This window comes from Dama dama, chromosome 22 (assembly GCF_033118175.1).
Source record: "Dama dama isolate Ldn47 chromosome 22, ASM3311817v1, whole genome shotgun sequence".
In the NCBI taxonomy this organism is placed as follows: Eukaryota; Metazoa; Chordata; class Mammalia; order Artiodactyla; family Cervidae; genus Dama; species Dama dama.
In genome coordinates, this window is record NC_083702.1 from 43,867,844 (window position 1) to 43,936,884 (window position 69,041).

General features: G+C 50.1%; 3 protein-coding genes and 1 non-coding gene across 6 annotated transcripts; all 4 read left to right on the top strand.

The window, feature by feature from the left end:
* Positions 1-2,534: 2,534 nt before the first annotated feature.
* EIF3D (eukaryotic translation initiation factor 3 subunit D) lies at positions 2,535-16,253 on the top strand. Its single transcript, XM_061125307.1, has 15 exons — positions 2,535-2,688; positions 5,008-5,140; positions 5,410-5,455; positions 6,322-6,458; positions 7,706-7,791; positions 8,324-8,396; positions 9,212-9,324; positions 10,134-10,266; positions 10,673-10,820; positions 11,446-11,576; positions 12,732-12,817; positions 12,910-13,039; positions 14,978-15,120; positions 15,385-15,668; positions 16,108-16,253. The coding sequence occupies exons 2-15, from the start codon at positions 5,018-5,020 to the stop codon at positions 16,119-16,121; spliced, it is 1,647 nt and encodes a 548-aa protein (XP_060981290.1). The 5' UTR covers positions 2,535-2,688; positions 5,008-5,017; the 3' UTR covers positions 16,122-16,253.
* Positions 16,254-21,318: 5,065 nt separating this feature from the next.
* On the top strand, positions 21,319-38,468 carry FOXRED2 (FAD dependent oxidoreductase domain containing 2). Of its 3 annotated transcripts, XM_061125308.1 has the most exons (10): positions 21,319-21,369; positions 21,999-22,547; positions 24,488-24,739; positions 24,864-25,127; positions 25,465-25,631; positions 28,885-29,050; positions 30,418-30,659; positions 31,799-31,969; positions 32,618-32,707; positions 35,010-38,468. In XM_061125308.1, the coding sequence occupies exons 2-10, from the start codon at positions 22,000-22,002 to the stop codon at positions 35,267-35,269; spliced, it is 2,160 nt and encodes a 719-aa protein (XP_060981291.1). In that variant the 5' UTR covers positions 21,319-21,369; position 21,999; the 3' UTR covers positions 35,270-38,468. The 3 variants fall into 3 exon arrangements, with proteins under 3 accessions (XP_060981291.1, XP_060981293.1, XP_060981292.1); XM_061125310.1 differs by lacking the exons at positions 21,319-21,369; positions 32,618-32,707; positions 35,010-38,468 and adding an exon at positions 32,988-34,394 and having other exon boundaries at positions 21,428-22,547; XM_061125309.1 differs by lacking the exons at positions 21,319-21,369; positions 32,618-32,707 and having other exon boundaries at positions 21,430-22,547.
* An 8,326-nt stretch (positions 38,469-46,794) lies between these two features.
* TXN2 (thioredoxin 2) lies at positions 46,795-57,199 on the top strand. Its single transcript, XM_061125311.1, has 4 exons — positions 46,795-46,947; positions 47,754-48,016; positions 50,027-50,150; positions 56,329-57,199. The coding sequence occupies exons 2-4, from the start codon at positions 47,754-47,756 to the stop codon at positions 56,440-56,442; spliced, it is 501 nt and encodes a 166-aa protein (XP_060981294.1). The 5' UTR covers positions 46,795-46,947; the 3' UTR covers positions 56,443-57,199.
* A 5,306-nt stretch (positions 57,200-62,505) lies between these two features.
* On the top strand, positions 62,506-62,609 carry LOC133044086 (U6 spliceosomal RNA). Its single transcript, XR_009689835.1, has one exon. It is a non-coding gene; the product is annotated as a U6 spliceosomal RNA (small nuclear RNA).
* The last annotated feature ends 6,432 nt before the right edge of the window (positions 62,610-69,041 follow it).

Below are 69,041 nucleotides of genomic sequence, written 5' to 3' on the forward strand. Positions count from 1 at the left end.
TTATTCTCAATACTGGGTCCCTGGGCTTGGGTGGGAGATATTATCTAAATTCCTCCCCCAATGGACACCTTTGCTGCCTCTTCCTGCCTACCCCACTCTCGAGTCTCCACAGGCAGTGGGGATGACCCTCCTTTACATTAAATCAGGTCATGACCTCCCTCCCTCCCCATTTTAAAATCCCTCAGTAGCTTACTTTTATCCTGAGGATAAAATCCCATACTCTGTTCCGTGGCCTGCACATTTCTAAATGGAAACTTCCTTTTTCTGGGGCACACCCAGGCTTCTTCCTGCTTGAGACCTTGCTGCCTGCTATTCTCTGGTGCCGGGAATACATCTCCCCTACATCTTCACCAGCCTGTGTCCACAACCAACCACCCCTCTGACTAGCCTAGCCCTGTCCTCATTCACTCTCTCAGTTGCCACGTGCCTGATACTATTCCAAGCACTTAAATTAACTCATTTAATTCTCTCTACAGACCCGTAGCATTAAAAAAAAAAAAAAGCATGATTGGGGCTCCCTGGTGGTCCAGTGGTTAAGACTCAGCGCTTTCACTGCTAGGGCCCCAGTTCGATCCCTGGTCAAGGAACTAACCTGCAAGTCATGTGGCATAAAAAAAAAAAAAAAGGCATGTGAGCTAGAGCAGCGTGAATATAAAATGGCAGGATATAAAGATGATAAATAGCTAGGACCAGACAGGTCATAGGAAGACTTTCATATTTTATTCCAAGTATATAATGGGAAGCTACTAGAAGGTTGTGAATAGATTGCTTTGATCACCACACAAAGAATGAACCCTAGAGGAACACAAGTGGACGCTGGGGGCCCAAGCATGAGGCTGGAGATGGTGAGGGAAAGTGGTGGCATTCACGATGGTTCATTTTTTGTTTTGTTTCTGGCCATGCTGTGAGGTTGCAGGATCTTAGTTCTCTAACCAGGGATCAAACCCATGCCCCCTGCAATGGAAGTGCAGAGTCTTAACCACAAGGCCACCAGGGAATTCCCTCAAAATGTATTCTAAAAGAATAAAGAGGACTTGCTGAAGGATTGAATGTGGTGGGGAAAGGAACTACCAATGATGACTACAAAGTTTTTCAATAAGCATCATCCACTGGGTACCGTGAACAAAAATAGGAAAACTGGATGATGAGTGAATTAGAAGAGAATTTATAGAAACAGATGCTGCTGTTAACATTTTCATTTGATACATGAATAAGGTTTCAAAGAGTCAGACATGACTGAGCGACTGAACTGAACTGAACTGAAGGTTTCAAAGAGATCAATTAACATGCCCGAGTTTGTCAAATTGGTAAGTGAAATTCCTGAGTATTTTCACATACATATATTTTACCCTCACAACACCCCCTTTTATCATCTTCAATTTACAAATAGGGAAACTGAGGCCCAGAGATGTGAAGGCTACACTGCTAGAAAGTGGCAATGTAAGTGAAAGTGAAGTCGCTTAGTCGTGTCCGACTCTTTGCGACCCCATGTACTGTAGCCTACCACGCTCCTCCGTCCATGGGATTTTCCAGGCAAGAGTACTGGAGTGAGTTGCCATTTCCTTATCCAGAGGGTTTTCCCAATCCAGGGATCGAACCTGGGTCTCCCGCATTGTAGGCAGACGCTTTACCATCTGAGCCACCAGTGGCAGAGCCAAGAATAAATATCAGCTGTAACAGCAAGTATATTTTCCAATAAAGGAGATAGGCCAGGAGACTGATAAGGAAGCCTAGGAGACCAGGTAGTAAAGAATCTCGAGGTTTGAACAAAAATCGCGCGCTCAGATTCTTTCAAATATTTTTAAATACCCCAGTAAGACTCCAGGACAAACTCTGTAGGCTGAGTTTCCAAAAGGACAGCACCGTTGCCATCGTAGGAAGGTGGTTCCTGAGTCGCCACTTCAGAATCACAACCAACTAAAGAGCAGGTTCCTGGGCTCCAGCTAAGCCACGCTGGTATAACAGTCTATGGAAGGGGACCCGGAATCGTCTTCATTTTTCAAATTAGCACTCCAGGAATCTTTGTCAAACAAGAAAGTCTGAGAACTGTGGAGGTGTGGTTTGAACCCTGGCAGCGACCCCCTACACTAGTAGTCTGATCTACTCAGGTGACTTTGCACCTCCTGGTCTATTTCCGAAACCGCTGAAAAGTTCAGCGAGTCGCCACAAAAACCTGCCTGAGAGACTCGATCTCCCCCTAACGGTGAAACTCGAACCACACGAATCTTTTAAAGAAGGCAGGAGCCGCGGGTCATTGTGGGATATAGAGGGGCCAGAGTGGTCCGCAAGGCATTGTGGGACATAGAGGGGCTATCAGCAAGTCTCCGCTTCCAACTCCAACTGCAAGACCGCCACGTTTCAAGAAACTTGAAACTCGGAGTGTCGCCGGATGACCCATGACGTAACTGTGAACATCTCCGATGTCTATCAGCCTCGAAGGCTAATAAGAACACCGCGAAAAGAACAGTGACGAACTTCCGGATGTGCCTTCGCTTTACGACTCGTGTGTTCCGCCATCGAACCGGAAGGAAGCCAAGAAGCAGTTTACGACACCGTCGGTCGTGTTTACGGTACCGGCCGCTGCGCGCGCATTTTTCGTCCTTTTCCCCGTTCCCTGGAGCTCAGGCGGTGGCGAGGTATCTGGCCTAGACTATCTCTCGCCATCGGGGCCGGCTTCGGCCGTTACAGGTAAGCAGCGTATTCCGTACGTTTCCGCGGACCTCCAGAGCAGAGTTGGGCTGCGCCTAGCCTTCGGGGGCCTACCGGAAGAGACTTCTGTACGCCCCCTCTTGCCTCCCTATTCCTCAGCTGGGCGGGGCAGGAATCCGCCTTCGGCCCCCCAAGGTACGACCCAGTGCGGGGCAGAGCCTGTGGTTGAGGTCTCTTGCCCTGGAGTCCGCTTAGCGACCACCGACGGTCTCTTCTGATGTGAACATGCCATTAATAAAAAGTGCCCCACGGTTCCCTGAGCTTCTATGAGAGGGCTGTTGGGTGTGCCAAACTGAGCGATGTTTGGCCCTGCTCTGAGGAGTTCACAGTCTAAAAGTTTCTTTTCCTTGCCTGTGAAATGGAAGGCTAGGATGTAGTTGGTTGATCTCTGATTTGAAACTAACCCCCCAGGAATTGGCAAACGATCTGCAGTGGCTGCGAGAACGTGCGCAATACATGACCTGCCAACCACAAGGCTCTATGACTGTCCTGTTGGTGCCTCCTCATCCGATAGCTGTAGCCAGTACAGTTGTCATCCGTTTCAGCTGAAAGATTTAGGTTCCACTATTGGTTACATTGTGCTCTGCCTACTTTTTATTTTAGGCGTTGAAACCAAGTGACTTCCTTCCACCCCTTTTAAAGTGTGTTTGGAGATACCTTATTGTGTTATTGATATGATCTGAAATCCAGGATCTTTTCAGGCTGCTGTCCAGCTGTAAGATAATGGGAAGACTGTTAGACTTAAGACAGACGACCCTAGAAACCAAATCTATTTTGAAATGATGAGATCAGCTGCTTGGTTTGGCTGAACTGTGTGTTTTTATATCGGAAATGGGGGCCTAGGGGTTTAGTGGTGTTGCATCTGACACGTTGTAGGACCCTGGTAGTATATAAAGGTATATTGTTTTGAGACCACCACACCCTCTCTCAGTCTGCTTCCTCTAGTGTAATTTAAGTTCAGGTGGAAGGATGGGGTTTCCAGGTTCATGCCCTGTTGGATCATGCAAGTGTCACCTCTGTAAGAACTCTCCCCATCATGGGAAAATGAAGAGTTTCCTAAACGTAGTATCCTTTGCTCTTTGATTGCTCCCCAGACTCTGGAAATGTTTGTGTGGTGAATTTTCCCCTGGGAACTCAGCTTCTGGGCATTGTCAGGGGATTAAAATGGATGGTAAATGCATGCATTTTGGGTAGGAATTGTTTGGCAGATACCTGTTTGGAGCCCCTGGTTTTTACTCTTCCTGAGAGGAGTACTGGCCTTACACAAAGTGTGGACTCTGAAGCCAGTTTCCCAGGGTTCAGATTTTCATCCATTAGTGTTGTGACTTTGGGCAATTTCTTGATATCTCTGTGCCTCAGTTTTCTTATCTGGAAAGTGGGGCTAATACTGGCCCTACCTCAGGAGGAGATTGTTGAGAGGAGTTAATGAATTAATGCGTGGAAAGCACTAACAACATGCCTGGTACTCATAATGCTTATGAACATTGGCTGTGTTAGGCCACTTTCATGACGTAAGGCTTCTGGTGGCCTCCTCAACCTTCTGCCGGACTTTCTGCCTGATTCTTATGCCCTGCATGAGAATTTGCACTGACAACAGAAAATTGGAAGAACAACAAAGGAAGGTTGCATTTCAGGATATATTCATGGACCCTTGTTTTTTCTCTGCACTGTGTGTAAATGTATTTTTGTAAGACTGAGTAGTAAGTGTCTGGCGTTTTACAGTGGAACTATTTCCACATACGTTAACTAATATATTCGGCTTTCACAGTGATCCTCTGATGGGAATAAAACAAGGATCTTATTTATTTTACAGGTAAAGAGACTGAGGTTTAGGGGAATTAAATATTGTATGTCTGGTGAAGGTGTGAATGAGAACTGGAACCTCCTTATTAAACTCAAAGTTAATTACATTTCATCAAATCTGTAAGACATCACTGAATTCAAGAAGCACAATTTCTTCATGTAACACTAAGAAAGAAAAGTTGCCAGATATGATATGACACCTCGTCAATTAGAAGGTGCAGGCTCATTTCAGAGATGGTACAGTGGAAAAAAAAAAACCCAGTGATATATGATACATGGATTTGGTTAGCAGTCTTCGTAGTTTTAAGTATTCACAATGTTATTTACAGAAAGATGTTAAGTGGAGAGTAACTCAACAGTTGAGGATTCGGTTTTGTGTTTTGCTTTTTTAACTTTATCATTCATGTATTAGCTTACCGTGATTGGAAGACCTTTTTTTTTTTTTTTTTTGGAGGCTTTTCTTCATGGAGTTACTTTGTTATTTGTATTTTTAAGGTTTTAAAAGATGGCAAAGTTCATGACACCCGTGATCCAGGACAACCCCTCAGGCTGGGGTCCCTGTGCGGTTCCGGAGCAGTTTCGGGATATGCCCTACCAGCCGTTCAGCAAAGGAGATCGGCTGGGAAAGGTGCTTACCTGTCAGCGGGGTCTGAATCTCTTAAGCTGCAGCTGATGCTCCAAGTTCATTTCAATTTTATTCTCTCAAAAGGGTAATGGTTATAAGCTCTCACTACTTCCGGTGGTCATGGGAGAGCTGGGCTCTTACAAAGCTATCCTGAGCCAGTCTTTCTAACACTCTGTGACACTGTGTCCTCACTTGGGAGGAGGGGGTTTCTGAGTCAACAGAAACTTGCCTAGTTGACCTGTGCTCTCCGCCTTCCTTGTTGTGCTCACTAGGTTGCAGACTGGACGGGGGCAACATACCAGGACAAGAGATATACAAGTAAGTGTTCTGCGCCTGCCTGCCTGCCCAAGTCAGGCCCTCGGTGGATTGTTAGTGTTTCTAGTAACCTCCACCTGAAAGCATTCTAGGATGGCAACGGAATGGTGATAATTCATAATTTTTAGAGGCCTATTATGGAGTGAAAACAACCCATTTTTTTGTAAATAGCCTCAAAAGTTAGACTGTTCAGCGTATTATAGTAGGTTTTTCCCCCTGCTTTGGGTAGCCATGGCCCCTTTTACAGATCTGGTGAACACATTCCCATTTTGTATTTCATTACTTGGGATTTACTGAACCTGTAAGGCCAGTCAGTGGATCCCAGTTTCAAAACTCCTGGTTTTAGGATCCTAATAGAAGTTAGTTTTCTCCTCTGTGCTAATCAAGAGAGCTGGAAGTGGCTCCCTGGAATACTGAGTTAAAGACTATCTGAGTCTGAGGTCAGCCAGAAAGCCAGTCCTAGCCCATTAGCCACATCTGCCTTGGGCTCCAGCTGCTGACAGTGATGACCTGTATAACCGCCTGCTTGCCTCTCCTGAGAGAGTAAACTGTAATTCCTGTTCTTACAGAATAAGACAGAGTGCAAAATGGGTTTGTCTTGAGTTCCTCAGATTCTGTCTTTACTTAGAAAGTTCTTTGGACCAGAGTTTTTCAAACTTGAATGTGCGTATTAATCTGCTGGGGATCTTATTAAAATGGTGATTCTTACTCAGTGGATCTAGGGTGGAGCTGTGAGTCTGTACATCTAAGGTGCTGCCAGCCAATGGGGTGGCTCCTGAGACCACATTGTAAATATCAGGCTTTAGACTACTGTGTGCTTCTAAAGTTTGTAGGTAGTGTTTGTTACATGCTGTCACCTTTGCCTCCAGATAAGTACTCCTCTCAGTTTGGAGGTGGAAGTCAGTATGCTTACTTCCACGAGGAGGATGAAACTAGTTTCCAGCTGGTGGACACCGCGCGCACACAGAAGACTGCCTACCAGCGGAATCGAATGCGATTTGCACAGGTCAGTCAAGAGCCAGCAGTGTGACCATCTTGGGGCTGTCACCTGGTGCTAAAAATGGTACCACGTGAGTACTGATGAGGGGAAAGCGTGTTACCGTGGGTCTCCTGATGAATCCCATAATATAGTAATGGGCTTCCCAGGTCGCCCAGTGGTAAAGAATTCACCTGCCAAGCAGGAGATGCGAGAGACACAGGTTCAGTCCCTGGGTCAGGAAGATCCCCTAGAGTAGGAAACGGCAACCTGCTCTAGTATCCTGGGAGCCCAGTGGGCTGCGGTCCGTAGGGTCGCAAGGAGTTAGATACGACTCAGCACAGCAAGCAGCAGTGGATCCAAGTAGCTGTTTAGTGACAAATTGTGCTAAAGTAAACGGGTACCATGTCCAGGAATGCCTTTAAATAGGTCAGCTGTCTGTTGACCAGTAGCTAGGACATCTGTGCTCAGGATGGCTATTTGTGCTGGATAATCATGTGCATCAGTGTCTGTTGCCTTGCGTAATTGCTGTGTCTAGGATTTACTGAGTAGATGGTCCAGTTGGGCTGCATCTTCTCACATAAAGAAGCAAACTCAGCAACTCTAATAAGAGCCAGTGAACCTTCCTTTGTAAAAGCATGGATAGGAGTCTAAGCTAATTCCAGGTACAAACATTTTTATTGTGCTTCAGTACAAAAAACAGATAACTGCTTTTTTTTTTTTTTTTTTTTTTAAACAAATTGAAGGTTTGTGGCAGCCCTGCATCGAGCAAGTCTTTCGGTTCTATTTTTTCAGCAGCATTTGCTCACTTCATGTCTCTGTCATAACAATATTTCAGACTTTTTATTATCATATTTGTTGTGATCAGTGATGTTACTAATCACTGAACATGGTTAACATTTTTTAGCAATAAAGTTTCTTTCTAATGAAGATAGATACATTGTTTAAGACATAACAGTGTTGCACACTAGTAGACTACAGTATAGTGTATAGTACATGTAGCATAAATTATATGCTCTGGGAAAGCAAAACATTTGTGTGACCTGCCTCATTACGATCCTCACTCAGTTGTGGTGGTCTGGAACCAGACCCAGTGTCTCTGAGGTAGGTCTGTGCTTACTCAACCAAAGACCCCAGGTGTTGATCCTGTGAAAGCACAGAGTGAAATGTGCAACTGGGCTTCTGCATCCTAAACTTACCTAACAGCGTCCCATTAGGCAGTACCAGTTATCCGCCAAATCTCCCAGGATTTTAACATGTTTTTTCCTGATTCCTAGCGAAATCTCCGCAGAGACAAAGATCGACGGAACATGTTGCAGTTCAACCTGCAGACCCTGCCTAAGAGCGCCAAGCAGAAGGAGAGGTGAGCTGCCCATCCTGTTGGAACAAGTTATTTTTCCAGGACTGACCACACTGATATCAGGAAGCCAGAGTAAAACAGTCGTCTTCCCCAGTATTGTGAAAAACCAAAAAGCCTTCCCAAAGCAGTTAAGCCACTGTTTCAGCCCTGGTGTCATCCTCCAAGAGCTGTTGATGGCAGAGACCATGGACAGGAGACTGCCTGCCCGGGACACGAGCACTGACTAACAGGGAAACAGAGGCAGCCAGGAAGTGGTCCCGGAGCTCCACCTAGACTGAGGTCTTCTGTGACGCCGCTGCCGGGGCCCGCTCACACTGGGTCCTGTGAGTCCCTGGAGCTGTGTAGGACAGTAGGCTGCCAGAGTACAGCCTCTAGAGATGGAGTGGTACATACTGGTCATACACTGGCAGACTGGGGGCAATGTGCCTCTCCTAGCATGTCTAGTGTGCACCGTTTTCATCTGGGTTTTTGTTTTTTCTTAAGCCTCTATTTTCCTTAAAAATCTGTACTAAAAGCAGTTTTCCTGTCTTTCCAGAGAACGCATACGACTGCAAAAAAAATTCCAGAAACAATTTGGAGTGAGGCAGAAATGGGACCAAAAATCACAGGTAGTATATCTGTATCAGAATTCTGTCCAGGAATTTGATTTTTTGGGTTGGTTTTATAATAACTTTATTGAGGTATGCTTCTCATACTGTACAATTCACCCGTTTAAGATGGGGTGGATTTAAGATTCACCCACTGGACTCAGTGGTTCATAGTTTATGTACGGAGTCCTGCAGCCATTGCTATGGTCTGTGCCAGAGTGTTCCCATCACTCTACAAAAAGCCCTGTACCAGGCAGCCGTTTTCCCCGGCCCTAGACTGCCCCTTGTCTGTTTTCCGTCTCTGGATTAATCTCTCCTGGACATTTCATATAAATGGAACCAGAGCAGAATGATCTTTTGTGACTGGCTCCTTTCACCACGCATGTTTTCAAGGTTCATCCATGTGGTAGCCCATGTCAGCACTTATTCCTCTTTATTGCCGTGTTCCATTATATGGAGAGACCACATTTTGTCTGTCTGTTCACCGCTGGTGGACAGCAGGACTGTTTTACTTGAGGATATTGTGCATGGTACCACCGTGGACTTTCCTCTGAAAGTGTTTATGTGGACGTTGTGCAAGTAGAAGACGTGTGTAAGCCAGAGTGAAGGTACAGTTGTGGAAGTTACATTTGCTGGACACAGTGCTTGCGATAGCAGCAAGAATAACCAGATAATGACATGGGAGAAGTACAGAGGAGCTGTTAGAAAACAGCCAGCCTGTCGTATAAATGTTCCGGATATATTTATTGAATAAAAGCCCTTCATGTTGTTACCTGCCTTTTGCTTACGTTTCGCGCTGGCTGTCATTTTTCCCCTCCAACGGTTTTTCCTGACAGAAGCCCCGAGACTCTTCGGTGGAAGTCCGCAGTGACTGGGAGGTGAAGGAGGAGATGGACTTCCCTCAGCTAATGAAGATGCGGTACTTGGAAGTGTCAGAGCCCCAGGACATGTAAGTGGCATCTTTTCCTACCCTCCATCATGCTCTTAATATGTGTGAACCAGCTGGTGATGACTGTTGGCCTGAGCTCTGGCACTTCCAAAGACATTGCCTAAGATTAGTGGACAAGTTTTTAAAAAAAAAAAAAAAAAAATCAATAACTGTAACAGGAAACGCAGAAAGAAGTTTACTGAAGCTAAAACTTCAGTTCTCTTTCAACTTCCTGGCATTGTGAGCAAAAGAAAACTTAAGTTATAGAACTCTTGTCAGGAGAAAGCAGAAAGAAATTTCCTACTATTAAAACTCTAGATTTCTTTCAGCTTCCTGAAATCCTGAGCAAAAGAGAAGATTGGGTTCTGTAGCTCTTTGGGCAGAAAGAGAAAGATTGCAGTTCTTCAAGAGAAGTGATGCTTTTCCTGATGTTTCCAAGAGCTTATCTCAGAAGGCCAGTGGGTGGACATAACTTAGTGGGAGCTGGAGCATCAGCCAGGAGGCAGCTGCCTCCTGGGGCCTCTCACTGCTCCTCCCCCTGTCTCTAAAGTGGGGCAGGTTAGCTTTCAACTAATAAAAATAAATGAAAAAATAAAAAAATAAATAAAGTGGGGCAGGGAGTGGGGTCCTGAGCCGGATCAGTTGTGCGGAGCCACTTCAGGACCTGAGGGGGCAGGCCCTGCACGAGCTCTGGGAGTCCAGTCAGAGACCGTTTTCGTCTCCCATGTGTTAGACTTTTGGATAAGACTTTGGATTCCATGGTGTAACGGAGAAGTAGTAGGTAGTCTTGCTCCCCTTGACTTTGCGTGTGTTGCGCGCTCTTCCCTCAGCGAGTGCTGTGGGGCCCTGGAATACTACGACAAGGCCTTTGATCGCATCACCACACGGAGCGAGAAGCCTCTTCGGAGCATCAAGCGTATCTTCCACACCGTCACCACCACGGACGACCCTGTCATCCGGAAGGTGGGCACCCCTGCCCTGCGCCCACCTGAGGGGAGTGCTGCAATACCACCGCTGAGGCCTCAGAAAGAGCACAGATGGGGTGAGGGGTTGGGGGGGGGTGTGTGTATGAACCAACCGGGTCTCAGATGCCCCGTAGATAAGACTCTTGTGAATTGATTTAGGATTAGGTGAAATGAAGGCACTCTGTTGACTGGACCGTAAGTGTTGGTGTGTAACAGGTGGTCGGGGAACTGCAGTTCCTTGGACCCAGGATACAAGCTTGCTGGCTGGCTTGCTGCAGCCTGGCTCAGACAACCAGAGGTGTAGGTATGGGTGTGAGGGCTCCTTACAGACAAGTCCTTCACCTCCTGTTGAATGGGCAGGTGAGGCCCAACGTAGCCCCATTTCTCTGCTGTCCTCCTTGCAGCTGGCGAAGACTCAGGGCAACGTGTTTGCCACCGACGCCATTCTGGCCACACTGATGAGCTGCACCCGCTCTGTGTATTCCTGGGACATCGTCGTCCAGAGAGTCGGGTCCAAGCTCTTCTTTGACAAGAGGGACAACTCTGACTTTGGTAAGAAGCCTGTCTGGGAACAGCACAGAGGCTCCGAGTGTCTTTGTTGGTCCAAAGCCATTCCCAGGTACAGAGAACGGGTAGAAGGTGTTCTGTCTCCCCACGGACACCAACAGCCATGTCAGAATCCCCCTCAGCCTCCTCAGAGATAGAGGAAGGGGCTGTTGCTGCAGTATCCCTGTCAGGGCAGCAGCCTTCTAAGTCCTCACGGCACCGCAACACCATGTTTCCACTCGTTTGAATAGCATCTTCCTGACTTCTGTCATCTCTCCATACCACCTTTAGTACGTACTTGACCTTTTTCTTTGGATTGATGACTTTTTTACTTTAGCATGTTTATGAAGGAAAAAATGTACATGTACCATACACATGTGTATGTACACACACACGTTGAATGAAAACCAGGTCACTCAAAAATAGATGTAGTTGTGACAGAATTAATGTTAGTGTCTTGGGTTATCCAGAAACCCACCCCACCCACCCCCACTCAGGAGACCCAGGTTAGCAGATGGCGGTCCTTTGGAGGAAGGGCCTGTGTCATTTGAATCGCCACATCTCCCTAAGGGGCCCTACACCTCTTTGGTGACTGTTTCATGGGTGGGTGATCATGCTGCCAATTTTGCAGACCTTCTGACAGTGAGTGAGACAGCCAACGAACCCCCTCAAGATGAAGGTAACTCCTTCAACTCACCCCGCAACCTGGCCATGGAAGCAACCTACATCAACCACAACTTCTCCCAGCAGTGCTTGAGGATGGTAAGGTCCTGGGAGCATTCAGTTCATCGACTCCAGTTGCTCTCTACTGAGCATGTACTGGGTTGTCAGCTCTGGGTTGTGGGATTGGACAGCACAGACGGGGGTCCATGCTTGTCACAGAGGAGATCTGAGCTTGGGCTTTGAGGTCAGAAGGCCTGACTTTGAGCCCTAAATTCACCAGTTTTAACTCTGTGGTGCCAGTCCTGTTTCTTCTCTGAAATTGTTGTTTAGTCGCTAAGTAGTGTCTGACCCTTTAAGACCACATGGACTATAGCCTACCAGGCTCTTCTGTCCATGGGGTTTCCCAGGCAAGAATACTGGAGTGGGTTGCCATTTCCTTCTCCCGGGGATCTTCCTGACCCAGGGATGGAACCCACATCTCCTGCATTACAGACAGAATCTTTACCCCTGAGCCACCAGGGAATTCCCTCTGTAAAACTAGAATACTTGAATAATACTTGTCTCATATAGATACATTGTAAAGATTCCTTGAAATATATGACCAGGACACTCTTGTGCACAGATCCGGGTGCACTGCTTAGGAGCTGGGGATACAGCAACCAGCCAACCCTTTCCTAAGGGTGCCTGCCCTTAGAAAACTTCATTATCATGGAGGAGGAAAGGTCTTCCCTGTAGCTCAGATGGTAAAGACTCTGCCTGCAGTGCAAGAGACCTGGGTTGGCTCTCTGGGTCAGGAAGATCCTCTGGAGAAGGGAACAGCAATCCACTCCAGTATTCTTGCCTGAAGAATCCCATGGATAGAGGAGCCTGACAGGCTGTGGTTCGTGAGGTCGCAAAGAGTCGGACACGACTGAGCAACTGGCACACAATGGAGGAGGAAAGACGATAAGCTCAGGATGCATACATGCTTGACAAATTACTGTGTGCACCTTGGAGGAAAACATAACAGGAGGGGGCGCTGTTGCTAGTTAAATAAGAGACTAGAAGCTCGTGTTTCACAAACTTGAGCACAGGGTGAACTTGAGCTGTTACCTCTGTTGTGACCCACGGGGTGCTCGCTTGGGCTCGAGTGTGCCCAGAGCCCCCTCGAGCTCTAGGGACCCAGGTGGGCAGGGCTGTGACAGAGGTGCGGGGCATGGCTGATTGCCTGGGCAACAGGTTGGCGCTGTCTCATGACACCTGTCATTTTTACAGGGGAAGGAAAGATACAACTTCCCCAACCCCAACCCATTTGTGGAGGATGACATGGATAAGAACGAGATCGCCTCTGTAGCGTACCGGTATGTCTCCTCCCTAGTGCCCCTGCGCTGTGTGGGTGGTGCACCTGGACCCAGGACCTCAGGTGACCAGAGGCGCTCCTCCTTCCTTGCAGCTATCGCCGGTGGAAGCTCGGGGACGACATCGACCTCATCGTCCGCTGTGAGCATGATGGCGTCATGACCGGAGCCAACGGGGAGGTGTCCTTCATCAACATCAAGACCCTCAACGAGTGGGACTCCAGGGTGAGGCACGCGGGACACCATGTCCCGGGCTGGCGCCTGCAGCCTGTCTCTTCCCCTTGCCTCACTTACAGAGCTTTTCTGTCCGAGTTTCCCCCACTTAGTTCCGCTTTGAGGAAGAGGTCATGTGTGAGGGTGATTACCTTTCCTCAGTGTTTTCTGTCTCTGTCCATTCCGACCTCCCTTTGGCTTCTGCCCTCTGCAAATGTGATTTCAATCTCTCCTTCTGAGCTGGGCTGGCAGGTCTCCTGTATGTCAGGCAGCTGTCCTTTTTGACCTGTTATTTCACTTATGGCAGCCCCTACCTGGTTTGCAACCTTCTGGCACCCTTTTTTCAACTCCTTCTCTTACTGAACTCAGATTCTCAGATTATCCCAGATTTGGCCTTTCAGGAGGGGCATCTTGAAAAAAATACGCATCCTTCATTTTCCCTTCTCTTTCTGTTCTCCCAGGCTGGTGTGCCAGGATGGGGCTCTCATCCTTTCTGAAAAGTACCTGGCCTACACGCCTGAATTTAAAATGGGTGGCCGTGCTCCTGGTCACTGGTGTGTAGAATAAGAGTCTTGGTAGAAGGACAGCAAGGCCAGGCCTGTGTTGAACAGGGGTCCAGTGAGATGGAGGTCAGGGGCCATTGTGCTCTGCCTGCGTTAGTGCCAAGGGATTAGCATTCCGGGCACCAGGCTTCACTCCTCAGGTGTTCTGTAGCTTCTGTCACCTGCTGAGAGCACCCTGGAAGGTTTGCTGCTGACCTAGCTCTGAACCAGTGGCCTTTTCTTAGACTTTGACCACAGCCTCCCAGAACAGCGTTCTGTGTGACTGTGCTCTCTGCTAGTGCCATAATCTGGTCCTGCACATTTCTCAGCTGCCTTCACGCTTCCTTTGTTTCCCCTCCTTTTTAACCCCCCAGTGGCACCTTCTCTTAGGGTCAGTCCCTTCTTTATACTGTGTGTGGCCCACTGAGATGGTCTCCCTATCTTAAGGGACCTTGATTCCATCTGCAGAATCTCTTTACATACGAGGTAGCATGATCCTGGGTAGTTATACTCAGGGTTCCCCCAGACTCCAGGATAGCAGATGCTGCAAGAGCAGGCCACCAGGGACCATCTTAGAATTGAGCCTAACCCCAAACCTCATCCTTGAACTCCAGAAGTGATTCCTGAAATCTCTTCTGACACCTGTTCTGCCATTGTTGTTTTTGTTTTGGTGTTTTTTGGTGGTGGTTTTTTCCTAAAATACTTTGTCCTTCCAGTGTCTTCATTTGTCATTCCCTCTGGCTTGACTGTCCATCAGTGTCATTTCTCGCTCTCTTAGGCTCAGAGCCTCAAACATCTCCTCTTCCTCTGTGCCCTTGAATTCTGCTGTCAGGTTCAGTCTGTCTACTTGCCCAGCTCTGGGTTTCGCTGACATCACCCTAGAGTTCAGGACCCTACTCATGACGCCTGTTATTTTGCATTTGTCTCTTAACTGACCTCCCTAACTCCCTCTCCATCAGGTCAAACCTACCTGACCTCCCCTCCCTCTGCGGGCTTCCACACTAAACCAGTGCATCTCTTCCCTGTCCCTCTCAGATCCCCCTACCTCCAGCTTCTGCCAGTATTCTCCACGGTGAGCTGTCACACTCCTTTGTGAAACTCTTTCCTGTCCACAGCACATGTGACAAACACTTGTGTGGCACTTGTTTCTAACACGTGTGAGTGTGTGTCCTGGCCTGGTTAAGACCTTGGGAAGAGAGGAGTTACAGGTTGAGCACCAGCTGTGTGGCAGGCTGTGCAAGGGAGGGACGGAGGCCCTGCCCCTTCGATGATGTCTTCCGTCTGCTCTACCTGTGGGCTTGCGCCTCCCTGGTTAAGCCCACTAGGGACCTCCTTCTCTACCAGAGGGGCCTGCAGTCCACGGGCAGCATGGTGCCTTGGCGCCTGTAACCGGGCCTTCCTCCCACAGCACTGTAACGGCGTTGACTGGCGACAGAAGCTTGATTCTCAGCGAGGGGCTGTCATTGCCACCGAGCTGAAGAACAACAGCTACAAGCTGGCCCGCTGGACCTGCTGTGCTTTGCTGGCTGGATCCGAGTACCTCAAGCTTGGGTGAGCTTCCTGCCCAGGAGCCCAGAGCTCGTCTTCGGAAAGGAGGGGTCTTCGGCTTAGGAGACCAAGGCTGCCCTTTTCTCCCCTTTCTTGGGACAAGCACGAGGCTGCCATTTAACTGATAACTCAGTCCCAGGCACAGCTGTGTCTCTGTGCCAGCCGGACCCCACCCTAACACTCTTACCCACCTCCCCCAGTTACATGTCCCAGTACCATGTGATCTGTGCCGGCCGGGCCCCACCCTAACACTCCTCTCCCCGGTAGTTACGTGTCCCGGTACCACGTGAAAGACTCCTCGCGCCATGTCATCCTGGGTACCCAGCAGTTCAAGCCCAACGAGTTTGCCAGTCAGATCAACCTGAGCGTGGAGAATGCCTGGGGCATCCTGCGCTGTGTCATCGACATCTGCATGAAGCTGGAGGAGGGCAAGTACCTCATCCTCAAGGACCCCAACAAGCAGGTCATCCGTGTCTACAGCCTACCTGATGGCACTTTCAGCTCCGATGAGGACGACGAGGAGGAGGAGGAGGAGGAAGAGGAAGAAGAAGGTGTGTAGCAAGCCTCCATCAGAAGTCTGGTGTGAGCTGAGCTGGTTGGGGCCCAAGTGCTGCAGCCTTAGTCCTCTAACCTCAATGGAAAACTCCAGGAATTCCCTGAGTTTTCACTTGGTGTGGCATTCAGTCTAGTTCCAGGAGCCACTTCCAGAGCCTTTAGAGCACATGATGGGGTTGGGGAGGAGAGTTAGGGCAGGAAAGAAATGTCTAGAGGAAGGTGCTAGAAGTCCCTGATTCTAGCCAGTGGTCCCAGGAAGGAATGATGTTCCAGCTGCGTGATAGGGCTTAAATCGTTCTCTCACCTGCTTCACTGGTTGGTGACTGAAGAAAATACCTGTTAGTCCTCTGAGGATCTGAATGGTTTCACATCTGAGTGAAAGTATTGAAAACTCTGAGCGATTTACCAGTTTGACATAACCTTTGTATATTTCAGAGGAAGAAGCCTAAACCAGACGGTGATGTGGAACTGGCATCTGCGATTCCATCGAGCCTGGAGGACCCTGAGTACCTAGTGGGACGTGTGTGTGATTCTTGCTCTCTGAAGCTGGGCCATTGAAATAAATGCTGTCTAGTCCCTTACCTTCGTCTGTGCCTGCGTTATGACTGACGGCCCTTCCTTCTCCGAGCAGCCCTTCAGAGAGGGAGGGTGAGACACAGCAGAGTCTCTCTGGAGTTCACAATCTGGGTTCCCTCCTTTGTTCTCAGCATTAGTGGTTTTATATTCCTGCTAGAAGGTGAATGCCCTGGGGCTTTTTGTTCTTGAACCCCTTGAAATTATCCTTTCCCAGGGAGTGAGGTCCCCATAGGAAGTCCATTTCACAAGCACAAGCTGGCTACATGCCAGACCCAGCTGCTGCCCTGACACATACACATGACTGTAAAGATGAAGCAGGGCAGTCTTTGAAGCTTGAGGTGAGGTCGCTGCTGTGAAGGAGACCGCTTCAGAAGGGCCTGATGGATGTTCCAGAGGGTGTGCATTGTAATGGTTTGTATAAACTTACCTGATAGCCTGATAGCTCAGGTGGTAAAGAATCCACCTGCAATGCAGGAGACCCAGGTTCGATTCCTGGGTCGGGAAGATCCCCTGGAGAAGGGCTAGGCTACCCACTCCAGTTATTCTTGGTCTTCCCTTGTGGCTCAGCTGGTAAAGAATCTGCCTACAGTGTGGGAGACCTGGGTTTGATCCCTGGGTTGGGAAGATCCTCTGGAGAAGGGAAAGGCTACCCACTCCAGTATTTTGGCCTGGAGAATCCCATGGACTGTATTCTCCATGGGATCACAAAGAGGAGGACACAACTGGTGCAACTTTCACTTTCACTTGGCATGGGCTGGTGATGTGATCTCAAGCCGGCACCCTCAAAGCACTGTGTCATGAACAAATCAGAGCTACAGATGTTCAGTGTATGTGAACTTTTTGTAAGTGGATGGTGTTCTGTCCTTGACACGAATGAAGTCTTTACCCTGACAGATACTATACTGTGTTTTCTATAAATGCCTCATACTGACACAGAACTGTGATGCTGTTGGAAGTGATGTCATTGTACAGATGAGAAGACTGGCTCCACTTTTGGGTAGCAGTCCTAAATTTAACAATTTTGATCAAAATAACTGAGCCTCAGCAAGCAAAAATGTATCGGACTTCATTGTCCGAGTTACTAGGAAAACGGTATTAAGGTGTGCTTCTTGGGGAGTTTTCAGTGTAGGTGGAGCATTAGGAAATTCACATTATAGTGTGACAAGTGTGGGGTTTCAAGGTCGGGCTAGTACTCCCCAAGCTGCCTCCTGCAGACCCAGGATGCAACCCAACAGGATTATCTGGAACAAGTGGCCCAAAAACATCTTAACAGCAACCTCCACCTGCTTCATGTCTTTCATCTGTCCTCTACATCCACCAAGTTGATGGCTGTAAATAGTCCTGCCTCAAAACCAGTAGCATTCTACAGTCCAGGTTCAGCCTAGTCTGAAGGCCCTGCCATACCTTATCAGTCCTAATTTCCCAATACAAGGTAAGACCAGCAGGTTTAAGTACTTAATTATTTGTCCACACCCATTCTCATGAAAGTCATAACTACTAAGAAGTTGACCTCCCTAGCTTCATTTTTGGCTAGGTACTTTTGTCTGCTTTCAGTGTTTATTCAACAAATTTCTAAGGGCCTCCTGTATGTCAGATGCTGATGGAAGCCCTGAAGTCACTATAATGATTAAGAGTCATTTCTGATCTAACAGGAGCTTTTCTCTGATGCTAATAACACACTAGGAAAAAAACAGATAAATGGCATTCCTAAGGGGGTACTTATGTCTGAGAGCTCAAGAAAGACTTTCTAGAGAAGTTTCAGTGATGAAAAGCTGGAAAACCAGTGTTTTTCCAAACTCAGCATGGCTGCCTTCCCACCGGAACCCTCAGCCCCATCTCACAGAACTATGTAACAGCTCTTGAGTTTCTTACTTTATTCATAGATGCACTGTATTCTGGGCAGGTAGATCTCATTCAGGATTCACATTTCACCTCGAGAAAGCCAGCCCTGGTCATCCAGTTCACTTGAATGGGGTTCAGGGTCACCCAGTCGTCCTCTATATTGCCTCCGCTTCAGCCACAGTTGCTGAGCATGAGCAGTGGATTTGGGCTTAAGTGTCTACACTGCTCTGTCATAGGCCCCTTTGTTTACAATATTACCAATGATAAGATAAAAATTCCCATTTTAAGGCAAGACAAGAGAGGCTAAAGCCTCCTCCCTCCCCTCCAGCGTGCACTGTGTTTCTGTTACGCATTAACCACAAGTCCTCAGTGGCAGAAATAACCTGTTCAACCATAAAGTTCAATTTTTCTTCTGGTGCCAGTCGTGGAACTCCTTAGGAGATAACATTCATTTCTCAGTCCTGTAAGGGGTCACAATGACCCACCACTTGCTTTGTACATGCAGACATCTTTGTTGAACTTTATGTGCAATGCCAATGTGCCATTTCCCTTAAAGACAGCAATGGGGGCAGAAAGGGCTGGTCAGATGACCTGGGGAGTTACTGGGCTGCACCTAAGGAAAGCTCTCAGCTTAAAATACTTCCTGAGGAAAGAATGTTGCTAGCTATATTTCACATATTCTGCCTATTTTACAAGATTTTTTTTTAAGTTGCTGGTGGTCTTAGTTGTGGCCCGCAAGCTGTTTGTTGCAGCCTGTGGGCTTCTCCCAAGTTGTGGTGCATGGGCTCCTGGGCACACAGGCTCAGTAGTTGTAACTCACAGGCTTGGTTGCCCCACAGTATATGGGATCTTAGTTCCCCGACCAGAGATGGAACCTGTGTCCCCTGCATTGGAAGGCAGATTCTTAACCCACTGGACTACCAAAGAAGTCCTTAAGAATATTGTTTCTTGGGACTTCCCTGGCAGTCCAGAGGCTAAGACTCCATGCTTCCAATGCAAAGGTCACAGGTTCAACCCCTGGTCAGGGAGCTAAGATCCCACATGCCTTGCGATACAACCAAGAAAAAAAAAAAAAAGAATATTGTTTCTTGCACAACCAGATGTGTGACAGAGCCTCCAATAAAAATGATGACTAGGCGACCAGAACAAATACATAGTTCTACAAGGTCAATGATAGTAACAGTCTAACTCTATAGATAATGGGAAGAAACTAGAGGGAATCATTACCTGAACCATAACAGGCCAGTAAGACAGGAGGTCCAGAGGCTTTTGGCTACTACTAACAGAGCCCAGTCCAGTAATAACACGCTGAATGGCCTATCAGTGATTCCTTGCCTGGCCTGGGAATGAGCATTCCTATCACCATGGGCCATATCAGTCACAGAATACCTCTCAAACCTTGGTCAAAATTAAGACTGAAAGGGAAGGAATTGTAAAATAAGGAATATAGCCTCCCACCCGGTTCTACAAGAATCAAGTCATTAGACACTTGATGACCTACATATACCATGAGAGGAATTCAGGATGAGAATTCAGACAAGGCACTTTTGTGCTCTAGGAAAACTGGTAGGACTGTCCTTCAGACAGATATTTTCAAGAGAAAAATCCCTGAACCCAGTTTCTTGCATCTTCCCATACTTAAGAACTAAAACCATTAAGCTGTTAATTCCTCCTGAAGAGCAACAACATTCTACCAAGCCATGTGCTTGACTGCGTATGTCCCTTCATCAGAATCACAGATAAACTGGCCTCCCTCCCCTACCCTTTCCTTACAGTCCCCAGAGCTTTCAGAAAGCTCTTTCAGAAAGACTGTCTCTTAGGTTATGGTCCTTTGATGTTGTTCAGTCACTCAGTCTTGTCCGACTCTGCAATCCCATGGAGCGCAGCACACCAGGTTTCCCTGTCCTTCATGGTCTCCCTGAGTTTGCTCAAACTCATGTCCTTTGAGTCTATGATGCCACCTAACCATCTGATCCTCTGTCGTCCCCTTCTCCTCCTACCCTCAATCTTTCCCAGCACCGGGGTCTTTTCCAATTAGTCAGCTCTTCGCGTCAGATGGCCAAAGTAGTGTAGCTTCAGCTTCAGTGCTTGCAATGAGTATTCAGGGTTGATTTCCTTTAGGATGGACTGGTTTGATCTCCTTGCTGTCCAAGGGACTCTCAAGAGTCTTCTCCAGCACCACAATTCAAAAGGCACTCTGCCTTCTTTATGGTCTAACTCTCATCCATACATGAAAAACCATAGCTTTGACTGTATGGACCTTTGTCAGCAAAGGGATGTCTCTGTTTTTGTTTTTGTTTTGATGTCTCTGTTTTTTAACATGCTGTCTACATTTGTCATAGCTTTTCTTCCAAGGAGCAAGCGTCTTTTAATTTCATGGCTGCAATTACCGTCTGTGGTGACTTTGGAGCCCAAGAAAATAAAGTCTGTCACTGTTTCCATTGTTTCCCCATCTATTTGCCATGAAGTGATGGGACCAGATGCCGTGATCTTAGTTTTTTGAATGTTGAAGTTTTAAGCCAGCTTTAGGTTGGCTCAATCAAAATTCTCCATTTCTTCCATAGATAGACAATTAATTGTTAATGGATATCAAGCACATAAAAGGGGCTTCATAAATCAATAAAAAGTTTGGAAAGAGCTCATGATTTGGAGTATAAATGGGGGCGGGGCGGTTAATTCCACACTCCAGTTCGCAACTCTATCTTAATTAAGCAAACTCCCTCTGAGTTCCATTTGGCTAGTCAGCTACATTATATTGGAAACAGCCCCTAGCCCTCCTCTTCTGATGGAAGATCAAGTCAGTCCTGTTTGTTACTTAGTGAAGGACAGACTGAATCATTCTAGCGAAAACTCGTTAGTTGCTTTACTGTTCCTGGTTTCACCAAATTGGTTTCCAGTCTCAAGGTACTGGGTAGCCAACTAGTCCTTGCCCACATTAATGAAGTGTCACGGGGGCTTATCTCCCAAAGTCATTTGCTCCGTGCCTCCCTTACAAGGGGAAAGACACAGCTTTAAAGAGCTCCGCGCCCTTGCCAGATTCGATCTTCAACCCTGCCACCACCCCTCCCTGCAGGTGCGGGCCGGCGGCACAGCACGTGCGCTTCGCTCGCGGGCATCCCGGCGCCCAGACCAGGCCAGCCCCGCCCGGCGTGTCGCGCCTCGCCACGTGACCCTGCCCCCTGCCATTGGCCGGGCAGGAGAGGCGGGGCCGCCGCGGAGGCGCGGGCTGACCGACTGCGGCCTGACTCGGCTGCGGGCTGTCTCCGGAGCGGCTGGGAGGTTCGAGCTCTGTGCGCGCGGTGGGCCGGCGGGCGGGGAGGCGGGAGCTGCGGGCGTGGGCACCGCGCACGCGTAGGGAGCGGCTCCCGGATGCCGCGCGTCTGCAGGAGAGCGGCCTCGCGCGGCTCCGCGGCAGGTGTGCCTGGGCATCCCTGTCACGTGACCGAAGAGGCCGGGGCGCCGGGCGCGGGCGGGGGACACGATCGTGCAGCCCAGTCCTCCAGGCTGGAGCCGGGAGCGCGGGGACGAGGGCAAAAAGCCGTGACTCTCAAGGGTCTGGCCTCGGGAGGCCCTAGGAGGGTGTTGGGCACCCCAGAAATTAGGGGAAATCGGGGAAGATACCTACCCTTTTATTACCATGTCAGTAAGGAGTCCGGCGCCCCTGGGAAGTAAGGTCCTGAGGAAGATGGAGGGGTTCAGGACTCCTGCAGGGAGCCCAGATCCGAGCTAGAAACGATGCAGTCGGGGCAGTTGACGTCAGAGGTCTTTGGGTTCTGGCTGCACCCTAAATCGCAGTGAGCGCAGGGGCAAGCCCTTGCCTCTCTCTAGGCCCCCAGTTCCTGGCTCCCCTCCACCGGCCTCGAGGGCCCTACCGTGGCCCGAGGCCTCACCCTTGTGGTCTGCCGTAGGATGGGCCTCTCCGCCGCCGCCCCGCTGTGGGGCCCCCCGGGGCTGCTCCTGACCATCGCCCTGCACCTGGCTCTCTCCCTGAGCCCTGCCCAGGCCTGGGCGCCCGTGCATCGGGACTACTGCGTCCTGGGCGCCGGGCCCGCAGGCCTGCAGATGGCCTACTTCCTGCAAAGGGCAGGCAGAGACTACACGGTGTTTGAACGCGCCCCGGGGCCGGGCAGCTTCTTCATGCGCTACCCCCGGCACCGCAAGCTCATCAGCATCAACAAGCGGTACACTGGCAAGACCAATGCCGAGTTCAACCTGCGCCACGACTGGAACTCTCTGCTCAGCCACGACCCCCGGCTGCTCTTCAGACACTACTCTGACGCCTACTATCCCGACGCCAGCGACATGGTGCGCTACCTGAGCGACTTTGCAGAGTGGCTGGGGCTTCACGTGCTGTATAACACAACCATTGCCCACGTCACTCTGAACAAGGATTGTGGGGCCTGGAATGGCCATTACTTCATCCTGACCGACCACCGGGGCCAGGCATACCAGTGTAGGTAAGGAACCTGGCTGCAGAGCTCACCTGCTGAAGCTGGGGCCTTTCTGGGAGGAAGAAAACCCATTGGTTGGCCCATATGCGTGGGAGAAATGGGAGGAAAAGGGCATTTCAGCCCATCTTTGGTGGTGGTTTAATCGCTAAGTCATGTCTGACTCTTGCGAGCCCATGGACTGTAGCCCACCAGGCTCCTCTGTCCATGGTATTTTCCAGGCAAGAATACTGGAGTGGGCTGCCATTTCCTTTTCCAGGGGATCTTCCTGACCCAGGGATCAAACCTGGGTCTTCTGCATTGCAGGTGCATTCTTTACAGACTGAGTCAACCGGAAAGCCCCCTCCCCATCTTTGCTCCCACTGAAATCCAGTACACAGAGGTTCAGTTCATCTATCATTTCCCAGGTGTTTCCTAGAAATGTGTGTACCCAAAGATATTTGAAAATTCTGACCATTTCTTTCCTCCAGGATTTTTCAGTCTTAAATATTTTCACATTCACTGAAGGGCTCCAACATTGGGTAAAGTATTCAGCATTATCTGAGCTTATGCACCTACAAAACCCTTTCTGTAGCATTTCTCCTAGAACTTGTGTTCCCCAAAATCCATTCTGAGAAATGCTGGCAAGTGTCCAGTAAGTGTTAGCCGGGCTCGGTAGGATTTCAGAATTGAACGAGAGCCAGGCACAACAGGCAGTGCTGCCAGCATTCAGCTTCAGCTTGCTTTGGCTTGGGAGAAAGCTTAATATTGTGTAGACAACCCCAACTCAGAGTTACACATTCTACCGTGCTTGTTTAATCCTCACAAGGACCCTGTGAAGGAGGTTCACTGATCCCCATTTTATGAATGACAAACTGAGGCTCAGAGAAGTTAAGTCACTGGTGTTCTGTCACACAGCTAATAAGTAGCAGCTGCCACTTGACTGCACTTGTCTTTCTGACTCTGAAGCCTCTGACTCTAATGCCCCACCAGACTGACTCCCCCTTCCTGGTTGTCAGCCTAGCACCTAGCTCCAGGCAGGTGCTTCATCACAGTTCATCTTCTCAAGCCTTTTGCCCGAGGCCCAGCCTTATTCCTTGTTACAGCCTAGGGAGTGGGGTCAGTTTGGACCCTCGCATCTTAGGACTTCGAAGTGCTATAGTATAGGGGAGTCAGATGTACGCCAGTGGACAGCTCAGGAAACAAGGGGGGATGGGGGCTGCCCAGGCCCTTTCTCCAGAACACCTGTTCCTGTTTTTGAAACTATCTTGTTATCCACTCTTGCCTCTGCAGGCCAGCAGGGTCCAGCTCCTGGCTTGCCCACCACAAGATTGTAATCCCCATCAGCAGAAAGGGCAGGACTCTGAAATTAGGCTGGGCTGTGGTCAGAGTCTAGCTCTGCTATCTGAGGAGCTATGGAGGCCATGCGCCCACTGGGAGTCGGCATTCCTCACCTGTAACACAGGCCAAATAATACCGACGCAGGCCTGCTTTGAGCAGTGAGATGAGTCAGAAAGTAGTTAGTACAGGGACTGGTACAGAATCACTGCTCAGCAGATCCTGCATCTGCCAGGGAAGTAAGAAAGGGGAAAGCAGAGAGTCTAGTTTCATTTTCATGGTGGTACTTGGTATGGCTGCTGTGTTCAAAATTAAGTGAATTATTGTTTCTTATGGTGTCACCCTCTCTAGAGTCAGAAAGTAAAACTGATTCTCACGTTTGGTATAATCCCAGAAAGGTGAAAAGCAAACTATACCCAGTGGATCATTCAGTGAGGGGGCTGAGGTAAAGTGTCAGATATGCTGGGACAGGTCAGGAAGTAGGCAGAGGAATGAAGGACCTGCTTTCCTTTAGGACCTAGCAGCCTGGGTGGGGCCGGCGAGCCAGGCGGCAGGTCCAAAGATGGATTTTTTTACTTAGTGCTCTCATAGCTGAGAGGCTAAGCCATCCTCCCTCTGTCCCCCACCTGCAGCGTCCTTCTTGTGGCCACCGGCTTGTCGGTGCCCAACCAGGTGGACTTCCCTGGCTCCGAATATGCGGATGGTTATGAGTCCGTGTCCGTGGATCCCAAGGACTTTGTGGGTCAGAACGTGCTGATCCTGGGCCGGGGGAACTCGGCCTTTGAGACAGCAGAGAACATCTTCAGTGTCACCAACTTTATCCATATGCTGAGCCGCTCCCGGGTCCGGCTCTCCTGGGCCACCCACTACGTCGGAGACCTCAGGTATGCTGGGAGGTGTCGTGTGTGCCGCCCTGGCCCCCGCCTGACTAAGCCCCCCTGCCCCAGAGTCTCCCTCACCTAGCACAGACCCTTCTCTCTCTCTCCTGCCCTTCCCTTGGGGCCCCAGGGCCATCAACAATGGCCTGCTGGACACCTACCAGCTGAAGTCCCTGGACGGGTTGCTCGAGTCCGACCTGACAGACTTGGCCATCGTGAAAGACCACCAGGGCAAGTTCCACATCACTCTGAAGCTCTTCATGGAGGCAGGCAACCAGAGTTCTGATGCCATCCCCCTCCCCCAGGACGACAATGACAACTTTGCCATGCGCGTGGCCTATGACCGGGTCATCCGCTGCCTGGGCTGGAAGTTTGACTTCTCCATTTTCAGCAAGTGAGTCCAAATGGAGGGGAGGAACTCGATCTCTCAGCAAAGCCGTCTGGTCCAGGCCCCGGGTGGACAAGGAGACACCGGAGGGCCTGAACCGATCTTCCTGTCCTGTCAAGTCACACAGGGACCCAAGCCCAGACGCCAGTCAGGCTTGAGTCCTGGGTGTGTCCCTGCCCCACCACATCTTTACCCTGAAGGTCAGTTATTCTGTGTGTTCAATGGACATGATCATACCTGCCTTCTAGGGTTGGGGTGTGATTTAAACTAGCTCAGTGCCAGAACTGTAAAAAGTGTTTCATGCACAGCAGTGATTTTAATTCACAACCCTCTCCACTCACAGGTCACTCCGACTCTCTTCAGGGAGTGAACTCAGCAAGAAATACCCCCTGGTCAGAGCCAGCTATGAATCCAAAGGGAGCCGGGGCCTCTTCATCCTAGGGACTGCCAGCCATTCAGTGGATTACCGGAAATCTGCTGGGGGTTTCATCCATGGATTCCGATACACAGGTGAGCCTGGCAGAGAGGGCTGCTGTCCCCAGACAGAACCATCCCTAGGGTTTGCAAACACATGCCTTATTCCCTTAGAGCAGTCTTAAAGGGATTGCTTATTAGCAGTTGATTGTCATAAATTCCCATCTGGGGCAGACAGCAGTGGGTTTTCATGGTCTGAGGATATGTCTAGAGCAGGGGTTCCCAACCCCTGGGCTATGGACCGGAACCAGGCCGCACGGCAGGAGGTGAGTGGCTGGTGAGCGAGCAAAGCTTCATGTATATTTATAGGAGCTCTCCATCGCTCACAGTGCTGCCTGAGCTCCGCCTTCTGTCAGATCAGTGGTGGCATTAGATTCTCATATGAGTGCAAACCCTACTGTGAACTGTGAGCACGAGGGATCTAGGTTGTGTGCTTCTTATAAGAATCATCCCCAAACCACCCACCCCGCCCTGAGTCTATAGAAAAGTTGTCTTCCACAAAACCAGTCCCTGGTGCCAAAAAGGTTGGGGACCACTGGTCTAGAGAAGTCCCAGATAAGGTGTAACCTGGGGGTGCATGCTCCATGCATCAGCCCTGTGTGGGTGAAGTACCTACATTGGCAGTAATGCTGAGCTTGGGGACAGCCCACCTTGGGGAACAGCTGGGTGGTCTCAGACTGTGAGGCTCCCTAAGCTCCCTAAGCCTGTTGGCCCTCCCCTGACATCGGAGAGGTAAATGAGGTGGACTTTCTTCCCCGTGGGGCCATGGTAAGGACTAAATAAGGTAATTCCTGGAGGCAGTGCACCTGGGAAGCGTTATGTACACATAAACTTTGGGTACCAACAAATTTCATTAAAAATGGCACCTAGATTATATCAGCTCTTTTTTTAAAATTCTTGGTACCAACGGTGCCAGTTTTCTGCACTCTGGGTAGCCCACTGGATGGGTGCTTTATCGCATGACGAGTGTTAACATGGGCCAGTTAATTTGACCATAAAAACACTGTAAGTGTCCTTCTTCCTGATGTTTCTGTATCTAATTTGATGCCTCACTTGCCTTGATGCTAGTTTCTGCATTTAACTCTCCTTCCAGTTTGGCATGGAAAGATAATCATGTTTTGCTGTTGATTTCCAGATGATATATTTTATACCCTGTGCATGCTGTCGGGGAAGAAAACCAAGGAGAGAGTGTTCGCTGTCTGTTTACCGAAATATTTGCAGACCGCACACACACAGACACACACACACAGAACAGGAAGAGTCTCTCTCTCCAGCTGTGTCCCCAGCAGGAAACCCTCCTCACACTCTATGCACGTCACCCTCCCCATACCCGCTGTCCTGGCAGGTCCTGCCCCTTCTCTCTTGCCTCCCCCGTCCCCTGATCTTTCTCCAGGTCACTTTCCTCTTTTTTTTTTTTTTTGACTGTGCTGGGTCTTTTTGACTGCATGGGCTTTTCTCTAGTTGCAGCGAGCCGGGGCTACTCCTCTGGTTTCCATGTGTATCTTCTCATTGTGGTGGCTTGTCTTGTTGCAGAGCACAGACTCTAGGGTGCCTGGGCTCTAGAGCACAGGCTCAATAGTTATGGCACACATGATTAGTTGTTCCGAGGCATGTGGGATCTTCCCAGACCGGGGATCAAACCCGTGCCTCCTGCATTGGCAGGTGAATTCTTTACCACTGACCCACCTGGGAAGCCCCACCTATCTCATATTCTTAATCCTCCCAACAGCCACGTAAGACAGATCTTGTTATTTCAGTTCCCTTTTTCATAGAAGGAAATGGGGGCACAGAGAACCTAAGTCACTTACCTGAAGTCACCAAGCCAATGGAAAACAGAGGTGGCATTTGAATCCACACCTGTGTGACTCAAAGGCTCCCAGCTAACCATTGAGTTTCAGGCAAATGGGAAACACTTCTGGGTGGACAGGCCACTGAGACCTGTGGTCCCTATTCCTGGCTGAGGACCTGCCTAGGGGGAGGGGCAGTGCAGCTGTACACGGTACATCCTGCCCGACCTTGCTCTTCATTCAGCTGAGAAACAGCTTGTCCCAAGGGAGACAAGTAGAAAACAGCAAGGCAGAGGAAAGCCACAGAACACAAGAGATGGTAGCTGTGGAAGGTAGGGCCTGCTGGGAGCCCTGCCCCTCCCTTCCCCCATCACTCCATCCCAGCCTCGCTTGCCTGACTTGGGGCCTCTTTGTCTCTCCTGACTGGTCTTCCTGCCACTGGTCTCTCTGGCTTCCCATCCAGCCACTCTGATGCCCACCAAAACACTGTTATTTGAACAAAAAAACCTTCCAGGGGCTCCCTAGCCAGGTCCTCGGTAATGTGTCCAGAGCTTCATACAGGCCAGCACCAGCTCACCTGCCCAGCCTGGCCCTCGCCTCCTTTTCAAAATGCGCCCATTTCTCTCAAGGTTTTATGTCTTTGCACCTGTGCTCCTTTTGTCAGGCCCCCTACCCCATCCCCCTAGCCGTGTAATTACTCAGCCTTCACAAAACTCAGCCTAACCTTGTTTCCTCCAGAGAACCAGGTTTCTGTCTGTCTGTCTCATGAGGCTGAACATCCTTTCCTGTGACCGCTGGCAGACCGAGCCTCTTGTCACGTGAATTGTCTGTGTCTTTGCCATTATTGGATTGGGGTGTTGTGTTGATTCATTTCGAGGAGGCAGGCAGTTGTGTGGGGTGTCCCAGTGTCACAGCTGTGTGAGGGCAGCCCCAGGTCCACAGATGATGTTCCCTGTTGTTGGAGATAACTGTTTCTTCTCTATCCTTCCAGAAATATACAAATTATCTCAAAGTAGAACTGAGATTGGATTTTGGCTGTGACGGAGAGGGAGCCATCAAAAGGTTCTCCATCTGGGAGTCTCTGACAGATGTGGGGGCTATGGCGAGAGGAGAGATTGCAGAGAAAGGCTCTGGGCCTGGTGTGGACATGTCACAGTGAGGTGACAGTGGCAGGACTTTTACATGCAGGCGGCCTAAAGCAGAAACAGGCAGTCTCCGGCCTGGGGGCCAAATCTAGCCACGCCCATTCATTTTGCGGTCCTCTATGGCTGCTATCCCACCAGAGCATAAATTGAGTCACCTGATAGACACTATTAAAGCCAGAAACACTTCTCCTCCAGCCCTTCTCAGAAAACCTGTACGACCCTCCCCTAAAGGCATCTTCTCAGAGCCATGCACACGAGTATGTCCCGAGTGCAGAGCTGATGGGGACGCTGCGTCCTCCCAGAGGTGAAAGATAACATCTTAAGGGCAGCTTGCCATTCTCCCTCTGGCCGTTTCAGTGCGTGCCGTCCACCGGCTGCTGGAGCAGCGCCACCACGGTGTGGCCTGGCCCTCCACCGAGCACCCCATCACACACCTGGCCAGTGCCATCATCCGGCGCATCAACGAGGCCTCTGGGCTCTACCAGATGTTCAGTGTGCTGGCCGACGTGGTCCTGCTAAAGGAGTGAGTCTTCCTCCCCATCTCCTGCCCTCATCCCCACCAGCCTACCCCCCCCACCCCGTCTTGTTCTTCTTTTCCTGTTGCATGTGTGGAACAGCCCAGTGGTTCCTTCCTAAGATGGAGAAGGCTGGAGACTGGGTTGGCAGAGAGGGAGGGGACTCCGCTCTTCTGGGGAAAATCAACACCACAAGCTCTACTGACAGACAGATTGACAGACGTGGGTATGACGGCAGCTTTGCCACTTTCCACCAGTGTGATCTGGGGCAAGTTAGTTAGCCTCTCTGAGCCTTTCTCTCATCTGCAAAATGGAGCTAATAACATCGACCTTGCAGGGCTGTAGGAAGGAGTAAAGGTAACTGGTGGAAAGCATCTGGCAGTAAACACAGAAGCAGTGGCCTGCATCCATGACAGGTGACCACCTGTGGGGATTTACGAGCTCCCTAGGCCAGCCTTATCAATGAAATGATAAGCAGCGGATCAGAGAGGTCACTGCCTTAGAAGGAAACCATCGGGAGCAGGGAAGGGAGCAGGGCTGGGATGGGGGCGGGGGAGTGTGTGGTCTGAAAGGACAGGTCGCAGGTGAGAAGCCACAGAAGGAACAGCCTGGTCCAAAGCCAGTGGGTGCAGCAGCACACCAGGTTGAGGGACATGCAGGAAACTCAGAGGTGCTTGGAGCAGAACCTCCCTCATCACCCTTGACTCCTGTCTCTCACACCCATTCACCACACTCACACCACCCGTAGATTCTGTCCACTCTACCTTCCAACTGTGTTTAGAACCTGCCTGCCTCTCAGTAGCCCCACCGCTGCCACCTTGGTCTGGACCCCAGAGCATCCCCCTCCTGCACTGATAGAGCAGCCCCTCGCCTTGGCCCCTGTGGTCTGCTCTCAACACAGTGGCCAGAATGGTTCTTTTAAAACTTGAGTCACTCAGAATTCACCCTTTCAATGCCCTCTGAGGGCCCTCAACCCCCCTTCCCGGCCTGGAGACTTTGCCATGGTGGCACACATAGCCTGCCTTGACCTGCCCCTCGCCGTCGGCTCCACTGGGGCCCCACGGGCCTCCTTCCTGTCTCTGGAACACGCCAAGGCCTTCAGTCCCTCGTAGGGCTTCTCTGTCACTGTCTCAGCCTGGCTCACCCTTTCCCCAGATACCCATTCAGGTTCCTCCTGGCTTTCTGACACCTGTAGGTCTAGGCTCTAGTATTATTCAGGTGAGATGCTCAGATCTGATCAGTCTGTATGCTGTTTGATGGCTGCTTCTAGGAAGGCAAGGTGGCATGTGTGCACCACACACATGCACACACACGCTCCTGTCACCTCTGCCGAAGGACCCAGGGTTTCACCCCCATCATGTACCCCTGTCCCCAGGAACGCCACCATCTTTGAGTATCTGGAGGAGTTCCCCATGCAGATGCTGGCGCAGCTGGAGACAATCACGGGAAAGAGGGCGATGCACGGGCTCTTCGTCATCAACATGGAGTATGGCCGGAACTACTCTGGGCCCGACAAGGACGTCTTCTTTTCTGACCGTTCTGTGGGGCACATGGAAGACGCCTGGCTGTCCAACTTCCTCCATCCTGTCATCTACTACTACAAGCACCTCCCCACCGGTGAGCTGGGGCCCTCCTCAGACCCCAGCACCATTGGGCCTTCATGCGGTACCCTCAGCTGATGAAAGGGGGAACACTGGGGGCCCTGCCCAGAGCCTCAGTGGAGCAAGCGGTCTATGAATGATAAATGCTGTTCCCAGATTCTGGCCCACAGCAGGCCACACTTGGAGTGCTGTGGTCGCCTCCAGTAGTAAGAGGGGCAGTGTCGTCGCTGTGTCCAGAGAAGGCTGGCCTTGCAGTGAGGCAGGGGATGGAGGGTGGTCTGGAGATCGACTCTATAGGAGGAACAGCGAAGGGACGGGAGCAGGTCAGCACAGGAAGGGAGCAGGAGAGCTGAGCGCTGTTCCAGGGCCGTCCTTCCCTCGCTGTGACCTTGCACCATTACATAACCCCTCTGAGCCTCAGCTTGCTCGTGTGTGAAACAGGGTGGCAGTGACACCTTCCGTGTAAGAGGAGAATGGACGAGGTAACACAGAATGCCAGCACAGTGCCCTGTACAGACTGGTTACCGACAAATGGCCAACCTGGGGAACACGACTCCTGCCTCTGAACTGGAAGACATGTCACCTGGAAGAGGATGACCTAAAATTAGGGGTCGCTCCAGAGGGCAGAGGTAGTGTCAGCGGGTAGAAGTGACAGGAACCCAGGTTCACACTCGTAAGCAGCAGCTCATCCTGAAAGCTGCCGAGGCTGGGACAGGCCCCCTCGCAGTTTCCTGGTATGGGAATGGTCATGGCTGGGTGCCCTGTGATGGGGACACACAGAAGGGCACCCCACCAGATAGGAAACTGGACTAGAGGGGCCCTAAGACCCCTTGGAGGCAGGACCCAGAGTCCACTCACAGAAAGACCAGTTTCAAAGCAGCTGCAGCAGACCTCAGTCCATGCAAGTCTTAGAAGCAAACCAAGTTCAAGAGACTGGTCTCAGTTCCTCCCCCTGACAGCACAGGAGTGAGTCTGGCCTAGTCCCTCTCCTTCACATCAGCCTTTCAGACATTTGGAAGGACAGCTGAACCAGCTGACCAGAGAGGTGTCAGGAAGGCCGAGCAGAAGAGGATTGGGGGGGGGGGGGGGTGGGGGGCGGCACCCAGGCTGCAGCTCTGGGAAGGACTCTGAAGTGGTGCCCTCTCCTCCCCACAGAGCAGGAGGTGAGGTTCCGCCCGGCGGGCTGGCCGCTCCCGCGGCCCTTGGCCCTCCACCACGTCGTGGAAGATTTCCTGACGGACTGGACAGCCCCGGTGGGGCACATCCTGCCCCTGAGGCGCTTCCTGGAGAACTGTTTGGATACCGATCTGCGAAGCTTCTATGCAGGTAGGTTAGGTTCCCAGGAGGACAGAGGGGCTGAGCTGGAGAGTGAAGACGACCAGGTAGATCGGTGCCCTGTGGAACTTTCAGACACACGTCTGGAAACCCACACCCGAGGCCTCGACGTTCACAGAAAGCCCTCCCAGCATGGCACACCTGCGCACACTAGCGCTTCCCAGGTAGCACTAGCGGTAAAGAGCCCACCTGCCTACGCAGGAGACGTAAGAGACGCAGGTTCGATCCCTGGGTTTGGAAGATCTCCTGGAGGAGGAAATGGCAACCCACTCCCATATTCTCACCTGGAAAATTCCAAGGACAGAGGAGCCTGGCGGGCTGCAGTCCATGGGGTCGCAAAGAGTTGGATACGGCTGAAGCGACTTAGTGTGCATGCATGCAGACACTGAGTAAAATGTCTTCTTTAAAGAACTCACAGGAAAATACGGGACCCACCCCCCCCCAGAAGCCAGACACTAAGAAAAGCACAGAACACATACTGGAGAAGGTGATACCCGCTGGCCATTGGGGGTCTAGAGCCTGCATAACTGACCAGCACATGGGGATGGAAAGGCGAGGCTGGAGCGGGGTAGGAGGTCTGTATGTGCGTACTTAGTCGCTCACTCGTGTCTGACTCTTCTACGACCCCATGGACTGTAGCCCGCCAGGCTCCTCTGTCCATGGGATTTTCCAGGCAAGAATACCGGAGTGAGCTGCCATTTCCTTCTCCAGGGGATCTTCCCAACCCAGGTATCAAACCCGCGTCTCCTGTGTCTCCTGCATTGGCAGGCAGGTTCTTTACCACTAGCACCCTAAGAGAAGCCCTAAGAGGTCTGTACAGAAAACAAATAAAGCCAGGGTCTCAGTGGGTAAGCTAGGAGCCAGAAAGCAGTCCCAGGAGAGACAGAGGAGATGCAGGATTTTTGGCTCTGTGTAGTGTGGGGAGAAAAACCTCCCTTGAGAATTTCCATCCACTAGGCCTCATTTGTAGGAGTTTGGGGCCAAAATTCACACTGTCATCTTGGTGCAGAAATCACAGGCATCAGTTCGACTCTTCTGTGAGGAAATAGACTTTAAAGCCAGACCTCGAAGAATTCCCACAGATGAAAGTTCTCTGGAACATGAACTCCCAAGCAGAAACCACTAACACACAGGAACGCAAATGACCATGCAGGAGTGTCAACAGAAACAACACTGTTGAATTAAACCTACAGGGAATATATGAATTGGAGTGGTCAGAGAGAAGATGTAAAGTATGTATAAACTCTGTGAATAAATAAAAAAGGGATTACTAAATATAGAATGAAAGGATATTGAATGGGCAATTTTGAGAAAGGTCCAAGTAGAACTTCTGGAAATAAAAGTATCAGTTTGTAATTAGAAACTCAGTGTCAAGGTTAGTAGCACATTAGACATAGATGAAGGGAAAATTGGTGAACTGGAAGACAGCTCTGATAGTCAAACCCAAAGAGGGACTTGGGAAGAGAAGTCTCATGATTCAGAGGCAGAACTGACCGAAACAAGCCAGATTTTTGTCTTTTTTTTTTAACTCTCTGAATTACTAGGATAGCCACTTTTTTTTTCTGTTTAGCAAATATCTGTTGAAACAGTGGTTGCATATCAGGCACTATTCGTATCAGACCAGGTTAGAGATCGTCAGTCCTTGGCCTACAGGTCAGATAGCAGGAGTCCTTCAGCTCACCTTGAAATAAAAAATGTATGTACCAAGGGAGATGTCTTAAAACAGTACTTGAAGTTAACAGTCTAAACATACGTAGACGCTCCAGCAGGGGTAATTCAGACAGCAGAGCTAAAGCAGCTTTGAAGTACTAGCATCCTGCAGACATCAGCTCTGACTGTATGCTTCCATAGGAAATTGTGCATTGAAGGTCTAGAGACCTCAGCTGCAAAATGCCTACCTATTTCTTGAGGTTTCTGGAGTACAGAGATACTGGTACCTTTTAGGGGGTGTATTCCGGCCCTGAGTCATGGGTCCCACCAGTCCATCACCATAGGCCCTTTGAGTCTCCTGGCTCCTATCTCCTAGATATACTCAACAGTACAAGTCACCAGGTGTCACTGCCTTGAACTTGCAAGACCCCCCACAAAGGGCTAGCTGGCAGAGGTGGGCTTCCCCTCCATCCCTTTAACAGATGTGCAGCTGCTAGTTCTGGCCCCAGATCTGCTGGGCTTCTCTGCCCCCTGGCCCTGCAGAAGGGGTGACATATGTCATTGGAGGGGTTGCTTGCCAAAAGGCTGCCTCACTGGCCCCCCTCCATCCTCTCCCATGTCTGCTGTCTTCCCTGTTCAGAGAGGGTGGTTGTGGCCCATTCTGCCAAGGGCCCTCTGTACTGGAAATCAGAGAGAAGGTGGGAAATACCGTTCCTGTAGCACTCCCAGCCTGATCATTCGTGTGAGCCTTATAGCACCCTTTATAATGTGCCTGTTTACTGAGACAGGAGGTCAGGATGGTTCTCTGACACGCCATCTTCCCATCCTGTCTCTAAAGCCCTCAGAAGCCTGAGCCCACATCTGTTTAATCCTTTGCTTTTTTTTCTTAATTTAAAAAGAATTTTTATTTATTTTTGGCTGCACTGGGTCTTTGCTGTGCATTGGCTTCTCACTGTGGGAGCTTCGCTTGTCACAGAGCACAGGCTCTAGGCACCCGGGTTTCGGTAGATCCCAGCCCCCAGGGTGGCCCCTGGAACAGAAGGCCGAGGGGCTGCTCCTGAGTGGGTGAGCTCCCCCCTCCCCCGCCAGTGGCGCCACACACAGCAGCATGCAGGCCCCTATCTCTGAGAGCTGGGCCATCTCTTTGGTTTGCTTTCCTTGGGAGCTTTTTTCCCCCATAATGTCAAGGCGGCTCCTAGTCTTAGAACTTCAGGGAAGGATGGGGTCCACGGCTACCCAGGTCAGACATGAGATACCCAGAACAGTCGGCCCCCAGGCTCAGGGGATGGAGGGAAGCAGTGAGGCCACTGGGGCATCAGCAGCCCCTCCCCTTGGACTTGTCCCCACAGCTCTCAGCCCATCTCCTTTTACTTTTGTGCAGAGTCCTGTTTCCTGTTCGCCCTAACACACCAGAAGCTCCCGCCCTTTTGCCAGCAGGGCTACCTGAGAACGCAGGGTCTCGTGGGAACTGAGAGCCTCCGTCAGCACGGCGTGGAGAGCGGGCTCCTGTGGGACTCTGCCATCATGGGTCAGCGCCAGGGGGCCAGCGAGCAGCAGCCTGGCGACCACGGGCCAGGAGGGCACCCTCTGGCTCCAGGGCCTCCGGTCTCACCTTTCAACAGCAACAAGGAGGAGCTCTGATGGGCGGCTGCTCCCACTAGGGTCACAGTCAGCCTTCCTCTTCCCCGCAGTTTCGTGCTCCCACGTGATTGCCAAAGACCCCCCTCAGATCATCGCGGCGACCACACCAAAGCCACACGGAGGGCATAGACGGGCTGAAGGGTGGCCACGCAGTGGTCTCCCCTCCTGTTTGGTTCAGGGATTTCTGGGAAGAGGGGTCCAGGGACAGCATCTTCTGCCAGATGGAAGGGAGCCGCCTTCCACGCCAGACTTGTCTGCAAGCCAGCCACCATGAGCACCAGGCTGGCCTCAGCTCCGTCCCCATCAAGTGCCCAGTGTTCCTCTTCCGAGGGCCCTGGATTCCGCCTACCCGTGGAGCGCTTCACAAGTGCAATCCACCCTCATCTTCATACGGGTTGTAGCAGGCACTTTAAGACAAAGGCTCTAAGGTCCTCTGCCAAGTGGGGCAGGTGGGGCTGTTACCCCCTGATGGAAACACCAGCTGAGGAAGGTCAGGTGATCCCAGGGGTCCCAGCAAGGAGTCTGGGAAGCCCTAAGGCCCGCCCTGCTTCACCGGACTGCCTCTCCCAGCCCCATCTCTGCTTTCAGAATCCCAGTCGGGGCAGAGAGAGGACAGCTCCCTGCAGGCCGTCTTATCTACGCGGGTCTCTGCCAAGCTGCTCTCTCCCCAGGACCGCCCTCCCTGACTTGCCTTCCCGCTCTGTGTTCTCCTCTCTCTCATCCTACTCCCCTGCCCTCTGGCATTCCGAACAGCGCCTCCTCGCCTCTGCCCTGCCAGATCAGGTTTTGTGAAATGGTCCCCATGCTGGCTATCAGTGGGGATTCTCTTGGAGGGGATTCACCCCACTGTTCCATACAGAGCCCAGCTCAGCATGGGCAAGAAATCATCTATAAATGAGTTTGTAAGATAACGATGATGAATGTAGTTTCTGGTTCCCTGAGCTGTTCTGGCTTTTTTATTGTCCCTCCTCACAAGGAATCTGTCCCTTCTTACTCTCTCATCAGGTATTTGAGTCCCATTGATGAGTAAGCCATGGGAAAGCATTTGTACAGAAAATAATCATGGTGGTTTCCTCAAAAGCCCGGGATCACAGGTGATAGCTTTCTCACTGGTTCTTACCAGTAAGTCCTTCATGTGTCCACTCAGAATGGTAGGGACACAAGCTTTCCAGATCCACTGCCCTTTACTTGGAACAGCTTCTTCATGACGGCCAGGTCCAAAATCCCTTACCCCCAGCACCACTGTCTGTGCTCCAGGTGTTTGCAGTCACAACATTGAGACTCCAAAAGCCTGAGCCTGTCAGGGAGGAGGTGTTTACCCCATGGCAAGACATGGCATAGTTTACAGAGAGCTGAAACTTCTCAGTGAAGGGTCTCTCCCTAATCCCAGGTTGTTGAATTTGCTGTATTTCATACTGTTTACAGGTAAACCAAAATTGGGTCCCATTAGTCCACCCTTCCTTTTCCTAAACTTTTTTAAAAAAATAAATCTTTTGGGATTTCTAGTGGTCCAGTGGTTAAGACTCCACACTTCCAATGCAGGAGGTGTGAGGGTTCAATCCCTGGTTGGGGAACTAAGATCCTACATGCCTCTTGGCATGGCCAAAAAATAAAATTAAAAAAAAAAAAAACAAGTATGAAAATAAATAATTAGGACTGTACCCATATTATCAAATCCTGTTACACACATCTTGCCTACCCAGTTACTAAAGGCTAGCTGAGCCCCCGGTTTGAGGTGCTGTAACGAATAGTTGGCTGACGCCTAAGTATGTGACATCTGCTGCTCTTCCTGTCATGTGCCAAGTTCTTAATTCCATCAAAATATCACCAGCCTTATTTGTGTTTGATAAGACATGGTTCAGCTCTTACTCAGCCAATGAGACACAAATTCCCTGGTATTTTTCCTGTAAATTAATAGTTGGCTTCAGAGAACTACTTTTTCCTATGAAGATCATTGCTGCAGTGGCTGGAGTCCTGTCTACATCTTGCTTGCTTCTAGCAAACCACCCTCCCCAGCCTCCAGGGCCTTTTTTGTTAAATCCTTGCCCCTGAGTGCTCGTTGCCTTAGGCCTGGCATCTTTGCTGTCTGCTATCTTCCTCTTGTGTTGTATGGACTCACATGTCCTACTTCATTGCCTCAGTTTCTTTCCTTGTCAAGTTTAGACAGCTGTCTAGCAGATCCTGTTTCCAGCCAGATCAAGTCCTTCTAGCTAAGGCCTGACTTCATCCATTCATTCTTTTTGAAAATATTATAAAGTTACACATGCAAAACAGACAAATCAGTGAAACAATAAGCCAGAAGTAGAGCCTGCTCTAAGATGGAGGTATTTTTTAAAGGGAATCACAAACCAGTGGAAAAGATTGTACAGGATTGTGCAATAAGTGATGTTAGACTAGAACTTTCCTGGTGGTCCAGTGGTTAAGACTGAGTTCCCAATGCAGGGGGTACAGGTTCAATCCCTGCTCAGGGAACTAAGATCCCGCATGCCCTGGGCATGGGCAAAATTAAGTAAATCAAAATGATGTTGGACCAATGGGTTACTAACTTGGGAAAGAAAATCAATCTCATTTAGACCCCTATTTCATAGTATACTTCAACATTAATTTCAGGTTAATTTTTCAAAGCCCTGTAGAAACTAGAGGTGAAGAGGAGATACTACAATAAAAGAATGAACTTTCCAAGTTTAGAACCAATAGAGTAATTCCCCAGGGGAAAAGATTTAACATTTCTAGGTACAACCATCCTGCCTGACTAATATGCCTATTTTAAAGAAAATGATTATTAAAAGGCAAAAAGCATGGGCAAAAAATAATTATGGCAGAAAACAATATACATAAAAATAAATAATAAGCAAATTATCTTTTATATTAAGAACAATGAAATGAGAAAAATGGAGAATAGTTATGTAAACTATGACACATTCAGCCCATGAATATTAAACAGCCCTCAAAAACTCTAAAAAGTGGTAAAAGACTACATTAATATTGATACAAGTACATCTGTGACAAAATTAAGTGAAAAGAATCAGGATATGAAAGTGTAGTTCCAACTGCTTGTAACTATATAAAAATAGAAAAACCATATACAAGGGAAACTGGAGGTATTAGGTTTGCAGAGTTTTGTTTTTTTTTTTTTCCTTTTTCCTCTTTTGCCCAAATTTGGGTTTATACTCCATGGTGAAATAAATTCATTTATTTTTAAAAATCGTCTCTGTCTCTGGACTGTGAAGTCGCTGGGGGCAGGAGGGGTGGGGAGCCCTTGGCAGGGCGTGCGCTCTGCCCCCTGGTCCAGGTGGTGCCACTGATGTCATCTGTTGGCCCCAGCTGAGAAGACACTGCATCGGTGTTGGAGGAGAAAATGTGCTCTGTCTAGGGAAGGGAACTTTAAAAGTGGTGTGTGCTCCTCTCCTAGACTCTTTGGACCGACAGACCCAGCTGGACACCACCAGTCTCTGGAAGAATCTTCCCTCCCAAGTGACAAGAAAATGAATGTAATCTCAGGCTTAATATGAGCCCCAAATTTCTTTTGTGTGATAAAAATGGGGTGTCCCTAAAGCCTTCCTGGAAATCAACTCACCAAGAAATGAATTTGTCGGCTAAGCTCATCATAACACCTCATCATTCACTGAGTATTTACTATATGCCCAGAACTGGTGTGGTGATTTTAAAAGTATGTCCACAAATTCTTGGATACTTCTCCCCAAAAGAGGTAGAGCTTAACCCCTCCTGTTGGGTGTGGGCCGGACTTAGTGATTCATTTCTAGCAAATAAAATACAGCAGAAGTGACAAGATGTCTCAAGATTAGGGTATAAAAAAGACTGTGGCATTCATCTACCAAGAAACTGCTTTCTGTCTGTCTCTAGGAGTCCCTCGCTCTGGGAGAGGCCACCTGTCATGCTGAATTTGAAAGGACATCCAGTGTGGAGCGGCCCATGTGGCAAGGAACCGAGCTCTGCCCACAGCCATACGAGTGAGCCTGGAAGCACACTGTATCCCAGTCCTACCTTTGGATGACTGCAGCTCTGGCCAGCAACTCACACACAGCCTCATGAGAGACCCTGAACCAGAACCACCCTGCCAGAATCAGGAAGTAACACATGCATGAAATAGCTTGCTATATTAATTATCACCACAACCCTAGATGTCACTCTTCCCATTTTACAGATGAGGAACCTGAGGCCAAAGCCCATTACACAGCAAGTCAGTGATGCGGTGTTTCAAAAATCCACCTCCTCTGAGCCATCCTCTAAATATCAAACCATTAAAGCAACCATCTCCTTATCACTGTCCCTATGGCAGAAAGTGAAGAGGAACTAAAACGCCTCTTGATGAAAGTGAAAGAGGCGATTGAAAAAGTCGGCTTAAAGCTTAATATTCAGAAAACTAAGATCATGGCATCTGGTCCCATCACCTCATAGGAAATAGATGGGGAGACAGTGGAAACAGTGTCAGACTTTATTTTTTTGGGCTCCAAAATCACTGCAGATGGTGATTGCAGCCATGAAATTAAAAGATGCTTACTCCTTGGAAGCAAAGTTATGATCAACCTAGATAGCATATTAAAAAGCAGAGACATTACTTTGCCAACAAAGGTTCATCTGGTCAAGGCTATGGTTTTACCAGTGGTCATGTATGGATGTGAGAGTTGGACTGTGAAGAAAGCTGAGCGCTGAAAAATTGATGCTTTTGAACTGTGGTGTTGGAGAAGACTCTTGAGAGTCCCTTGGACTACAAGGAGATCCAACCAGTCCATCCTAAAGGAGATCAGTCCTGGTGTTCATTGGAAGGACTGATGCTAAAGCTGAAACTCTAATACTTTGGCCACCTCATGTGAAGAGTTGACTCACTGGAAAAGACCCTGATGCTGGGAGGGATTGGGGGCAGGAGGAGAAGGGGACGCCAGAGGATGAGATGGCTGGATGGCATCACCGACTTGATGGGCATGAGTTTAAGTAAACTCCAGGAGTTGGTGATGGACAGGGAGGCCTGGTGTGCTGCGATTCATGGGTTCGCAAAGAGTCGGACACGACTGAGTGACTGAACTGGACTGAACTGATGAGATTCCTTCATGTGGACACTGGGTTATAAGATGTCAAGAAGACCAAACAGTTACCAAACTTAGGAAAGTGTGCCCACAGGAAGGAAGAGAAGTGAGAAGTGTTGAAATGCTGATTCTACAAAAGTATCCTCAAGAAGAGTATGAATCCACTCCACCAAACCAGACATCTTGTGATTCACATAGGATGGGCTGACTCAAGAGAAGAGGACAGCGCTGGAGTCCAGAGTATCAGCCCTGATGAGGCTTCAGCCTCAGGATCCTCGGTTCTCTGATCAGTTACAACATCAGCCCCAAAAGCCACATTGGATTCTTCCCTAGAAAAGCAACCAGAGCCTGCATCATTTCCCTACAGATGCTTGTATTTTTTAAATGTGGTAAAAATGCTGACTGGGGAAAGGTTTTTGTCAGGCTGTGGGCTTTAAAAAAAGCATTGACTTCAGTCTGGCATCCCAGATGGAATGTAAATCTGCTACAAAGTAAGTCGATGGGCAGATAAATGAGATGCTTTAGCCCAAGTATTTAATTCAAGTACATCACACGACTGATCCATCAACCCCAAAATAAAAAATGGCATGCAACAGAGGTATTTACACAGGGAAGAAAGGACCAACAGACTTTCTCCTCCTCCCTCAAGTCTACCTGAATGAGACTGATTTGCCTGCTCTTCTGGAGAAGGCCCCAAGCTTGGTGTTGATTGCAAAACCCTTCAAAAGTCTGTCACCTGTTTTTTCAATCTCTTTGAGATATTCCATCTCAGACCAGTCTCTCAAATCATTCCAAATCATATAATTAGATGCAGAAGAGTGCCACCAACAGAAAAAAATGGCAATGTAGTATCAAAATGTTCACACTGTGTTATAATCCATCATTGTAAGTTAGAAATAGAGCAACTACAAAAATGTATAAGATGAGCCCCTTAACCCTAGCCATGTTTAAGTTTAAAATAAGTTAGTCTGCCAGGAGAAGAGGCACCCTGAAGCCTCTGCTGTGAGACGCTGTGGTAGAATAAAGATGGCCAAACATTCTACAATAGGACTTCCCTAGCAGTCCAGTGGTTAAGGCTCCACGTTTCCACTGCAGGGGGTGGGGGTTCAATTCCTGGTTGGGAACTAAGTTCCCACATGCCATGTGGTACAGCAAAAAATAAAATTAACAATGATAATAAAAATTATACAACTCCTATCAAGATATGAGGTCTGGGGGTCTTCCCTGGCAATCCAGTGGTTAGGACTCAGTGCTTTTATTGCCAGGGGCCCCGGTTTGATCCCTGGTGGGGGAACTAATTTCCCACAAGCTACACAGTGCTACCAAAAAAAAAAAAAGACTAAATATTTACAATAAACGCTACCTCTTCAAAGAGTATTTACACACTATGTTTTATTTAAAGATAATGTGAAAGATATAGTAGAGCTAAGGGGCTAAGCATACACCTCCTGGGGCCAGTCTGCCTGGGTGAGTCCCGGCCCTACCATTTGCTTGATTCATGATCTAGGGTAAGTTATTTATCCTTTCAGGATCTCAGTTTCTCTCCTATAAAATGTAAAATGCAACTGTAACAGTATTTTGCTGTAAAAGGTGACTAATATTAGTATTCTGCTTACTGTGAGGATAAAATGAGTTAAAATATGAAAAGTGCTAGAACATTTGGAAGTCACGTGTTAAGGACCACAGATGTGCTGGCCATTATTTCCTTATTATGAAAGTTCTTAACCTTTCTGTGGAGTAAGCATTGTTAGAACTTCATAAAGAACGATGCCAGAAGGGTTGACCAAAGTGCTCAAGGTCAGGCAGTGGGTCATGGGCAGAGTTGGTGAAGAAGGATGTGATTCAAATTGGGGCCTAGGGCTTATTTTTCTACCCTACGGCTGCTCTTGTTCAAACACAGGGAAGAGGAATGCACCACAGGGCGAAGGAAGCAGAGCATTTGGCCAAGAAGAAAGGTCCTTGTCTATGATCCTTCCACAGCATCTCACAGCTGCAGGTTTTGCCCTGCCAGACAGGATCTGAGCCACCAGACCTGACCAGATAGGAACATGTGAGGAGCCTCAGTCCAAGAGCAAGTGGAATCTAGAATGAGCCCTGGTGCCCAGCCTGTATGTGTCTCCTGAGGGCACGGGAGTGGGCAAGGGAGGTGATAACATATACCAGCCCCCACCACCACATCACAGCCATGACACTCCAGACCTACCGTCCCAGGAGGGCGCTCCTGCCAGTCTAGGAGTTAAGGGTTCTGTCACTGTTCCAGGCTTGTCTTCATATTCAGGAAGGGGTGAGGGGACATTGTGTAATTGCTGGAAATGTGACAGAACATGAATCACATGAAACCAGCTTCTTGAATTACAAAACATAAGTCACAATTATAATTGTTCTGCAACAGCGCTTTAAAAAATACACAAAAGGCAAACAACAAAGATACTCCAGGAGCAACACCTCCTGAAGAAAAACTCACTATCAGCTTAGACTGTGACCCACCACCTCTGTCTCTTGTGTTTTAAGGTGCCTCCCTCCAGCCATGAAACCCCCAAACACATGGTCACTGAGAGGCACCTGGACCAGCCTTGTCCCCTGAAGACTTGAGGTAGCTGTGATCCCTTGACTGTGGCCAGCCCTGGGGGAGGGTGCAAGACCATACCGCCACCGTGTGGGCGCCTCTCCTCAAGGCCACGGCTGAAAACTGCTGCTGCCCCCCTGCCTCACCACCGGCTGCAAGGGTTTAAGCCCAACACTGCCCTCTGGTGCCCCAGGTTGGCCGGCTGGTCCTAGGGTTGGGTGGGGAAGAGGTTAAATTAAATGTCTCAGGTTAAATTAAATCCTTGATAGGGGAAGTACATCACCTTTAAGCTTCCACCTCCTACTATATGGATGGCTCTGGACAAGATACCTAACCTCTATGTGACTCATTTTCTCTATCTGTAAGACGGGGGCTGTAACAGTAACAACCTTACAGGGTTGTAGGGTAAATGAATTAATACATGAATGGTGTTCAGAACAGTGTCAGGTGTTTGGTAACTCTTCAATAGATCGGTAGGTTTCAAATCCTTTGACCATGATCCACAGTAAGAAATACATTCTTTATCACAACCTAGGACACACAGATATGTTGACATAACACCAAGAAATATTTCACAAAATAATACTTAAAATAGGCAATGTACTCTGAAAAAGTCTGATTTTCTTTTATTATTTTTTGCCTGTGTCACACAGCATATGAGATCTTATGAGACCAGGGGCTGAACCTGCACCCTCTGCAGTGGAAGTGAGGAGTCTAAACCACTGGACCTCCAAGGAAGTCCCATGATTGTTTTTTTAAAAGCTGATCACAACCCACTTCCCTGGTGGCTCAGATGGTAAAGAATCCATCTGCAATGTGGGAGACCTGGGTTCTATCCCTAGGCTGGGAAGATCCCCTGGAGAGGGAACAGTTACCCACTCCACTATTCTGGCCTGGAGAATTCCGTGGACTGTATCGTCCATGGGGTCGCAAAGAGTCGGACACGACTGAGTGACTTTCACTTCCACAACCCACTAAATTGAATTCTCAAACCCACGGTGGCTCACATACCACAAGTTGAAAAACACTGCAATACATAAGTAAGAGGGCAGAAGCTCTACCCTAGACTGCCAGTCCTCGCTTCCTTCTCTTTCCCTCACATGTGAGCCAGGGCCGGGCCGGGCCAGCTCTGGCTGAGCAGTGAACCACCGCAGAGCTGAGAAACCCCTCTGCAGCCCACTGTGTGTGCGATCCTCTCCCAGGGTCCCACCCTGCAGGTGGAAGAAGACACCTTCACTCATCAGGCACCAACAACGTGCCAGGCCCTGGGCTCCATCCTTCTTGCAACCTCACAGCCCTCTATGAGGAAGGCATCATTCTTCCCATTTCTCAGCAGAGAAGCCTGAGGTCAACGGAGGTGCAGTGACTATGGAGTGAGGATAAACAGGACTGGTCCTCCTTTGGAATTCAGGACGTGAATTAATCAGGGAAATTGGCCTTCTAGAAAATGCTGTGGAAATGCTAAACAAGGTTAATTAGAAGGACAGGGAAGCCTGATGAGCTGCAGTCCACGGCGTCACAAAGAGTCAGACATGACTTAGCGACTGAACAAAGAGGCCCTGGAAGATAAAGCACTGGAGATACAGAAAAACAGAAATGGAAACAGTCAGGATGGGAGTGCCCCTGCCAGATGGCATCTGGCATCAACAGCAACAGCTGCACCAACGGACGCTGATCTCAGGAGAGGCAGGGGGCCTGGGGTCCCACTACAGATCACCACTGTTGGCTCCAGTCCTAGGTGGAGGCAGAGGCAAAAACAAGAGGTCAGACAAGGTGGAGGAGACCATGCCTGCCCATGCCCTCCCCTGGTCTTCTGCCCACAACAGACAAGAGACTCTATTTAGTGGAAGGCTGACTAGGGAAAGTGGACCTGTTCCAAGGAGGTCATCACCCCATCCCAGAGGAAGGTCCCTGCACAGCTGTGGCCGTGGCCCTGCCTGCCTGGGGAGTGAGCCAGTGAACCTGCCAGTTGGACAGAGAACAAATAACAGCATGATGTGGCCAAGATGAGCTGGAGGTAAACACGGCACTGACTTTGCAAGAGCACAACCAGCCCATGCAATGTGGTAAGGAAAATCGGATCTGGAGTCAAAGGTATGATTTGGGTCCCTGCTCTTCGTTCATGGAACACATATTCACTGAGCACCTACTATGATGATCCAAGCCCCAAAGTCAGCGTGTTGGTGGTATAGTGGTGAGCACAGAGTTGCCTTCCAGGGATTCCCAAGTGGCTCAGTGGTAAAGAATCCACCTGCCAAGGTAGGAAAGGCAGGTTCAATCCCTGGGTCAGGAAGATCCCCTAGAGGATGTAATGGCAACCCACTCCAGTATTCTTGCTGGGAAAATTCCATAGATGGAGATGACTGGCGGGTTCTAGTCCATGGGGTCGCAAAAGTCGGACATGACTGAGCACACACGCACAATACACAGCTGTATTCCAAAGTAAGCAACGGAGAGACGGAGACCACCAGGAGCTGACGGCACAGTGAGTGAGGAATAAACAGTAACAATCTCGAGCACTGAGTGATGTGACTGATGGATGCACAGGGGCTGTGGAAGCTCAGTGGAGGCAACTTAACCCCACTCAAAGAGGATCAGGAATGTGTCTGCAGAGATGGTGTCTAATCTGGTAGCTGGCAGCATTTCCTCAGATGGACAGTAGAGGGAAAAGCCTTCCAGTCATTGGGAATAGCAACTACACAGCACAAGCATAGAAGAGAGAGTTAAGCAAACTATGTAATTATGATTCCCACTGGCTGGAGTATAGATTGAAATGGAGGCGTGAGAGATGGGGCTCTGCAAATTTAAATTGACCCGCCAATTTTACCTGCTTTTTAGATGGACCTGCCAATTTACCTGCTTCACGACCTTGGGCAACTCATTATAATCACTCAGACTGTGAACCATTCCCTGGGATGTCAAAAGATACACAGTTTAATAAGCATCTATGGCACCTTCTCTGTGAGTCAGGCACTGTATCAGGTTGGTGCTGAGCCTATGGAAATCCCTACAAATCCCTACTCTCAGGAAGCACATGATCTCCTGGAAGACAGACACTGTGCAACATGTTAAAGTTCTGGACAAAGCACCACGGAGAAGGAGGCAAGAAATGCTGCTCAAAGAAGAGGTGATGAGTAGGTATTCTACCCAGTGAACAGAGGGAAAAAAAAATTCGAATTAAGCAAAGGCAAGGAGGAAGGGAAAGGCACTGATGTAGTCACAGAACAGGTCATAAGGTAAGGTACGGGGTGCAGGAGAGACAAGAGGTGACTGTGACACCAGCCTGGGACACACGTGCCAAAACCCCTGTTGTCCATGACAGTGACAATCGATGTGCAAGCAAGGCCCAGGCCCAAGCAGGTTCACAGGTCATCACACTTTACATGGGGCCTCAAAGACAAGCCCTCCAAGTAACATCGCCATCTGGCATCTAGTCTGGGCCCAGTTCCCCAGCACTCCAAAGAGACAAGCTTGAGGGTCCTGGGTGGAGAATAAGTCCAGCCTTTCATGTCACATATTGGGAAACTGAAGCCCCCAGGGGCAGGGTGACTTGCCCCAAACCCTGAGGTTATACAGTCGCTTGTGATAGACAAGAGCCACAGAGCGCCCTCTTTGGCTCCCAAGAAGCACCGAGACAATGAGACAAAGGGGTGGTCGATGTTGTACTACCGGCCGATAAGGCAAGTTTGCTAACTCCGGAAACACACCTCCCGCCCTTCTCTCCAGCTAGTACCTTGCGGACGCTGTCTCCTCCTTCCCTTCCTCTTCCGGCTCCTCCCCTCCGGCCGGCCAGCCTCTTCCGGTTTCTCCTCTGAAGACACGCCCCTTCCTGTCTCTCCCCTAAAGAACTGCCCCCCTTCCGGTTTCTTCCTCCAGGAGCCCTTTTCTTCCGGTTTTCAACTGAGGCTCCGCCCCCGTCTTCCCTCGCTTTGCGGAGAGACTTGCTCTAGGTTGCCTGTCCCCGGAAGTGACGGTAAAGGCCCTTCCCCTCAGGAAGTGACAACAGAAGTGCCCTTGACCGGTGCGTAGAGACCCGCTGTGCATCCCTCCGCTCTCGCTGCAGGGAGGTAGGAGTCCCTTGGGGTGGCTCGAGGTGGTGTTGCGGCTGAGGCACACTGCGGGCGTTTTCCTGTGCGGGCCAGCGGCCCAGCGGGCGGAGACCCTGGAGGGGGGAACCTGCCTTCCGAGGAGCCGGGGTCCCTGCTGGCGTCCAGTCCCAGTTCCCCAGTTCCTTCTACACACACGTCCCTCCTTTTTAGTTCCCCCACACTCTTGCCCCCATACCTCTTCGTTGCTCCCTGAATTGTTGTGGTTCCTCTTTCCTGATCCTTTGACAATCCTCTCTTTGTCTTTAATGTTCCTTTAAAACACTTTTAAGAAGAGTAATCGATAGAGTAAGAATTTCTCAGACCGCCTTGGGTTCCATTGTTGGCTCTCATTTAATAATGTACTTTGGTCATGTCACAATATACCTGAGCCTCGGAATCCTTTTGAGTGATGGTATTACCGAAACCTTTTCAAGGTTGATCTAGGAAGACTATAATGTATGTAAGATACCTGACTGTTGGCGGATGCTCTGTAAATATTGGTTCCTTCTTCTCTTCTATTGTAATTCCATAATTTCCTGATTCGTTGGTTGTTGACCCAGTTTTCTCGTACTGTTTTTGTTTTTTTTTTAAAACCTGTGCTAGTTATTGATTCTTTCCCTTTGATTTTTTACTCACCTCTACTCCAGAAATCTTATGTATTATTTTCCGGCGTTTTACTTCTGGTCCTGCATCTTGAACCGCTCCCCCCCCACCACCACCACCATACTCCCACATGCCTTTTTATTGTTATTATTTCCTGATGTCCCTGCCTTGTCCCCTCACAGATGGCTCAGCGACTTCTTCTGAGGAGGTTCCTGACCTCCATAATCTCCGGGAAGCCCTCTCAGAGTCGGTGGGCACCCCTTGCCTCCAGGGCCCTGCAGACCCCACAGTATAGTCCTGGTTACCTGGCAGGAACACCCAGCCAAGCCCGGTCTATATACACCACCAGAGTCTGTTCAACAACCTTTAACATCCAGGATGGACCTGACTTTCAAGACCGAGTTGTCAATAGTGAGACACCAGTGGTTGTGGATTTCCATGCACAGTGAGTCCTGGGGGTTCGCGGAAGACTGGGGTATCACTTATTCAGATATTTGTTTATTGAGGGGCTTCCGTGTCTCAGTACTCCATTTGATACTTCTCATACATGGACTCGGGGTCACAAAGAGTCAGATACAACTAAGTGAATGAACAACAACAACATGTAGACTCATTACAAAGGTTGAAGAGACCCAATCCCTTCTCTCAAAGATTACATGTAGTTTATAGGAGACAGACTAGTAAACAGTCTTCAAAACTCACTCTGTATATCTATGGCTGATCTCATGTTGATGTATGACACAAATCAATGCAATATTGTTAAACAATTATCTTTCAATTAAAAATAACTTAAAAAAAAAAAACTCACTATGATCAGTGCTTGGAAACACTTACATTCTGTATCTCACTGCCTGAGAGGCTCAGGTCATTTTCAGCTTGAACCAAATCAGGAAAAACATGCCTCTAGCATCATCTGACCTTTGGTGTATACCAAACGTATACAGAACCCTGCAGAGAGTTAGTTTTATTTTAACATCTTGCCACCCAAACTGGAAAGGGCTGGCAAAAAGTTTTCAGTACCATTGCAGTGGTGCCCACACTTGCAGGCCATGAGCAGAGAGTTTCTTTCCAATGCTGTATGAGTTTGCTTTAGGGATATTTAAGTGCCTATGGTCTTCTGGTTGTTGGCCTGGCCTTCTTCATTTCTGGACCTTTGAGACGTGGCTCGATGCCTGACTCCAAAACTACTGAACAAACCCCTCAGAATGGGGCAGCCTGAAAGGAACCAGTGTAGCCTGAGTTAAAAGTTCGAAGGCTTTCTGGGCAAACCACTGACAGATTCTTTTGCTTTCTTTCATATTCTTTCTCTGACTCACCATGTTACCTTGGGCAGGCCATGTGGTGGCCTTGTTCCTTCCTGTCTTCACTTGTGGTAGGCGATAAAGTCTTGCAGACTGGGTTTTTAGGTGTTGTGAGTTCATTTGTTGGAATCTCTGAATGCGAAGGGTTTTAAAGGCTGAGAATAAAATGGGAATCACCAGCAAGGATTCATTGAAGGCAGAGCTATCCTGCCGTCCTGGTCTGGTGAGCACAGCAGAGAGAGCTTCCAGAATGGATGAAGAGTGGGCTGATGCCTCTTCTTCTTCCCCACCAAGAAAGCAGGGGGTGAGTTTGTTCATTAAGTGCCAGCCACTGTCCTTAGTGCCACATATTTAGGGATAACAGCCTAGGCTTACCACTTGGGAGGGAACATCTATGTCCAGTGCAGTCATGGCGGTTGACCCAGGGCCTCAGGGATCACAGAGTAACCCAGGCCTCAAAGAAGACACTTGGAACACAGTCTTGGATGCAGTCGCAGACCTTGCACAATTCTCGTAACTTGTATGGGCCTCAGTTTCTTAGGAAGATTTTTTTTTTCCTTTGTAGGGTTAAGGATTCTGAGTAGTAAAAGCTGAGGAGGTCCTGGCACCATGACTGGCATGTCATGAAACTCCCTAGCCACTGGTTTCTGTTACCTTAGTTCTGAGGCTGTGAGGTGTGTGAAGTAACTCCGCAGCTTACAAAGCACATTTATCCACATCATCTTAGTTAATTTTTCATCAGAGCTTTGACAGACACAGTCTGTTTCACATGAGGAAACTGAGGCTTCAGAATAATCAGCTGATTGGTGAGGAAGCCTGTCTTTGAACCTAAACCTTTTAACTTCAAATCCCATTTTCCTCTATACAACAGTTTATTTCTTTTAGGTAGAGTGGAATTAGTGAAATAACCTTTCTAAGAGTCTTAGGATGAGGCCCATGTTATTAGGAATCCAGGACCTGTGAAAATTCCCTAGTTGCAGAGTCTCCTGTAATTAACCGACATGTCAGCATTGCAGGTTAATAGTCAGACACTGTAAGGAGAGGTGACAAGGGGCGAGAGTCCAGCAGAAAGACGTAGGACAGGGGAAGGTCCTAGAGGACAGTTTGTTGGGCAAGCACTTCTGTGATGGGATGCTTCTTTCTCCCCTTCCAAGGTGGTGTGGTCCCTGCAAGATCCTGGGGCCCAGGTTAGAGAAGGTGGTGGCCAAGCAGCATGGAAAGGTGGTGATGGCCAAAGTGGATATCGATGACCACACAGACCTCGCCCTAGAGTATGAGGTATGGATCGGCAGGGGATTGCTGCAGGGCAACTGGTGGGGGTGCTTGGGGCCACAGGGTAGCTGGGAATGTCTTAGGGGCCAGCAGAGAGTCAGTAAGGAGGTTTCCTGACTCTTTCTAGAGCTCTCAGGGGTTTAGAGCACTTTGCAGCTGTGACTCCATTAATCATCTGAGCCTCCTGTCTCTCTTCAATACCTTTAGGAACTGGGATATATGACCCCAAACACTGGGTTTTTCTCTGAGTCTCAGGAAGTTGATGGCCCTCCCTCATTCATGGATTCATCCATTCATCCCTGCAGTGTGCCAGGTGTACATGATTCTAGCACAAAGATGAGCTCCTTGTCCCAAGGGAAGCAGGGAGGGGAGTAGACAGGACAAGGAATGCGTCATGTTAGAGGGACCCTCTGAGCGGAGTTGTGAAGAAAGCACAGAGAAGAAGGCAGGGCCAAGAGCACACAGACACGAAGACGTGAGCTGCTCTCCCGTGTTTGATTGGCTTGCCCATTTCTTCAGCAGACATGTATCCAGAGTGCCTTCAATGCCAGGGCTGTGACTCGGGGCTGAGAATGCGGCAATGAACAGAACTGACAGAGTCCCTGCCTTTGTGGAGCCTGAGTGCTAATGTTTTAGATTGGGCATCCACAAACATGTTCTCTAAAGGACAAGATGGTACCTGTTTGAGGCTTTGTAGGACATCGGTCTCTTACAAATGCTCACCTGTCTGGTAGCTCAAGGGTAACCATAGAATCTAAATGAATGGGCACAGCCATGTGCCAGCAAAACTTCATTTACAAAATTCCAGGCGGCGGGTTTGACTTGTGGGCCACAGGTCACTGTTCCCTATTTCAGATAATAAGTGTCCTGGGAAAAAAGAAATCAGGAAGAGCAGGTGGGAGTGCTGGGCCTAGGGCAGGGAGGGTTTCCTTTTTTTAAAGGGTTGGGTAGGAACGGCCTCGCTGAAAAGCTAAACCATCTGAGCAGAGACCTGGAAGGAGTAAAGAATGAGCGGTGCAGCTCTTTGAAAGTGGATTCTGGCAGAGCAGACATCTTTTACAAAGACACTGAGGTCAGGGTCTTACACATTTGCTCAGAGAACATCAGGGCCTGCATGCCTGGTGCAGAGTGGGCCGGAGGAGGAATAGCAGGAAATATGTGGATGTGTGGCATCCTCTGGGCCATGGAGACACTGTCTTTGGAGAACAGGGAGTGGTCCATGTGGCTGGTTGGCCAGGGTGAAGGGCTGAGCAAGGAGTGAGCAAACAGGCAGCTGGGAAGGCCAACTGCAGCCACATTGGGAGGAGCCTGAATAGCCATGCTGAAGACAGTCGTTAGAGAGCTAAGGTCACACACCTGGTGGCCTGTGGGTCACATCTGGCTCACTGACTTGATTGGTCTGGCCCTCAAAGTGGTTTTGTTTTGTTTTTAGTAATGGACTGGATGCTAATTTTTTTTTTTTTGGTTGGATGCTAATTTTTAAACTAAGAAGATTTCGTATGAAAATCCATATTTCTGGTTCTCTTGAAATATCTGGATTGGGCCATAGTGAACCTTCACTCTTTCTTGGTGGTAGTGATGAAAGAGGTGGCCTCTCCCTTTCTCAGACTTTGGAAGTCCATGTTTGATTCCCTTGAGACCAGATCAAGTAGAGGTTCCTGTCCTCCACAGTCCCTGTGGCAGGAAATGGGTGGGGGCAGGGTGAGACTAGGCTGGCTGCCCGCAGACCTGGGGCTGGGAGTGGTCTCTCAGGGAAAGCCAGGCTGCCCTGACCAGAGGCAAGGGCAAGAGATGCTGGGCAGGCAAAGCCACGGATGATGACTGCAGGTGGTTGGGGGATGTTACCCCAGTAAGACTGCCCACAGCACTGAGTGACCAGAGCCGCTTACAGGGCTCAGCTCTCCCACTGATCGCTCAGTCAGCGGGGCACTGGTCTGGCCATTTAGTGGCCCCCAGCTTTCGATGCTTGTCCATCCCTCCCCAGAGACCCACAGGAGCTGTGGGAGTGGGTGTGGCCTTCCAGTATGAGTTAAGGCCTGGAGCTCCTGGCCACCCCAGGAGGACGGACAGACTCCACATGTCTTAGGCTCCCTCCCTTCTGCTACCACAGCTTTGGGCTCAGCCAGTGAAACTTAGGCTGACACATCCCAAGTACCAACCGTGCCCCAGGAGCTGTGGTAACTATAAGGATACAAGGGGTAACCCAGTTCCTCCTGCTGTGGTCACACAGGTGGTGAGAATTCCCAGGACCACCTTGCCTGCATTGCCGGGAGTCTGCGTTCCTGGTGACGTAGGGCCTGGCCCTGAAGTCCTGTGGTTAAGCCTGGAAAGTGTGTGGCAGGGGAGGGGGCCCTCTTGAGGGTCTTCTCTGTCTCTCTGCCATCCAGAGGGTACGTGGGTCATATAGAGGGACCTCAAGGCTGCTGGGTCCATGTCACCTGGACACAGCCTTTTGGTCTTGCCAGGTCCTGAGCTGACCAGATGCCAGGTCATTGTTGGCTTAGGAAGCTCCCGCAGGGATTCTTCCTGACCCCTCCCCTATCCCCTTCCTTCCTTCCTTCACACCTGGTGTTTTGGAAGAGGGTCTGAGGACGTCTCAGCTAAGGGATCCATAGTTCCTCCTGGGACAGCTTCCTCCAAAGCCTGAAGGCCTTTTCCAAATGGTGAATGAACTTGGAGAAGCTGCTTTAAATCATATTCAGGGAATTCGGGGCTTCTCCCCAAACTCTTCTGCCATCCCCAAGCCCAGCACACACTCTCAGGGTGCGTCTCCTTCCTTGCACAAATTCCTCTCCCCTGCCACCACACTCTATGCTTCCATTAACTGTCCACCCTAGATTTTTACCATCTCCCAAAGGAGAGAGGAGGGAAAGTCGCCCAGGGCCTTGGGGTGTGCTTCCCCCCCATACACACACTGCCCTGAGCTGGCCAAGTGAAGGGCCCTCTTCTTCCCCACCTCCTCAGGTTCTCTGGTTGGGCATTCCCCGATCGTTCAGATCCTGCAGAGAAAGAGTGGCTCAGGGTGTGGACTTTGACCCTTAATGCTGTCCTCTGGGGCTTCTGATGTTCACCTCACACATGGAGTTTCATTATTTATTTCATCTTGCAGAGAATGCCCTTTAAACAGCATTTTCAGAACAACCAAATAGCAATAATCTTACCATCCAAAGAAATCACTGCCAACATTTGGGATACCTTGTTTGGGTTTTTTGTTTGAAATTTTTTAATGGTCCATATAACCTCACAGTGGAGAAGGAAATGGCAGCCCACTCCAGTATTCTTGCCTGGAGAATCCATGGGCAGAGAAGCCTGGCAGGCTACAGTCCACGGGGTCACAAGAGTTGGACATGACTTAGCAACTCAACCACCACCACCACCATAACCTTACAGACAGTTCGTTGAATCATAGTATTTCAGAATTACTGAAATAATACACAGTACTTTAGTCATTGGTCTTCCTTGGTAGCTCAGTGGTAAAGAATTCACCTGCCAATGCAGGAGACCTGGGTTTGATCCCTGGGTCAGGAAGATGCCCCGGAGAAGGAAATGGCAACCCACTCCAGTATTTGCTTGAGAAATCCCGTGGACAGAGGAGCCTAGCAAGCTACAGTCAGTGGGGTCACAAAGAGTCGGACACAACTTAGCGACGTAACAATAGCAAGGGCTGCAGCTGTCCCCAGGAGGCCCTTCACAGTTCACAGATGGAGGGCTGAGACAAGGCAGGCAGCGAGCACAGGGACATTGTAGACGGGGTGGGGACACATACACACTCACACGTTACCTCTCCTGGCTTCCTGGGGCCTTTAGCCAAGCCTGGACACCCCCACGTGGCTTCCTGAGCAGGAGGAAGTCAGCACATTTTAGTACATCTTTTCATCTCTTCTGTGGCCCCTCACCAGCCTCAGTGGCACCAGAATTGAGAGGGAAGTTGAATTCTTGCTATACCACAGTCCCCTGAAACTCATAACCAATAACTCATAACCAGAAGAATGTGCCAAGGCCCTGTGCACTTCCATTTAAGGCAGTCTTTACAAACACCAGCCCCTCCAGATTTGTGAGCCGAACTCAGGGTCAGCAAAGCCAGCTCCTCATCCATGGGGTTGAGGAGAGTCCAGTCATAGCCCAGGTATCCCTGCAGTGTCCTGGGAGATCCTGCTCTGGCAGGAGCTTGGCTCCGTGTGTGTCTGTCTGTCTGTGTCTGTCTAGGCTCAGACTTCAAAGAACTCCCTTGATAAGTAATGACTAGACCTTGGTTGTCATGAAAATGCAGCCGCAGCATGTCTGCTGTACACCCAGCTATAGCATGGTCTGCGTGTGTAACCATGTGCATGAGTTTACACTAATGCGATTATTATACAGGGGATCATCTAGAATCCGGAGGAAAACAGTCTACTCCAAGCCACCTCGGTGAGCATAGGGTCCTGCTTAGAGGGAGGACCTGTAAAAACAGTCAGACCTCTCCTCGGACGTTGAGATACAGTTTCATCTCAGTTAAAGAGAAGCACAGGACCGGCATGAGGCCCAGCAAGTACACAGTGGAGCAGTTAGTGCCTGAGCCTCGGGGGCTCCGTGGAGAGTGGCCAGGTGTGAGGCCACTTCCTCCCCAGACCACTAGAGGGCGCGAGAGACAGCACGTGTGGGCCCTGGGGCACCTTCTGGACCCAGAAACCGGCAGCCACGTGCTGGACCCTTGTGCTTCCTGCCGTCAGCCACGCCAGGGGCAGGAGTGACAAGGACAGGAGCCAGTGGTGGGACCGTGACAGGGACACACGCCAGCCCACCACCGCCAGTGGGTCTGTCTGCACATTGCCTCTGGGAAGTGTGTCAGTTGGCACCCACGGCAGCCCCAGGACAGTCCTTGAAGGGGCCTGAGGCTCGGTCATACAAAGCCTCTTGGGAGAGGAATGCACAGCCTACCGCACAGAGTCAGTAAGTGCGTGGGGGCGCCCGAGATACGACCCGGCAGGCCCGCACTTCTGTTTTGTAACTGCCATGTATGCAGTTACAACATTCTGAATCTTAAGTCTGGCCTCCCAAGTGACTCACCAGCAGGACCGCACTTGGAATATGTGAAAGCCTGGTATGTTTTAGAAATCACTGTTGTTACTTTGTAGTTAACTTGTATGTAAGAAAAGTCTGTGTTTATCTTGTTCTGTTTATATGGTTTTTTTCATCAAATGCCCACAGATACCAGGCGGGGCGCCCAAGCAGCAGAAAATGTGCCATGCCAGAGCAGGTCTTCGGCCTCATTTATGTACCATGTAATCTATACAGGTCCCCTGGGGGAGCTTCAGAAAATGCTTCACAGGCCAGGAATGTCCAGCCCCCTAATAAATAAACATCAGCTCTCAAGGCTGAGCCCCACCTCCCCCACTTCCAGTGTGAGTCAGTGAATTTCTGGACCCCATTAACCATCATTACAGGGAACCAGAGGAGCTTGCTTGGGGCCCTAGGTTCGACCTGTGTGACATGCCCACTGTAGCCTTCATTTGTGGGGTGCTCTCTGTGTGCTCAGGGCAGGGCACTGTGCTGAGACTTTGCCTAGATTACCCCATTCAGCCCTCATACCCACTAATCGGAGTCCCGGTAGTATCTCCATTTCCTGGTGAAAACACAAGACTTAGAGAATGGAGTGGCTCGCCCCAAATGGGTCAGGATTCGATCAACCGGCCCCAGAGCCTGAGCTCCTGACCACTCAGCCTTATATACAAACCTCTAATCTAGGTCCTAAAGCTTCACCATTGAGATTCATCCTCATTTCACGGAAGAGGGCACCAAGGTTCCAAAGGTGGTGTGACCTGGCCAAGGTCCCCAGCTAAAGAGTGACAGGATTCTCCTGGTCTCCCCTGTGCCAGGCTGCCCCTCAGCTCTTCCCCACCCCCAGCCTGGGCCTGCAGCTGCATGGGTTATTTTAATCTCTCCTGTCATTCCAGCCAAACCACTGGGACAGTGAGTCAGTCATGCGGTTGGTGGAGGAAGGGTGCAGCTGGGAGCCCACAGTGGAAAAGCTGCTCCAGCGGGTGGGCCCCCAGGCCCTGAAGCCCCCCTGCGCAAAGGGAGGGGCCTGCCTGTGGCTCTGGGCAGTCACTTAAGGCCTGAGCCAGCAGCCCGCTCCCCAGAGCTTGGGGCTGATGTGGAGAAGAGCTCACTTCTGAGTGACGTGGCCTCTGTCCTCTCCACCCAGGTGTCAGCTGTACCCACTGTACTGGCCATGAAGAATGGGGACGTGGTGGACAAGTTTGTGGGGATCAAGGATGAAGACCAGCTGGAGGCCTTCCTGAAGAAGCTGATTGGCTGACAAGCAGGGACGCATCCTGACTGCCCCTGCCTGCCAGGGCCCCGAGGTCCCGGGGGGACCCCAACAGAACTCACCGCCCCTCTGTGCTGGTCCCTCCCGCCTCCTCCCTCTGTCTGGCCCCTGTGGGCCTGTGCTTTGGAGACCAGGCCTCCAAACATAGGAGCCTCAAGTGCTCCTGACCTGCTGCCCTCCAGGGTGGCCACCCAAGGAACAGGGCTGCTGCAGAACTGGGGCAGCTGTCTTCCCAGCCGCTCCATCTGCTCCCTCTGGGGCTTGAGGCCCTGCTCCTGAGATTCTGGGACAGAGCCCAGGGCCAAACTGCAGTAGGAGCTTCGTCCTGCCTCCCTGCTCCCTTCTGATCTGAGTCCCGGGGCCTGACTCACCTGCCTCCTGCATTTTTCTTTCCTGCCGCTGTTTTGTGAAAAGACAAAGAAGGAAAAAAACTCAGACAAGTGAGAGTAATACATGTAACTCTCTCATTTTTTGTAGGTCTGTAATAAAGAACTTTATGTGATCCCTTCCACCTCCTGCGGTGAAGAACAGACCCTGGGCCCACACCCATCCCCCCCAGAGACACCCCTCCCTCTTTCCTCACAGGCGCCAGAGCAGCGGACATGTGTTGGGCTATGGGCATCCTGCAGACCCTTGACTCTGGAAGGCTCAAGACACTACCCTCCCTCACCATTAGCTGGCCCTTTGGTTCTCTGAGGCTTCACTGTGAAAAAACTGGACCAATAAAGCTAGGGTTTGCACTGTCGCCAGCTTGTGCTCTGTCTGGGCTCCGGGGGCACTTGTGACCCCTTCCCAGGCTGCTGCCCTGTTCCCCCTCTGACTCCCACCAGCCTCTTGCCCTTGGCCAGCCATTCCTGTGACTACTGCTGTTGTCAGTGGTGGCCAGTCTTCCGGGGACGGCTTTACACACACATCAGGCAGAAGGGAGTTTGTGGCCCCCATTATGCATGGAGGCTCTCGGGGTGCAGAGCCCACGCTTCTGCCCAGAGCTGGTTGCCTCTGAAGCCTGGGCTCTTGTCACTGATCCCCAGGGGCTGCCTCTGCTAAGCGGGTGCTCACTCCTGTGTGCATACTCCTCGGGAAGCCTGGCTGGCCCCATGCCCATCCCAGCCCATCAGGAGGCGGGCTGTCCTTCCTGTGTGTGGGCAGGAACTCAAGAGGCTTTGAGACCAGGCTCTCCGCCCATTCTTGTTCCCAGGCTCCCCTTGGCCCATGGAGGAGGGTGCCGGGCAAACCAGGTTTCCAGCCAGCAAAGCCTATCGCTTTTTCTCCTGTGGCCAAGCCATCCTTTGGCTCACTTGCCAGCTGAGAGACCCACCCTGTGGGTTCCAGGCAGCAGGGTGTCCTTCCCCTTGGCCCAAGGGTACTGTGTGCACTCTTGGTGTTCTCAGTATCCCTGCTGGAACTACCTCAGTTACTGCGAGGTCTTTGACGGCTCAGCCCCAGGACTGCCTTGGGAAGTCTGTGACAGGCGCCAGAGGGCAGGGTTAGCTCAGAAGCAAGGCCTGTGGCTTTGGGAAGGCCACCGGCCTGGAATCTGTCACAGGCATGTAAAAGGGAAGTAAACCAGCAACTGGCATTTGTGGAGAAAGGCCAAGAGCTGTGTGTAAGATGAATGAGAACAGGCAGTGCTGGGAGATGCTTCCTGGGTGCCAGGCGCTGTTCTCAGTACCTCCCCCACAGCAGCCCCACAAGTCGGGCATTCTCATCACTGCTCCCGTTAACACACCAGATCCATGGAGGGAGCTTGGGGACCTTGTCCAGGACATGTAGCCCCCAGACACCTGGGCTGGCTCTGCTCCTGCACTGCCCCCCTCACCTTAGGAAATGGAGTACGTGATCCTAACCCCACAAGAGCCTGACAAAGCTGGTAGCGTCAGCAATCTTTACAGAAGAGACACTGATGCAGAGTTGAGTAACAAAAAAGCCCGGCAAGTAAGGGCTGGGGCTCGAGTTCAGAGCCGAGCACTGTGGTGCCTGAGCTTGGGCCCTTCCCTTGCCATTGGCCACCACAGCCACTCCTTAAAAGGTGCCCTTCACCAAGCACTTTCTCTGTGCATGACCTCATTTAATTCCTCTCTGGTGAGGCAAGTGAAGGAACTGGTTTGGGGAAATTGACTTGCCCAAGGTCATATCTAAAAAGTGACAAGGCCAGATTCGAACCCAGGTGGGGGGCTGGCCCCTCTGCCCAACCAGAGTAGGTGTGGAGCTGGGCTGGCGAAAGCCTCAGGGCGGAGGCAGGGCCCCTGCACTGCCCGGAGCTCCCTGTCCTTAAAAGGTGTGCTGCGGGGCGAGGTGAGCTGGAGAGGCTGCCTCCCAGCTTGGCATCTCTGCCCGTGAGGCTGTTCGTGGCGTGAGTCACTGGCTGTGCACACAAGATCCTCAGGGTGATCCCGTTTGACTAATTCCACGGTGCTGATCTCACCGGGACGCTGCTGGCTCTGCATCCCCGGCCCCACTGTTGCTGCCCTCTGGGTGCCTCGGGCTTCTGGGCCCGTGAAAGAGGGGTTATGAGCGTGCAGCTACGGGGCCTGGCAGCCACAGGGACACCCCCGACCCCTCTGAAGCACGGACACCTACAAAATGCTCTCAGCACTGAGACGTCCCGGGATGTGGCTTCTGTACCTCTACTCCTAATAACAAGTTCACCCAGTTGATCTGGAGGTGGAGATGGAAGCTTGAGTTTGTAGAGTTTATGTTCTCTGCTGTGACCCCACCACTCCCCTGCCGGGCAGTTCTTCCCATTACACAGATGAGGAGACGGAGTGCCAAGTGACACCAGTGGAAAGGCCAAGACGCTATTTCCAATGGGGTTGCTAAGTGCCAAAGAGCCTTAGCAGGTCTTAGAAGCACTTGATTGGATGAATGGTGGTCATTCTTGTGGGTGCCTTCTAAACATGGGAGGGAAAGTGACCACAGCTTCAAGAAGCCTGCGCTTTAAGTTTGTTTGTTTTCCAGTATTTATTTATTTATTTGACTTTAGTTGTGGCACATGGGATCTTTACTTGTGGCATGTGGGATCTAGTTCCCTGACCAGGGGTCAAACCCAAGGCCTCCTTCACTGGGCACGCAGAGTTTTAGCCACTGGACTACCAGGGAAGTCCCAATTTGTTGTTGTTTAGTCACTAAATTGTATCCAACTCTTTGCAACCCATGGACTGTAGCCCACCAGGCTCCTCTGTCTATAGGATTTCCCAGGCAAGAATACCGGAGTAGGTTGCCATTTCCTTCTCCAGGCAGGTGGATCCTTTACCACTGGTCCACCTGGGAAGCGCTTAGCTTTAAGACAACAGAGCAAGGGGTGGTGGGTCACCCTGAACGAATGTCAGAGTGTGAGGATTCCTGGAGTATCGTCCAGACCCTCAGAAGGGCACAGAGAGGGGGAAGGCTTGCCCAGGTCACAAAGTGTTTGTGATGGTTGAGACCTGAAGCCAAGTGCCTTGACTTTAGCCAACCCTAAAATGGAAATGAATCATGGCCTTTTCTTCACTGGGCTCCAGGAGTGGGGAGCAAGCAGGCCGGCAGTGTCTCTGAGAAGGGCAGTCTGCGGGGTCATGACCTGCTGGTCAAGGGGATGTTGTTGGGGCTGTGCCCGTGCCCGGCCCAGCACGCCTGGCCTTGGGTGAAGGTCCCAGGGCAGCTCAGCCACTACCCCAGCCGCCTGGGGAGGGCTTCTCCGGTAAGTGAAGGTAATTTGGCCAGGCTACCGGAAACCTTAATGTGCATGGGCTGGAAGGGTCCAGAGAACAATGTCAGCAGAGGGCAGGATGCTGTGAACAAGCCAGGCTTCCAGGCACGCTGTCGCAGTTCCTCTCTGCTGCCTGGAACACCGGGTGCAGGTGTGACCCTGAACCCTGGTCCCCAGCCTGGCTTATACACGGCTCTGCCAGAAATCTGGGAGCCTTCCCTCCCCAGCTTTTTGGAAGCTGGATGCCGCCACCAGCCACCACACGATGGTGTAAGTCGGGAAGAAAGAATCAGATCTGGGTTCAGGTCCTGAATTCACCATCCACTAGTGGTGTGGCCTTGCACACACAGCCTCACCAGCCTCAGGCTCAGTTGTCATAGCAGCAAAATGGGGACAAATGAAGGCTAAATGTCATATTTGTCATCTCACTGAGCCCTCACAGTGAGGTAGGGACTATCATTATTGCCATTTCACAGATGAGGAAACTGAGGCCCAGGAAGCTTTAGTAACTGCATGAACAGGTATTGGAGCTCAGATCAGAACTCAGATATGCTTGATTCCAAAGTCTCTGGGTTCTCACCCATTAGCTATACCGCTTTCACTTTGGGGGAAAATTTTCCACCATTCTGAGCCTCAATTGCACCATCTTCAAACTGGGGCTAAAAATAATCACCACGGAATGAGGATTAAACATGCTGGACCCCCTTGCGGGTGCTCAAGAAGTGTCCTTTGCTTTGCTTTTTCCCCTCCCCCAGCTTCCCCCACCTCTAAGCTACATGTTAAACAGGAAACACCAGACTTCCCGAGATAGAATTAAGGACCCCAGCACCTCACCATGGGAGGGGCCTGTTACTGTGCCAGGCAGTGGGCCTTACCTTCGGCTCTGTGTCCTGGCTCTGACCCCCGCCACCACCCCCCTCCTGGTGGTGACCTCACCCTTGGAGAATGCCCACTGGAATTCACCCTGAGTCTGGTCCCCTGGTCTCCATGCCTCTGAGCCACTTCTGACCCAGCCTCTCGCTCAGCCTCTAAGCCAGCCATCCACACAGCCACCAATGGGTGTGAGCCAGGACGCCGTTGCTACACAGCTGCTAGTTGGGTCCCCATCTTCGGCCGGCTTCCTGGCTGACCACAGGCATGTAGCTGTCTGTCTCTGGCCGGCTGCCTGCCTCAACCACGAGCAGGCAGGCAATTTGGCATGGATCCCTTTGTGTCCCACGTTGCCAGGTGTACCACCCACATCTAATCCTCCCAACACCCACCTGAGGTAGCAACCATTGTTCCCATATCACAGACGAGGAAACTGAGGCCCAAAGAGATGGTGTGATGTGCCCAGGAACGAGGGAATGAAACAAGAGTGTGGGGGGGCCAGACCCCTCGGCCTCCTCCTTGGCCACTCTCCGATCCCCAGGGGAGTCACAGCATCCCTGTTCTCATGCCAAGAGTGGGGATTTGGGGCCTCTCTCCTTCATTTGCCTTCACCACCTGGCCCCAGGCAGGAGGCAGAGGAGTCCTTTGCTTAGGAACTACTCCTAAAGCTGCAGTATTCTCTCTAGTCCCAACACAGTGGCTTCACTCACTAACCTCAGCCAGCTGGTGTATCTGGATGCCTCTCTGGGCTGCCTGATGCTAGGAATTAGGAGTCAAAGCAGAGGAGGTGGAGAAGGAAATGGCAACCCACTCCAGTATTCTTGCCTGGGAAAGCCCATGGACAGAGGAGCCTAGCAGGCTATAGTCCATGGGATCACAAAGAGTCAGACACAACAGTGAAAAGAAAAAAGGAAAAAAAAAAAAAAAAGCAGAGGAGGACAGAGCCCTGGCCCTCAAGAATCCTACAGCAAACACATGGATACAATGTAAAGTATAAATGCCAGAGTAGCAACAAGTAACAAATACCATCATAATGATAAAGCACAGAAAGAGTGGAAGCCCTGACAAGGAGCAAGGCTGCAGGGCTGGGTAATAAATAGAGGGGTTTTGTTTGGGAGAATTAGATAAGAGTCAGAGGCAGGTACTGGGAAGAGTATTTCAGGCAGAGGGAACAGCATGTGCTAAGGCACAGAGATGGAAAAATAACATGACTTTTCTGTCCCAGGAGGAAGGCAAGGATGCCAGAGGCTGAGTAGGGCACCACCAAGGGGGATGGAACAAGGCTTTGAATAGGGCCTTGGAGTCAGAAAGACCTGGTTCCAGTGAAAGCCATCCCCCTCACTAAAAAAATGAGTCAATCCTCATTTTTCCTCATCTCTGAAATGGGAAGATAGTATATAACCCTTATGGTTGAGAGATTGACATGAGACAATATATGTAATGTTGGAGCATACTGCTGTTATGTGGTAAGCAGCGTGTTGAAAGTGTGTAGGGTGCTCACTTCAGTAGCACATATATTAAAATTGGAATAATACAGAGATTAGCATAGCCTCTGTGCAAACAAGACATGCAAATTTGTAAAGTGTTCCACATTTTGCAAAGAAAAAAGTTTCTAGGACTTCCCTGGTGGTACAATGATTAAGAATATTCCTGCCTGAGGAGAGGGGAGGAGAGGGTGAGATGTATGGAAAGAATAACATGGAAACTTTCATAACCATATGTAAAATAATTTGCTGTATGGCTCAAGAAACCCAAACAGGGGCTCTGTGTCAACCTGGAGGGGTGGGATGGGGAGGGAGGTGGGAGGGAGGTTCAAAAGGGAGGTGATATATGTATACCTATGGCTGATTCATGTTGTGGTTTGACAAAAAACAACAAAATTCTGTAAAGCAATTATTCTTCAATTAAAAAATGAATTAATTTTTTAAAAAAAAGAAAAGAAAAGAATATTCCTGCCAATGTAGGGGACACAGGTTTGATCCCTGGTCCAGGAAGAACCCACGTGCCTGGGAGTAGCTATGCCCATGCACCACAACTACTGAAGCTGCGTGCCCGTTTCTTGCTCCATGAGAGAAGTTGCCTCAACAAGAAACCACAATGAAGAGAAGCCCCCACTTGCCACAACTAGAGAAAGTCCATGCCTAGCAACAAAGACCTAGTGCAGCCAAATTAAAAAATATTTGTGCTGTTGAAGTAAGCTCAATCCCTCAAACCAGAGATTGAAGCCATGGCCCTTACATTGCACTGGACCACCAGGGAAGTCTCCCAAATTTTATTTTCATACAAGGTTACCAGTCATATTGGGTCATTTAAATGATCATTCTTAAATGATTAAATTGGATCATTTAAATGACCATCAAAAATGATCAAATAAAGTTCATTTTAACTTAATTACCTCTGTCATCTCTTTTTGCCTTTTGACCACCTGGAGCAAAGAGCAGACTCATTGGAAAAGACCCTGATGCTGGGAGAAATTGAGGGCAGGAGGAGAAGGGGACAACAGGGAATGAGATGGCTGTGTTAGGTAGTTAGGATAGGAAACACGAGTCCAGAATGGCGGTCCCTAAAAGATAAGAAATGGAAAAGCCCCTGAAAATAGAACAAAGGTCCGAGCAGTGAGGACCTAGGGTAGAATAAACAACACTCCTGGCTAGCCCAATTTACACAGGGCAGGCCTAGGGGGAAGGACCTCAAGTAGAACAAAAACACTCCTGGCTAGCCGAATTTACATAGGGCAGGCCCAGGGGGGAGGAAAAGGCATATAAAAAGAGGAGCCAAAGGGCCAAGGTCTCTCTCTCTCTCTCCGCCCCCTCCTCGACCCCACCGCTGGGGGCACTCCCCCACTCTCTTCTCTTCGTGTCTTTGGGTCGGCACGCCTCAAGGATGGATTTTCCTGCTATTTTCTAAATAAAATGGAGCTGTAACACTGATTTGTCTAAGAGCTATAACATGGTCTGTTCGAGACCTGAGAGCTATAACACGGTCTGTCCAAGACCCAAGAGCTGTGACGCGTCGAGGGCTTTAATGTCCGTCATTCCAAATCTTTGTTGTGACGAGACAAGGACCAAGGAGCATACACTCGTCTGGTAGTTGGATGGCATCACTGACTTGATGGACATGAGTTTGAGCAAGCTCTGGGAGTTGGACAGGGAAGCCTGGTGTGCTACAGACCATGGGATCACAAAGAATCGAACACAACTGAGCAAATGAACAACCACCTCTGTAAAGGCCACATCTCCAAATACAGTAACATTCTTTTTTTTTTTCTATGCTACATTTTTAACCACATTCTGGGGTGCTGGGGGATTAGGGCTTCAACAGATGAATTTGAGGAGACGCAGATTAGGCCATAACAGCCTGTTATGGAGTGTAACAGTAGTGTCTAACACAGGGGTTCCAGACACTGCTTGTTTAGATACTCTGTGTATTAACTCCTTCAATACACACATAACCCTAGCAGGTAGGTCCTATTGTGACATCTAGTTTATGGATGAGAAAACTGAAGCTCAGAGCAGTTTAGTGACAGCCTCATGTCACACAGCTGGGAAGGGGCAGAGACAGGATATGAACCAGACAATCTGACCCCCCAGGGTCCCGCTCTCCTCCCTTCCAGCCTTTCCACCACACCACAGCAGTGGCTCTTTGCATCCTCACAACCATCCTTCAGGATATCCCGGACTGGGGATCGTTGGTCAGCTAGGATCACACCCTTAACTTTTCCCTCACCGTCCAACATTTAGGTACTTTTTAGTTAACTTTTTTTATCCATTATTACAAGGCCAGAATGAACAAGTTCAGACACAGAGGTTATTTCTTCTTTGGGATTTTATAGATGTGGGACTCCCAGGTCAAAGGGAATATTTTATGATGATTGAGAACCTCAGAGAAGTGTTCCTGGGCCTGAAACCTGAGCTGGAGCTGAGCACCTACACCTACCACCTACTTTGGGGGAGGGGAGACGGAGATGCGGGAATGCCGTCAGACCTGCCCCACCTCAGCCACCATTTAGTCCCTGCCACTTTTGCCTTAGAAAGTCCCAGCCCCGCCAAATTCTGGCATTTCTGACACTTCCCAAGCCCAAAGTAACAAAGTTGTTTGTTCTTTTTTTTTTTTTATTTGGCTGAGCTGTGCTGCATATGAGATCTTAGGGATCGAACCCTTGCCCCCTACTTTGGGATCGCAGAGTGTTAACCATTTTTAAAAAGATCTGCTGATGGTCATGGGTCTGGGATGGGACCTGGGATGTGCATTATTAAAGCTCTCATAATTCAGATGCAGAGGATCCTGGTCTAGGCTTTGAGAAAACACAGTTCTGAGGATCAAAGCCCTCTTTAAGCCACTCCTAGCTCCTAGCTAGGCTCCTAGCTGCTCCCAGCCCAGCTCTTCCTTGAACTGCCTTCCACGGGGCTGAGGACAGAGAGGACAAGCAAAGATGAACTAGCGCAGGAATGGCTGGAGCACGCAACCTCCCAGGGGGTGTTCCACACCTCGCCTCATGCCTGGTCTTGTCCTCACCCTTATCCCACCTCCCGGACCTCATTACACCTTGTGGCTCAGCTGGTAAAGAATCTGCCTGTAATGAGGGATACCTGGGTTTGATCCCTGGGTTGGGAAGATCCCCTGGAGAAGGGAAAGGCTACCCACTCCAGTATTCTGGCCTGGAGAATTCCATGGACTGTATAGTCCATGGGGTCACAAAGAGTCAGACATGACTGAGCAACTTTCACTTTCAGGGATAAAGAACACACCTGCCAATGCAGGATATGTGAGGCATGTTGGTTCGATCCCTGGGTCAGGAAAATCTCCTGGAGAAAGGCAGGGCAACCCACTCCAGTATTCTTGCTTGGAGAATTCCATGGATAGAAGAGCCTGGTGGGCTGTAGTCCACAGGGTTGCATGAGTCAGACATGACTGAAGTGTCTTAGCATGCATGCATGTTCTCTCCTCACATAGGGGGCTTGGCTGAACCCCAACACCTCTGCCACTTCCCCTATGATTTTGGGCACCTCTCTGTGTCCCTGGGCCACCAAGTATTCTCCCTCTTGAGATGGATGTGTTAGGTACTCTCATGTTATTTCCTGCATTAATCATTTCCATCTCACAAGGAACCTAAAACCTATTGGTGTCATTTTGAGGGTGGCGAGACAAAGAGCTCCTTTATGTCAGCATGGAGGAGAATTCAGTGAAAACAAAGTGGTAGACATGCATGTTAAGTCACTTCAGTTGTGTCTGACTCTGCATCCCTGTGGATGCAGATCCCTGTGTAGCCAGCCAGGCTTCTCTGTCCATGGAATTCTTTAGGCAAGAATACTGGAGTGGGTTGCCATTTCCTCTTCCAGGGAATCTTCCCTACTCAGGGATCAAACCCACATCTCTTATGTCTCCTGCATTGGCAGGTGGGTTCTTCAAAAGTGGTAAATAAGAAGTGATTTTATTAGAACAGGATGCTTGTGAGATTTACAGGTGGGCAGGTGAGAAATGCCACACCCAGAGAACTTAGTGGGCTACAGTTATATAATCAAAGAAAAAGTGGGGAGGGGGCGAAAATCTTCTTTGTCTTTTTTGAGTAGACATCACATTTCCATCATCAGTTCCTCCTCCAGATTGAGCAGGGGAGTTTTTTTGGTCCCTGCGTGATCAAGCTAGGTCCATAAATTGTTGTTTTTTATGCATGTAGAGAGCATGTCCTAGGAATCATTAACTTACTGAACTCACTGGGCAGGGTGTGGGTCTCATACCACCTTTGTTTTATTGTTCTGGGGCATGTCCAGTGCTTCTGTTGCATGCTTTTGTTGTTAAGCAAGCCTGCTTGATTTTGTGGTTAAGCAAACCTGCTTTCTTTTCTTAAGTAATCATTAACTTACAGGGGTCTGTCATATTTTCTATTTACAGTTCCCTAGTCGGACTAACTATTTAATCACCTCCTTTGTCCTTTCATTCTGTCCCTATCAAAGCTGTGATGCTGAAATAAAGGAAGGAAGCTATCAAGGCTGGGCCAGGAGAGGGAGATGGAAACCAGAGAGGGTGTGGGCCTTGCCTGGGGTCAACCAGCAAGAGAAGAGAGTCCTGAGCTGGCTCTGGGTTTTCGCTGTCATTTTTTGTTTGTTTGTTTTGTTTTATTTATTTATCTGACTGTGCTGCGTTCTTAGTTGCAGCACGTGGGATCTTAGTTCTCCAAGCAAGGATCCAACCCAAGCCCCTGCATTGGAAGTGCAGAGTCTTAACCACTGGGCCACCAGGGAAATTCCCCCACCCACCTACACTGGCTGTTTTGAGGCTGCTCTTGACTGAGGTCGATAGGGAGGTTGATGGGAAGAGAGTATTTCTATAAGAAGGGAGGGGAGCGGGAACTAGTGCCCCTGGGGGGTGCCTTCTCCATGTCTAGTCCCCCCCTCCAAAAGGCCTTGCCTTCCATGCCCACGTTTGCTTGAATTGCTGAGTACTACACGGCTGGGGGAAGGAGGGGGGCTTCACGGTGGCTGCAAGTGAGGGACTGGCTGCCTAGTGGGCCTGGTTGGTGTCCGTTCAGCCCTTAGCCCTGACCACCCAGCTACAGCCAGGCCAACATCAGGGCCGCAGCTCTCAAGCCCACAAGAGTGCGTGTCTCCTTAGCGAGGGGGAGACACACAGGCTGTGTGGGGCCAGCCCAGGCCCTCCCTGTCCTGGCGCTGGCCCCACGGCCTCTGAGGAACCAGCAGAGAACAGCTCCCCAGGACAGCGGCCCCAGAGGATGAGGCCAGCAGGGGCTGGGGCAGCCTGGGAAGATGAGTCTGTCTGCACGTGAGGCTGGGGCCGTGCCCTCACTGTGTTCGGGAGGGCTTGGCCTCTGATGCCTCCTCTCTGGAGGCTGCATTTCCCAGAACCTCGCTGGCCCTGAGTCGTTGACCTCGGGGCAGGAAGGCCCTCAGAGAGGCCAGCTCTCACTCCCTGGTTAATGGAGGAAACCGGGCCCAGTGAGGGGGAGGGGGAGGGGAGGAAGACGGGGTGGGAGCCGAAGGGCAGCTGGGGAGGGGCCAGATCAGGAGGTGGCTCTTCAGAGACCCTTTCCAGCTGGCCAGCCACCAGACCGATGCCACATGTCCAGGCGTCCATCTCCCCCCAGCAGCCTGAGAGCACAGAGGGCGGGGCTGGCCACCTTGTCTGGTCCCCAGAGTGGCCATGAGTCTGTCAAAGTAAGTTGAAGGCACGTACAAGTCTGTACATGCCCCAGCATTGTGCCGTGAGTCTGATTTGGGGGTAAGAAAGAGTAAGAGGCCTCCCCAGGCGGCTCAGTGGTAAAGATGCCACCTGCCAATGCAGGAGGCACAGGTTCGATCCCTGATCCGGGTGGATCCCATGTGCCACAGAGCTACTAAGCCCATGTGCCACAACTATTGAGACTGTGCTTTACAGTCTGGGAGCGGCAACTACTGAAGCCTGTGGTCCCTAAAGCCTGTGCTCCACAATGAGGAAAGCCACCACGATGAGAAGCCCACACACTGCAACTAGAGAGTAGCCCCCTCTCACCACTGGAGAAAAGCCCGTGCATCAGTGAAGACCCAGCACAGCCAAAAATTATTTAAAAGAAAGAAAGAGTAAGAGGGAGAATGATTTTTTTTTTTTTTTTTAACCTGCCCAGACCCTCTGGACAGGAGGGCATTGTCTCCTCTCCAGGAAACCCACTAAAAAACTTGGGGACAATGACCTGGGCCCAGGGGAGGGCAGAGGTGGGGGTCCTCAGAGACTAGGGTATAGAACTTGATCTGGGGTGACCAACCATTCTAGTTTGCCTGAGACTTAAAGTGTCCCTGGGACACAGGATTTTGAGTGCTAAAGAGGGAGAAGTCTTAACTCTGCCACTCACAGTGTCACTTCACCTCTGCATGCCTCAGAGGTTCACCTGGACCATGGGATCAATAGCTATCCTGCACCCCTCCTGAGGTGCCCTGAATCTTATGGTAGGAGTTGTGGAAGGAAAGTTAGAAGATACTATCTCCCAGCAACTACATGCATGCAAAGTCACTTCAGGTGTGTCCAGCTCTTTGCAAAC

What these genes read in the sequence shown, in the direction of transcription:
- EIF3D (XM_061125307.1), top strand. Translation starts at nt 5,018, where the DNA reads ATGGCAAAGTTCATGACACCCGTGATCCAGGACAACCCCTCAGGCTGG. An exon ending in ATCGAATGCGATTTGCACAG is followed by an intron (nt 6,459 to 7,705) that starts GTCAGTCAAGAG and finishes CCTGATTCCTAG; the next exon opens with CGAAATCTCCGCAGAGACAA. An exon ending in TCAACGAGTGGGACTCCAGG is followed by an intron (nt 13,040 to 14,977) that starts GTGAGGCACGCG and finishes TTCCTCCCACAG; the next exon opens with CACTGTAACGGCGTTGACTG.
- FOXRED2 (XM_061125308.1), top strand. Translation starts at nt 22,000, where the DNA reads ATGGGCCTCTCCGCCGCCGCCCCGCTGTGGGGCCCCCCGGGGCTGCTC. An exon ending in GACTTCTCCATTTTCAGCAA is followed by an intron (nt 25,128 to 25,464) that starts GTGAGTCCAAAT and finishes CTCCACTCACAG; the next exon opens with GTCACTCCGACTCTCTTCAG. An exon ending in TCTGCGAAGCTTCTATGCAG is followed by an intron (nt 31,970 to 32,617) that starts GTAGGTTAGGTT and finishes CATGGACTGTAG; the next exon opens with CCCGCCAGGCTCCTCTGTCC.
- TXN2 (XM_061125311.1), top strand. Translation starts at nt 47,754, where the DNA reads ATGGCTCAGCGACTTCTTCTGAGGAGGTTCCTGACCTCCATAATCTCC. An exon ending in GTTGTGGATTTCCATGCACA is followed by an intron (nt 48,017 to 50,026) that starts GTGAGTCCTGGG and finishes TCCCCTTCCAAG; the next exon opens with GTGGTGTGGTCCCTGCAAGA. An exon ending in ACCTCGCCCTAGAGTATGAG is followed by an intron (nt 50,151 to 56,328) that starts GTATGGATCGGC and finishes CTCTCCACCCAG; the next exon opens with GTGTCAGCTGTACCCACTGT.